General features: G+C 33.5%; 1 protein-coding gene and 1 long non-coding RNA gene across 2 annotated transcripts in view; one reads left to right on the forward strand and one right to left on the reverse strand.

Moving 5' to 3' along the window:
- Positions 1-32,155: 32,155 nt before the first annotated feature.
- On the reverse strand, positions 32,156-37,549 carry LOC134718506 (uncharacterized). The gene is made up of 3 exons (XR_010107395.1): positions 37,255-37,549; positions 35,426-35,474; positions 32,156-32,648 (listed from the first exon to the last, which is right to left on the reverse strand). It is a non-coding gene; the product is annotated as an uncharacterized LOC134718506 (long non-coding RNA).
- Positions 37,550-70,874: 33,325 nt separating this feature from the next.
- LOC134718507 (uncharacterized) overlaps positions 70,875-72,089 on the forward strand; it is a 3,188-nt gene continuing 1,973 nt past the window's right edge. The window contains exons 1-2 of the mRNA XM_063581081.1: positions 70,875-71,816; positions 72,000-72,089. Coding sequence (XP_063437151.1) covers positions 71,493-71,816; positions 72,000-72,089 — 414 coding nt within the window. The 5' untranslated portion in view covers positions 70,875-71,492. The remainder of the gene's footprint in view (positions 71,817-71,999) is intronic.

Below are 72,089 nucleotides of genomic sequence, written 5' to 3' on the forward strand. Positions count from 1 at the left end.
TGATTTCCCCCAATCGTTTTACACTGTTTACAAACATCTTCTAGCGATTGATATATTTCATCCAGGAGTACAGAAGGTAAGCTCACTTTTAAATCTCGAGTTAAAGGGGATGTCGGCTCCAAAATAAGGATTTGGCAAATACTTTCTATGCAGTTTTGTTTTAGACATAACACTCAAATTTTTCACATAATTCTGGGGGTTTTCTCCGATCTGAGCCTCTTCATTGGAGGCATTTGGGTTGGCTCGGGCGTCTCCACTGATGACTCTGCTGATGGTCCCGCTTCGTCCTTCCCTATCTCCGCTGCTCTTCTGAATGCTGCCTCCTCGCTACTAAAGGGGCTCAATATCCCTCATAACAAATGATTATTACCCCCCACTATATGAATTCTTATCACAACACAATTTATTATTACATAATGTATATCGCCCCTTTTTGAACTATAATAAAATCCTATATATACAATGAAAAGCAAGCAACCATAACTGACAAATAAGAGTAGTTGTTATATATTTACAAGTTTATTTATAGTGAATTCGTTGAAACTATATATGAATACAACAACAGGAGAACAGTTATAGACATCAGCCAATTTTTAAACCATGAACCTTTCATTTAAGGCATTTCATTGACGTTGATACAGTGGAACTACTTAACATCCATCACACAGTATATTATTAAAGCTGTGAATCAGAAACATTTAGGATGATATGGTTTAATACATGTAATGTACAGTGTAATTTATTTGTGAATTGTTGTGATATAAATTAGGTATGCATCTATTTTTTGTTTTTGTTTTGGTGTTTTTTTTAAAACAATATCTTTTTTTAAAATTATAATCCCCTTTACATGATATAAAGTTAAATGAAATTAGATATTATTTACAGGTATGACATTTTATAAAAACTCTCTATATAGCCTGTCAAGATAACTTTATTTATATAAAGACATCAAATAATGGAATGTATGCATTTTATTACACAAATGTATTATACAAAATTAATACAACAACAAATGTCCTTAGATATTTAAAAAAAACATAGACAATTCATTGTTTAAATCTCATATATCTGGTTTGTCCATTTTCCAATGTCAACTGTTCAGTTCGTCTGATATTAAATCCCTTTTTATGGATTTTAATTGTTTCTCAAACATGATTTCACTATTTTATTTTATTTTATTGCGTTCCATTAATTCTGCCTGGTACATAATTTTTACAGCCATATCATCAATTTTCTTTTTCAGGAGGTCTTCAAGGTGATTAATAACAGCTATTTCTGAATACCTAAGAAATACATTCAAATTATAACTATTCAGTAAATTATTATTATCATTATAAAAAGTCTTTAACTGAATTAAAAATAAGAATGAGTTAGTTGGTATATTGTAAAAATGTCATATAGTATGCTTATCAGTTTTCATTTCAATACAGCAACAGCGCCTTGGTTTCTGGGTTTGACCTCATGGTTTTCATTTTGAAGGTGATTAAAGAAAGGTCATTCATAAAAAAATAATGTTACCAATAGTTTCTGAATAATGGATAAATTTACATTTAAGTCCTTAAAATCTTCTTCTGCCAGCTGTAGTGGAAAATGGATGTCTCTGGCACATGTCATGTGATTTCACCAAATCGTTTTACACTGTTTACAAACATCTTTGGCTCTATTTGATAAATCTAAATCTAGTGATTGATATATTTCATCCAGGAGTACAGAAGGTAAGCTCACTATTATATCTCGAGTTAAAGGGATGTCGGCTCTAAACATATAATTTGACCAATACTTTCTATGCAGTTTTGTTTTAGACAGAACACTCAAATTTTTCACATCATTCTGAGGATTTTCTCCGATCTGAACCTCTTCATCGGTGACATTTGGGTAGGCTCGGGCGTCTCCACTGATGCCTCTGCTGATGGTCCTGCTTCGTCCTCCCCCTCTCTCCGCTGCTCTTCTTAGTGCTGCCTCCTCACTACTATAGGGGGCTCAATACCCCAATAACAAATGATTATAACCCCCACTATATGAATTCTAACTCAACACCACCTATTATTATATAATATATATCCCCCCTTTTTGAACTATAATAAAATCCTATATCCACAATAAAAGAGCAAGCAACCATAACTGACAAATAAGAGTAATTGTTATTTATTTACAAGTTTATTTATAGTGAATTTGTGTTAACTTTGTGTGAATACAACAACAGGAGAACAGTTATAGACATCAGTCAATTTTTAAACCAGTAACCTACCATTAAATGTATTTCCTTAACATTGATACAGTGGAACTACTTAACATCCATCACACAGTATATTAATAAAGCTTTGAATCAGAAACATTTAGGATGATATGTTTTAATACATGTAGCAAAACTGTAAAAGTATGAATGATATTTTCTCTCAGATATTGTACAGTGTAATTTATTTGTAAATATTTGTGAAATAAATTTGGTATGCATATTTTTTTTTGTCTTGGTGTCGTTTAAAAAAAAAGGATATCTAGTTTTTTACTAATAATCCCCTTGACTTGTTATAAAGATAATTGAAATTAGATGTTATTTACCGGTATAACATTTTATAAAAACTCTTTATATAGCCTGTCAAGATAACTTTATTTATATAAAGACATCAAATTATGGAATTTATACATTTTATTACACAAATGTATTATACAAAATTAATACAACAACAAATGTCCTTAGATGTTTAAAAAAACATACTAGACAATTCATTGTTTAAATCCCATATATCTGGTTTGTCCATTTTCCAATGTCAACTGTTCAGTTCTTCTGACATTAAATCCCTTTTTCTGGATTTTAATTGCTTCTAAAACACAATGTCACTATTTAATTTAATTTTATTGCGTTCCATTAATTCTGCCTGGTACATTATTTGTTCTGCCAGATCATCAATTTTCTTTTTCAGGAGGTCTTCAAGGTGATTAATAACAGCTATTTCTGAATACCTAAAAAATACATTCAAATTATAACTATACAGTGAATTATTATTATCATTATCAAAAGTCTTTTACTGAATTCAAAATAAGAATGAGTTAGTTGGTATATTGTTAACATGTCATGTAGTATGCTTATCAGTTTTCTTGTTTGGATTGTTTTACATTGTCATGTTGGGACCTTTTATAGCTGACCATGTGGTATGGGCTTTCTTGAAGACCATATGGTTACCTCTAGTTGTTAATTTCTGAGTCATTTTGGTCTCTTGTGGAGAGTTGTCTCATTGGCAATCATACCACATCTTATTTTTCATAATTACGAATTTAAGAGATTCAGTCTATTCAGTTTCATTATCCATATTTGAATAATTAAGAACCATTATAATAACAGTAATGCAAAATTACTAAATACCTTGTTTGAACATCATTTGATTGAGGCGCTTGTTTAATTGTTGTTGTTCCCTCCATAGTAAATTAAATCTGATTATACCTGAAAAAAACTCCCGTAATTACTATAATTAAAAATACAATAATATCACAGGAAAAAAGCCCACACTCACGCACTATAATTTAAATTAAGAAACCATTCTCTAAAATAATAAGATAAACAGGAGCAAATGTTACAAAGTTCAAATAATACAAGTAAGTGGGATAAAGTTGTCTTGTCATATTTTTTCGTGATTCATTGTTGTTGCATTCTTCGAACATGGTACTAAGTAGATGTTCAAACATTGCTAACTCAAAAAGATATTGATCGCCTGATTCTATTGAATTTAGTTCAATGACCTTCATGATATATAAACCCCAAGGGTGACTGGGGTATATAAATATGGTCACTTGGTTTTCTCCCGACCGGCAGTAAAACGCTTGCCGAAGTGGGGCGTCCGTTTGGCTGTGCGGGATGTATCAAGTTTGCAGTCACGTGCGGTCAGAAGGGGGACGTTAAATCCGATGCCTCGTGTAAAGAGAGTGCCACGCTCTTTGCACGTTAAGAACCGTTGCAACAACTCTTAGAGGTGTCCGTAGGTGGCCTGTTGCAAGGCAAAATTTCTGTCCCTATCCAATATACCCCCCTTTTCCGGTGGCAGTCCAAATTTCTCCGACCATCATCCCTGATGGCCTCTATTGTATCAACCTACCGATTGTATTTATTGTGAACTTGTTCTCGTCCTGAATATGCATGAAATATTTGCCACTGGACGTTAAGCAACCAACAATCAATCAATCATGATATATGGTTTCTCCATTTTCCAAAATGTCACCTGTTCAGTTCTTCTGACATTAAATCCCCTTTTCTGGATTTTAATTGTTTCTAAAACATGATTTTACTAATTCATTTGATTTTATTGCGTTCCATTAATTCTGCCTGGTACATAATTTTTACAGCCAGAACATCAATTTTCTTTTTCAGGAGGTCTTCAAGGTGATTAATAACAGCTATTTCTGAAAACCTAAAATATACATTCAAATAATAACTATTCAGTGAATTATTATAATCATTATCAACAAATGATCAAAAGTCTTTAACTGAATTCAAAATAAGAATTGTTAGTTGGTATATTTTTTTTGTATTTGATATATCTAAATCTAGTGATTGATATATTTCATCCAGGAGTACAGAAGGTAAGCTCACAGTTATATCTCGAGTTAAAAGGGATGTCGGCTCCAAACAAAGAATTTGGCCAATACTTTCTATGCAGGTTTGTTTTAGATATAACACTCAATTTTGTTTCACATAATTTTGGGGGTATTCAAAACGATGTATTATACGATGATGACTGATGTTCCCATATTTTGACTATTTTATTGATTGTGACTGTTTATTAAACGCATCATGTAAATGTAACGGAATTTGATGAGACTGTTATTAAAGTGAGAGGGTTAGCGCTATAGAACCAGGTTTAATCCACCATTTTCTACATTTGAAAATGCCTGTACCAAGTCAGGAATATGACAGTTCTTGTCCATTCGTTTTTGATGCGTTTTGTTTTTTGATTTTGCCATGTGATTATGGACTTTCCAAATTGATTTTCCTCTGAGTTCAGTTTTTTGTGATTTTACTTTCTCCTATCTGAGCCTCTTCATCGGAGGCATTTGGGTTGGCTCGGGCGTCTCCACTGATGCCTCTGCTGATTGTCTCGCTTCGTCCTCCCAACTCGCTGCAGCTTTTCCTAGTACTGCACCTCACTACTATTTAGGGGGGGGGGGGGTCATTACCCCAATAACAAATGATTATAACCCCCAACTATATGAATTCTTATCATAACACCATCTATCATTACATAATATATATCACCCCTTTTTGCACTATAATAAAATCCTTTATCCACAATGAAAAAGCAAGCAAACATAACTGACAAATAAGAGTAGTTGTTATATATTTACAAGTTTATTTATAGTGAATTTGTGTTAACTATATGTGAATACAACATCAAGAGAACAGTTATAGACATCAGCCAATTTTGAAACCATAAACCTACCATTAAAGACATTTCATTAACATTAATACATTGAAACTACTTAACATCCATCACACAGTATATTAATAAAGCTTTGAATCAGAAACATTTAGGATGATATGGTTTAATACATGTAGCAAAACTGTAAAAGTATAAATGATATTTTTTCTCAGATATTGTACAGTGTAATTCTTTTTGTGAATATTTGTGAAATAAATTAGGTATGCATATATTGTTTTTGGTTTTGGTGTTTTTTTTTAAACTATATCTAGTTTTTCAATAATAATACCCTTTACATGTAATAACGTTAGATGAAATTATATATTATTTACAGGTATAACATTTTATAAAAACTCTTTATATAGCCTGTCAAGATAACTTTATTCCTATAAAGACATCAAATAAAGGAATTTATGCATTTTATTACACAAATGTATTATACAAAATTAATAAAACAACAAATGTCCTTAGATATTTAAAAAAAAACATAGACAATTCATTGTTTAAATCTCACATATCTGGTTTGTCCATTTTCCAATGTCAGCTGTTCAGTTCTTCTGACATTAAATCCCATTTTCTGGATTTTAATTGCTTCTTAAACATGATTTCACTATTTAATTTAATTTTATTGCGTTCCATTAATTCTGCCTGGTACATTATTTGTACTGCCAGATCATCAATTTTCTTTTTTAGGAGGTCTTCAAGGTGATTAATAACAGCTATTTCTGAATACCTAAAAAATACATTCAAATTATAACTATTCAGTGAATTATTATTATCATTATCAAAAGTGGTAGTAAATAAAATTAACGGTACTAGTTTTCTTGCACCAGATGCGCATTGATTATCAAAAGTCTTTAACTGAATTCAAAATAAGAATGAGTTAGTTGGTATCTTTGTAAAAATATCATATAGTATGCTAAGCAGTTTTCTTGTTTGAATTGTTTTACATTGTCATGTTGGGACCTTTTATAGCTGACCATGTGGTATGGGCTTTGCTCATTCTTAGAGATCATATGGTTACCTATAGTTGTTAATTTCTGTTTCATTTCAATCTCTTGTGGAGAGTTGTCTCATTGGCAATCATACCACATCTTCTTTTTTTATAATTACAAATTTAAGAGATTCAGTCTATTCAGTTTCATTATTCATATTGTAACAATTATAATAACAGTAATAAAAAGATTATTAAATACCTTGTTTGAACATCATTTGATTGTGGCTCTTGTTTAGTTGTTGTTCCCTCCATAGTAAATTAAATCTGATTATACCTGAAAAAAACTCCAGTAATTACTATAATTAAAAATACAATAATATCACAGGGAAAAAAAACCACACACTCACGCACTATAATTTAAATTAAGAAACCATTCTCTAAAATAATAAGATAAACAGGAGCAAATGTTACAAAGTTCAAATAATGCAAGTATACATGTACAAGGATGACATAAAGCTTAAGGATGTTCAAAATGAAAATAGAGGTACACAGTACTATGCCACTAAAAAACCAATGGCTAAAGAGGAACTAATTTTTATTCAGTGCCTAGTTACAATCTGACATGTCTTGTTAGGGACAGTTGTTTTATACAACTACGAACGTGACTTTAATTTAGAAATCGAATAGTCCTTCAGGATTTACACGTTGTGCGTTGTGCTATTACTTCAAGTTATATTCGCACTGTTTGTTCTGACAATTTTAGCAGTGGTTATAAATTATTAGCCACTTCTTCCTTTGAGTTGTCTAACATTGTTGCAGAGGGAACATCTCTTGGGGTGTTAATATCTCCCTCGGTCTTAGCCGACACCAGTTGACTCACTCTGTCATACTTAGGGGCGACATTTTGCATCTTGCAACCACTTCCTCGTTTGGCTGAACAAGGTAACTTTTTTTTTCTATATTAACATAAAATGAAAATGATAATACCTAACAAAAGGGAAATTACTAGATAAATTACATTATACACCCAATTTGGAAAACTTGAATCTTTTTGTATGGTTTGTAAATTTTTCAATTGGTAAATCAGATTATCCATTGGGATTTCCTTAATATTTTTTAATTCTCTTGGTAGCTCAGTCAAGTTAAACTTCGGTAAGGAGTCATTAAATGGCTTCCAAAGTTTTCGCATTGTTAAATTATAATTTTGAATAACCTTCGTAAATGGATCATCCTCAAGAGTATACGAAGATTGTCTACTATAAAACGGCAAAAGCGTAAGATAGTCATTAGTCGCAGTACATGTCTCATTTAACGCTAAAATATTCAAAGTAGGCTTAATTATTTTAGTAAACGTTGTCTTTTGCTTATATTTGTCATTGATTGATTGATTGTTGGTTGCTTTACGCCGCATTAGCACAAAAAGGCTATATCGCGGCGAGAGCTAATTCGAATATTTTTTAAATTTAAAGCATATTTTTAAAATAAGACAAAAAGTCCTTCAATATACTAAAATTCTTGACTAAAGCAAATTGAGTATATACAAATAAAAATCAACAGTAAAATAACGTGATAAAAATTAAAATCGATTTAAATATAATAACATTTTTATATTCTATAATAAATTCCAATTTCTTTTAAAAAAGCAACAATATTTGTAAATGGAACATTATTAAACACATCATACATATTTATATGCTTATATTTGTCACAAACAATGGCAAAGCGTAAGGGTATGTTAGTGGTAACTTTCCACGAACCTGACGATATATAACTTGCCATTGGAAGAACTGAGTTTGGTTCAATACACAACACGACAATATTTATCAATATCATTTCGTTTCTTCAGGAACAAAGAAGTTAAGGATGTACACCTCTGAGGAGCCAAAAATTTCTAGAATTAAACTTTTTTTCTAAACCTGTTTATTGTGTTCATATGACTGTAAAAATATAATTGGTGAAGAAAAAAATCATACGGTGGTGCACTTCTTTTTTTGCTACGGCCCTTTGAAAGTACCCAATTTTCATGATTTTCCCATTTTTCATCAGTTTTTACCTATTTTTGGGCTCTAATCATGACAAAAATCACATTTCCACAATTAAACTTTTTGTCATACTTTCAATAAAGATGAAGGGGACCAATCTGAATAAATTTTAATTTCAAAAACTATAGGTAGGTGTTAATATAAGAAAGTTTTATCATATTTTGATGCTTTTTTGTGTCAAATTTACCATGTTGTCAATTTTGTAAATTTGTTATTTTTCTCCGTTTTAAGTACAAATTGCATATTTTTTCAACACCTATTTTCTCGATATTTTGGCTAAAAAGACTGACTCGATTGATAATAAAATTTGAAAAATGTATTACTCAAAAACTACCCATTGGAAATACCCATTTTTTTTACAGAGTTGAGTTTGATTATTACATTTTTTAAATTCATTCATATTTTACACTTGTATCTCATGTTTTAGACATAATTCCAGAACGAGACTGAACGAGACTGAAATGTCAGAAGAATACATCCTTAATATGCAATTTTTACTTAAGTTAATAGAATAAACATGACTTATAATTTTACAAAATTTCGTAAAGGTGTTTGTGCATGTTTGAATTTCTTGCTGTTTAAGCAATACATATTTTGACCTTTCTGCATTAACTGCAATGTATTCTACATCCAAATCGTATTTTGCAATCATACCTATACTTGTATGATTCTTTTGCATGGGCATTGGTAAATTAAATGCCCGATAAATTGCAAATTTATTATTTGAATCGAGAAGAGGTATTGAAATGACAACTAATATTCTACTGTCATACAGGATAGTGGAACATGTCAAGAACCTGTAAAAGAACCACAGGTTTTCTTTTGGGTCGTTACTCAATTCTAAATATTTTGGAAGTTTATCTTTTATCTCAATAAGAAGACCTTGTAAATTATTTGGTGTTATTGTACTTGGTGAAAGATGGCCCAATGAAAGCATGCTTAACAGATCTTTTATATGTTCTAAATAGAAAAATCCCTTTTGGATTAATTGTTTTAAATCCCCAGTTATTAAATCTAATTGAATATATATTTGCACAAAGTTTTCCAAATCTATTATTTGCTTTTCAATAGCCTCAGTTATATTAACCAACCGGATGTCTAAATCTTGCAACCCCCTTGATAATTTATTAATGGCGTCTCTATTTTGAGATACCTCTAGCCTAGTCATGTTTAAATTATAAATTTTCAGTCAAAATGTGTGAAATTTGCTTTTGATTTTGTGCTAATGTACGAACGTTCTCCGTAATTAAATTAATATCGTCTTCTGTCAATGTACCAAACAAAAAACTCATTGCACTACCTATAAACGGCAAAACAGAACGTTTGTGCCGATGTTAAGTTTTGAAATCGTCGAATGTATCAGTTATCGAACGATGCATGTCCATTAACAGATTAAATTCTTGTTCCAAATTTGCAAAACTATTATAAAAATGTTCCTTTCCAGGTTGTTCATAACGTCTCAAAACAGTTTGTGCTAATGCGGAGGATTTTACCACGTCATGGGATATTCTGTTCAAAAATCCTTCAAAAGGTTTTAAATCAATTATGAAGGTTACCAACCATTGTGGCCTTGTGGTGGTAACAGTATTTACTTTACAAATACAATATTGTCAGATATGAAAGCCAGCTCGCCAAAACCAAAAAGAAGTGTTAGAATTATATGTCCAGCCGTCCGTCCCATTTCCTACAATTAAACAAAATACCAAATTTTCATGACTAATAATAAAACCATAAAATAAATTAAAATAGTTGCTGTACACGTTAACTTTCACGGTACATCCACAAAAGACCATTTCGGATATCCCCCCCCCCCCCCCCCCCCCCAATTTTGGCCATAAACTCAGGGCAAAACACAATCGCCCTGTTATACCTTATTTGATTTTCCATATGTAATCTAAGAGTATGTAAATAATAGAAGCCCCGGTTTCTGGCTCTTTCTACCACAATTTCTACTACCTCTTTAATTAATGAAGGAACTAACAGTCGGTCGTGGTGGGAACTGTGAAGAAAGTTTTATAAGAATCTCTAAAAATAACCCCCATCATTGTATTTTCATGGAACAATCTGGCCTTTTGGGACCAGGTTTTATAAATAGAAGGATTATTGGCAACCCGTGTAGGCTATAAAAGCGAATTCTTTTAGGATCAAATTAAACTTCTGTCAAGTGATTGCTCATATATCATATCGTAACCCGAAACCACAAAATCTTTCAGGGTCAACGTATCTGACCCTTTGTAACTACAACTTGCAAATTTCTTTGGGTCAATTTCATTAGAATTTATAGTGTTAATTTCGTAAGCCTTGTCACTAATTTTTTTTCAATGTCTTCGTCTTTTTATTGTTTGATTTATTAACTTTTACCCGGTTAGGTCTTATAGAGAGATAATTCGCGAGTGTTTTCTGTCCCAGCCAACCATTCAATTTGACAGTTATACCCTGTTATGCCTAATGCCCATAGTTGAATCTTTTTATTCTGCATAAGGGATTCTAAAATATACTTTAATGGTTTGTGATCGGTCTTGATCGTAAATTCTGCGTTATGTAGATAATGGTCTAATTTTTGAAGTGCATAATGAATGCTACATGCTTCTTTTTCAATAGTTGACCAACGCGTCTGTGTGTCACTTAATTTGTGTGACAAGAAATAGATTAGTTTTTCATTTTTTAACCCCATACACAACTTCCTCAGTATCGTTACACGGCTGAGTCAAACAAGCACCGATTGTGTCGTCTGATGCGTCCGTGTAAAGCGTGTACCGCTTTGTCAAATCTGGGTATGCTAATTATGGAATGACTGTCAAACTATCTTTAAGATATTCAAAAACTCTTCAAATATTTGTTGAATGTGGGAAACAAATACATGTTTTTGTGTTCTGTTAAATTGTTCCTTTTAAAATTGTTATACGATGATGACTGATGTACCCATATTTTGACCTTTTTATTGTTTATTTAACGCATCAATGTAAATATAACGGAGTATAACGGGATTTGATGAGACTGTCATTAAAGTGAGAGGGTTAGCGCTATAAAACCAGGTTAAATCCACCATTTTCTACATTTGAAAATGCCTGTACCAAGTCAGGAATATGACAGTTCTTGTTCATTCGTTTTTGATGCGTTTTTTTTATTTTTGTTTTATTTTAGGCATGTGATTATGGACTTTCCAAATTGATTATCCTGAAGTTCAGTTTACTATATAACCAGTATGCTATGTTGCCGTTATGTAGTGCTAGATGGTGTTGTGATAAAAATTTATATAGAGAAAGGGGGGTATAATCATTTGTTATGGGGATATGGAGCCCCTATAGTAGTCTCCTCCAACACACGTTCCGTCCTGTTTTACAATATATAATATGAAATGGTTTAATCTTATAGCGCCATATAGTTATACATCATACATGAAAAAACTGTACTATATGAAATGATTTTTGAGAGGAGAAAGTACAGTTTTGGAGAAAAATGCATGAAATCGACATGGATATAAAAAAGATGTGGTATGATGCCAATGAGACAACATGATACAGAAACTTACAGCAACTATATGTCACCATAGCCTTCAACAATGAACAAAAGCTCCTGTCGCACAGTCAGCTGTAAAAGGTTTCAAAATGTCAACATAAAACAATTCAAACGAGAAAATCAATGGTCTACTTTAATTAACCCCCCCCCCCCCCAAAAAAAAAATAATGAATGAAAAACACAATTTGTAGAACATAACAAATGACAACCAGTACTGAATTACAGGCTCCTGACTTGGAACAGGTACACACATACCTTACGTGGCGGGATATCAACCATCCCCTCACCTGAGACAGTAGTATAACAGTAAAAATCAGTTGAAAAATGTAATTCATCAGATGGATAAAAATAAAATGCTATAAAAAACAAGTGGACATGATCGGGTACTTGTACATTCCAACAATTAAACATTTCTTCCAAAATTATCACGAATAAATGAAAACAAACAACTAACCTGAACATTGAACCGCTCTTCATATCGGTAAGACGGTCTGGATCAACCATCCTCACCATTTCTCTATACTCACTAACGGTCATAGTGAAGCTTTTCCATCCCGATCCGTTTTTCATGGGAGTCCTCAAATTAAGATAAGAGTTACCACCAAAACTGTTTGTTGAGACAAATTTATTATTTTGTTTTGGCTGTGAAATGTATTGCTTCTTCAGATAAATCCAAATTTAGTATATGTTCTGATTCACTTTCATGCTTACTTGCTATACAAACTACTTAAATTAAAAACCCAACAATTCTCAAAATTTTATATGTAATGAGGAATTTAAAAATTCTTCTGAAAGACATAATTATTCTATGGGTTCCGAGCCATAATTGAATCCTTGGAAACACAGCTGTAGACTGCAAAGAATGCCCTGGGTGACCCTTTATCCAACTGTGATACACCATATACTGATTTTGAATCTTATATTAGAGAGTATGCTTTTAATATATTGAAAAATGAATGGAGTAAAAAAGATGATAATAAATTACATGAAATTAAGCCTAATTTAGGCAAACCTTTTAACAATTTTATGTGCAGAAAAATCAATGTGTTATTTCTAGATGTCGTAGTATGTAGAACATAAACAAATGACTACCATTACTGAATTACAGGCTCCTGACTTGGAACAATTACACACATACCTTACGTGGCGGGATATCAACCATCCCCTCACCTGAGACAGAAGTATAACGGTAAAAATCAGTTGGAAAAAGTAATTCAACATATGGATAAAAATAATATGCTATAAAAACAAGTGGACATGATCTGGTACTTGTACATTCCAACAATTAAACATGTCTTCCAAAATTATCACAAATAAATAAAAAAAAAACAACTAACGTGAACATTGAACCGCTCTGCAATATCGATAAGACGGTCTGGATCAACCATCCTAACAATTTCTTTATACTCACTAACGGTCATAGTGAAGCTTTTCCACCCCGATCCGTTTTTCTTGGGAGTCCTCAATTTAAGATAAGAGTTACCACCAAAACTGTTTGTTGAGACAAATTTATTATTTTGTTTGGCTTTGAAATGTATTGCTTCTTCAGATAAATCCAAATTTATGACATGTTTTGATTCACTTTCATGCTTACTTGCTATACAAAATACTAAAATTAAAAACCCAACAATTCTCAAAATTTTATATGTAATGAGGAATTTAAAAAATTCTTCTGAAAGACATAATATTTCTATGGGTTCCGAGTCATAATGGAATCCTTGAAAACACAGCTGTAGACTGCAAAGAATGCCCTGGGTTACCCTCTATCTAACTGTGATACACCATATACTGATTTTAAATCTAATATTAGAAGATATGCTTTTAATATATTGAAAAATGAATGGAGTAAAAAAGATGATAATAAATTACATGAAATTAAACCTAATTTAGGCAAACCTTTAATAATGTTATGTGCAGAAAAGGTCAATGTGTTATTTCTAGATGTCGTATTGGTCATACTAGAATAACACACGAGTATCTTTTAAAAATGAAGCTGAACCACAATGTGTACCTTGCAACTGTAACTATACTATTAAACATGTTTTAATTAATTGTAATGACTTTGCTGATATTCGCAAGAAGCATTTCAATGTCAATAGTATGACTGTATGATTTATTTTATAAAGTTCCATTTACAAATATTGTTGCATTTTTTTTTAAAGAAACTAGAATTTATTATAAAATATAAAAATGTTAGTATATTCAAGTCGTTTTTAAATTTTGAAGTACAGCTGTTATCCTTTCGTATCATGTGGGTAAAACGATTTTTGTCAGAACATGACTCTAAATGGAAACATGTTTCCAAAGCATTCTTCTCCCTTTTTGATTTAGAGGACTTATTTATGAGCAGATGTGAATTTGAGTTTTTAAATTTAAAAGCACCTCTTTTTTATATAGAAGTGCTATCTGCTTGGAAACGTTTCAAGGGTATTTTCATCCCGTTAAATGCATTTCATGCTAGAAAAGAATTTATTTGGTTCAATCCGTTTATCAAGGTTAACAGAACGAGTATTTTTTACAGATCTTGGTACACGAAAGGCATAAGGTTCATTAATGATATTGTAGATGATAAAGGCGAATTTTTGTCTAATGACGCTATTAACAAAAAATATAATTTGAATGTTACTTTTGTAGACATTCTTTCTATTAAACTTGCTATACCACGTGACTGGAAAGATTTGTTATTACAACACCACATGTCACCTAAGAGCAACTCTTTTGGATTCGTTTTTGAGCATGAGAATAAAAAAATGCCTATTAGCAAATTATATACTAAAGATGTATATTCACTTTTTATCGATCGGGTAAGTGTTTCTCCTATTTCACAACAAAGGTGGGAAGAAAGTTTTAATATAGAAATTAGTGACGAAAAGTGGAACAATATTTATTCACTAGCTTTTAAATGTACTATTGAAAGCAAACTACAAGCTTTTCAATATAAAGTGTTACACAGAATAGTCTCACATAATTATCTCCTTGAAAAATATAAACTTTCTTTAACTAATGAGTTTGCCAGTTGTAAAGAAATAGAAACTATAGAGCATAAATTTTTTGAATGTATAGAAATACAACGATTTTGGAGAGAATTTTCTAATTGGTGGCATTTATTTTTTGGAGTAAAAATATTTTTAAATAAAGACAGTGTCATTTTTGGTATATTGAATTCTGATAACTTAGTGTTAAACTATTGTATTTTACAGGCAAAATATTACATTCATTATGTAAAGTACACACAATTAGACAGATTGTTTATATCTGTGCAAGCTTTTCTCAAATTTTTGAAAAGACGTCTGGAGATATTAGAATATTTATATCTTTCTAAAGACAAGCACGAGTCATTTGTCGACAGATGGGGGGAATTTATGGAAGTTATTAATTAAATTTTATTCTCGATATGATCATGTATATTTAATGTATTCCAAAGTATCTTTTACTTGTATCATATACCGATTATTCACATCATTTACTTGTATTTGTTTTTACTAGTATGTCTTATTCGTAAAATATCAATAGTATGACTATGCCATATGTCAATCACTTATATATTGTAAAAATGTATGTATGTATGTATGCACTGTAGCTTGAACACCAAAAAGATCAATAAAAAAAAAAGTCGTTTTTAATTTTTATCACGTTATCTTACTGTTGTTTTTTATTTGTAAATAATCAATTTGCTTTGGTCTAGAATTTTAGTATATTGAAGGACTTTTTGTCTTATTTTAAAAATGTGCTTTAAATTTTAAAAAACATTCGAATTAGCTCTCGTCGCGATATGGTCTTCTTGTACTAATGCGGCGTAAAGCAACCAACAATCAATCGATCAATATTTGTCTTAAATGTTCCACTGACTCTTAGAACTGCACTTCCATTGGTTACAGTTGTCAAAACGTTCATGGTTGTTGGTTGGTTGTTTGTTTTTTTCTCTTTATATGCGGTTAAGGTTACTAACTTTTGGAGAATTTTATATTGGTTTGGGAACATAAACTTTTTCATTGGTGTACTATTATGAGTATTTGAATGGATAATTCCTTTCAGGGTGTTGACTATTCAAACCATCCCTCGACAATTGACTTCCTTATTATTTTTAGTTTTGTTTCATACAAGGTTTTTTTCCTTTTTAGGGTGTGTGTTATAGTAGCTACAATGTTTGAGATGTTTTCCATTCATACACACCGATGGATATTTAACCCTACTAATTTATCATTAATAAAATACTGTAAACACATAAATCAGTGAATAAGATCTCATCATAGGTCGTATATTGTATATATATAGCTCCAATACATGACAAACACCAACTTCCAAACTATTAGAAATTAAGATAGCTAGTCTAGTTTACTGTTGGAATTATAAACCAATATAAATATTTCTGGTGAAATGCAATCTATTACCAAAATCAAAACTCTAATGCTGGGTCCAGATGCAACTGACAGTGATTATGGATCAGATGATGATCTAGGATCTGCAACAAAACCCATAATCATCTCTGATGGATGATTGTCTTATGATAAAGTATTGTCCCAGGATGGATTGATTGATTGATTGTTGGTTCCTTAACGTCCAGTGTCAAATATTTCATGCATATTCAGGACGAGAACAAGTTCACAATAAATACAATAGGTAGGTTGATACGATAGAGGCCATCTGGGATGATGGTCGGGGAAATTGGGACTGCCACTGGAAAATGAGGGTTTCTTGGGTAATGACAGAAATTTTGCCTTGAAACAGGATGGAAGACTTGCTGCTAACAAACCATTTAATATTGATAATTGTGCAGAAATGGGATCTTCAAATAATCCCAATATAATTTCAGATCTGGATGGAGGGGAAAGCTCAAATGCTGAATTGCCTTTTCAAGTTGACGCCAGAGGAAAGAGAAAAACGTCACACACTAAGCGCAAGAAACAGTAAATCAGAAAGTGCCGAGTATTGCCGTTGTATCAAGGGTTATAAAGCAGTCGGTCGTAGTTCTAGAAAACCGTGGTTGTATCCCCAGGATTACAGCAAGTGGGCCTGTAAAATCTGCATCGACGTTGTGTTGGGTACCCACAAATGTTACACGAGAAGTCTAAAGGAAATAAAAGACAAATTTGTCATCTTCTTTGATTTCGAATTTAACAACTCGTCCCTAGTTAAATGTATGTGTAATTACGTAGCCAAAGCAATATCATTTCGATGGAGTGTTTTAAACACCACAAGTGAACGTCGGAGAAGATTGGGAAGCATAACAAACTCAGCGGACGAGACCGTCAATCTAAAAGTACTAAGTATTGGCGTTGTATCAAGTGTTATAACGCAGTCGACTGGAGAAGAAGAAACCGGCACCAATATACCCACAAGCTTGGCGAGTAAAAACTGCACTGACTTTGTCTTCGGTACCATCAGATGCTAGATGAGGAGTCTAAAGAAGGGAATAAAAGACAAATTTTGAATCATTTTTTATTTCGAATGTGACCATTTTGTTTTATTACAAACATTTATTTATTTTTTGAAATCAATGCGTTAAAAATCGTGAATTAGAGTTTCCTTTCTTTGTTATTCACATCAGTATTTACATGCTTATATTTGCATTTCTTTTTTAAATATGTTCCTACGATAAAATAAATTGTAGCAAAAACCTATTATACATAAAGATATATTTTATAAAATACTTATTATAGCAGCATGTCATGTGTTGTTGATTGGTTTGAATATTATTAAATGTATTATAATTCCGTTTTTTCAGATGAGGAAGAATACAATATGACAATTTCCACGGCTTAATCAACCTGTATCCTACAGATGTGAATTTTCCAACAACTAACTTCATACACGTATTATTCAACAGCTAGACTACTACACAACTTGCAAACAGTTATGGGTCATTGTTTAAGGCTAATTAATATCCCACTGGACTATATAAGATCCCGCCACGAACTACGTGGATACATTTCGCTTTGCCAGATTTCGTCAGATCTCGGCCTGTGTCACAGTGCAAAACAATTATTGAACATAATATATTAATAAATACTAATTACTTATTATTGTCTTAGGCGTCTTTACAATCACCAGGGACAGTTAATCCGAAAGACTCGAGTATTGGTGTCGTATCAAGTGCTTTTCAGAGTGTAAACGGAAAGGCAGAAACCTGTAGAATTGCCGGAACATTAAAAAATAAAATGGACTATTGTCGTTAATTTCCTTTTCAATCTTATATTTATTCAGATTGATTGATTGTTAGTTGCTTATCGTTCAGTGGCAAATAGTACATGCGTGTTCAGAACAATATCTAAGTCATGACAAATCAAAACGATTTTTTTTTGAAATTCTAAATGCATCTTTCTCCATATCAAAAGTAATTCTATTGTAATCAATTTAACCATAACATTAAATACCTAGCTCTTATGAATGTTATAAATGTAACGATATGAGTGGTATCCAGACATTGCACTAAAGTAAAGAGTTCATAATTGTTCTTTACTATTTATATTTCAAAGTTTAATCAGATGAACATTCCTTCACAGCTATAGGTCATATGAGGAAGGCTGAATTATCCACTATCTGCACTTGGATCAGAGACGCCAGGGAGGAGTTGGACCCAGTCATTCTCGTAAGGTCATTCAAGAAGTGTACAATTTCCAACGCACTAGACAGGTCAGAAGATGACATGGTCTGGGAGGACCAAGAAACACCCACTACAAGTTCAGACGTAGTTGAAGAAGATGATGATCTTGAGCTTTACACTCCATACTAAAAGTATTTACGTTGTAATCAATGCAAACAAAACAAAAAAACACCTAGCTCGTGTGAAAGTAAGACAAATGAGAGTATGAGTGGTGTCAAGACAATGACGGTTAAAAGTCAATTCAATACAGAAACAAATTATGGATGTACCACATACAACATAGAGGCAACATTCATACTTAATGTTATCATGAAGTTAACATACATGCAGATATACAATAGATTAATTTATATTAAAAATAATATAATGTACAAAAAATGGTTTTGCCATTTTTTTCATTCCCTCTTTGTTTTCAAGTTGAATCGTAATATATGTATGCCTCATTAGCTCCTCAATCGTTGTATATAACAATGGTTGTCTACTTCCTATTTCGTTTTTAAAAGTGTATAATTCTACACAATTTACAAGGATCATAATTTCCTCCGGCATTTTCAATAAATTCTTCTCAAGATTCTTGAATTTCATAAAAAGTTATGCTCCTGAATATCATAAAAAGGATTTTGTACAATTGGTTTTCAATAAACTAATGTTCAGGGCTTAACCAGGTTGTATTGTATTGCAACGCATTTTATTGTGTTGAACTATTTTGTGTGTTTGTATTGCTTGACCCCTATTGGTATAATTTTGCATTAAAAACGTACAATGATTAAATAAAGTAATCAATTTGTAAACAAAACAATATAATTCGTCAATGTATTCTGTAAACTTCAGGATTTTGAAGGCGTCATAACTAAATACATTATTTTCTTATTCACTTACTATTCAATCTACATCACATCGAAATTGTTCACTACTTTTATCATTTGAAAGCATCATATGCTATTCAAAAAGTAAAATCACAAACAAATACAGAACTCTTTGAGTAAAATTGAAAACGGAAAGTCCTTAATCAAATGACGAAATCAAAGGATAAAACAACTCTGAGCAAATACCATAAAGTTATTAAAGTTATAAAATATTTTTCATTTATACATTTTGAGAAATGGTAAAGTCATAACTGATCAAAACGAGTGTAAGCTTTTTAGTGTAATAGCCAGCTGGACCAGTGGACTTAAAATCTACTGGTCCGGCTCAAAATTTACTGGTCCTGCAAAAATGACATTCATTTGATAACCACTAAAAGATATCATAGATGTTTAGTTTTATTTTCCTCAGCTGCTTTCCTCTTCTTTATTCCAGTACACTTTTGTGCTGTTCTAGTTGTACAACTACAAAATCTTACTTAAAATTTGAAGATCCCGTTACACCAATACATTTCTCATCTTGGTCTGTCACTGCAAATTGTTCACATGACATGCAATCAGTGATTTTGACGAAAACATTCTACTGGTCCGCCAGACCACCAGCTCACAAAATCCACTGGTCCGACAAAAATTCTACTGGTCTCGGACCACCGGACCAGCGTCAATTTCGACCCTTATCAGTAATACATTTTTGACAATTTTTTAATCATGACCAAGCAAAACGAATGTTGTCCAATTGGTTTGACCAATACATATTCAAGTTTTCAAGAAGACGATATATAATGTATCATGTTAATGGAATTGTACTGTATTGTATTAAATTGAATTGGTTGTTGGCATGTATCGCCTGACCCTTAAAGGTGTAATTTTGTTAACCAGTGGTTGTTTAGTACTTCAGTGGAAATAAAACTTTCGGAAGGTACATAGAAAACTTTTGCATTAACATTTAGGTCTAAAGTATGAACCTGTTTTTAAATGCAAACCCTAACATTGGACTTGTGATAAGTTTTGTTTTCAATAGAAGTCAAATTTAAATGTTCGCACAGTTAATCAATGATTTTTGTGATGCATTCACATACATAAATATCCTATTTTTACATCAGTTGTTTTTAAAGAAGCCGAAGCAACTAGAAGCACTTTTACCTCACTCTCCATTATATAAACATTGTTCTCCACTACTTCACTATTTTGAAAGTCACCTACTCTATACAAATTTCTTCCGGCAATTTCAAATATCACTATTCAAAACTATTGAACTTCATTAAAATTTAAGAAACAGTAATCCTAGCTATAATCCCGGCTATATTTGTCAGTTAAACATCTTGAGCAATTCTATAGTCATGGCAGAGAAAAAAAGGAGTATGTCCCTAGTACACCGATGCCTCACTCGCAGTATCATTTTCTATGTTCAGTGGACCGTGAAATTGGTCAGAACTATAATTTTGCATTAGAATGACCATGTATACTAAGTTTCAGGTTGATTTGACTTCAACGAAATCAGAAATTACCTCGACCAAAAATTTAAGCTGAAGCGAGACAAACGAACAAACGGATCAGAAAACATAATGCCCCTCTACTATCGTAGGTGGGGCATAAAAAGCAGGTGACCTCATTTTTTTCCCCTAATACGTGTTAGCTAAACTGTTAATATTAGAAGTGCAGTTTATTTAAACAAACCAAATATGTCAGTTCTTTAGACAGTGAGATATGCATGTATGACAGTATTGACGGTTTCAACACACACAAATGTGTACTCCGACCACTACAAGGAAATAAATTACATAAAATAAATCTGATGACATACATTGCCTCTCACATGTCCACATAGTTTTATTAAGTACAAGTAAAAACATATAGATCATACTGTGTCTGTTAAGTTAACGCATCATTGTAAATATAACGGATTAGATGAGACTGTCATCAAAGTGAGAGGGTTAGCGCTAAAAAACCAGGTTTAATCCACCATTTTCTACATTTTGAAAATACCTGTACCAAGTCAGGAATATGACAGTTCTTGTCCATTCTGTTTTATGCGTTTTGTTATTTGATTTTGCCATGTGATTATGGGCATTCGAAATTGAGTTTCCTCTAAGTTCAGTATTTTTGTGACTTTTTACTATAATAACGAAAATCAATGAATTCATGACAATAAAATTTCGGTAGGCATGACGGAGATAAAAAGGATGTTAAGGTATTTCCAAATACTAAAACTATTGATGCTAAGAAGTGAACATACAGGTATAATTTCGGCAAGTGTATGAATGTTTAAAACATCAAACAGTAACATAAATGGTTATCCTATTTTGTGCTATTCACTTTTAGTCTTAAAGTCGATACAATAATTATATATTTCTGCCTCATTTATTCCCCTATCATTTGACATCAAAGTTGTATTTTACTTCCTTTATCATTTTAACCTATCTTATTTTATAAAAGTATCAGAATTTCCCGCGGCAATGTCAAAAATCACAATTAACTCCTGAACTTTATTAAAATTTAAACAAAATAAGACTTTAAGCTTTAAAATTCTTGTCAGTCGTACATTTTTGACAATTTGTTTGATCATGAAGAATCAGAAAGGATTCAAGTTTGTTAACTCTTATCAGGGAGTGCAAATTTATACATGAATTATGAAGATGCATTGGGAAGTAATAACGAAAGCGACATATTATAATCTAGAGTACAGCATGTATATGCTTAAGACTAACGACTGGTTAATTTCGTCGATGTTGAGTTGTGTCTAGAGGGTTAGTTTAAACATATGTATTTACATTGGATTGGGAAACAAGTTTTGCAACTTATATTAATTCCTTTCCACTTTGAGGGTGCGAGTGCTGCCTTGTAGCGGAATTAGCCTACTCTTTTTCGAAATCTACAAGGGTGTCTTTAACGTGCAAGATATATGGCTCTCTCTTAACACGGGTCAGCCATTTATCGTCCCCTTCCGACGGACTATCATCGCTTCCTTAAGACCATACTCGCAAATGGTGTCAAGGGAGAGTCGAAAATTGAGTTCCTGAAATTTTCATCTCAAACGGGAATCGAACCAGTGTTATGAATATCATGATTTGAATAACACATAAATATGTACAAAAATGTGCACTTTTTTTTATTAGTTCTTTGTATTTAAGACGAAATTATCTGCGTCTGCTTCACCGAATCTTCTATCTACATTATATTATTGTTTTTTTTTCTCTTTACTATCTTTTAAATTTACGAGTGTAATTTTTTCTTTTTGAAACTATTAGAATTATTCGTCAGTTTTTTTCATCTAATAAAAGAAGGACGAAATATGCCAGAGGGACAGTTAAACCCATTAATCGTAAAACTAAACTGATAGCGCCTTGCTAAATATGAAAAAGACAAACAATAGTACACATGACACAACATAGAAAACTAAAAAATAAGAAACACGAACCTAACCATAAAACTAGAGGTGAAATAAGATTCTCCGGAAGGGTAAGCATAATCTGCTCCACATGTTGCACCCGTCGTCTTGATTATGTTATAATAAATCCGGTAAATAGTCGTATAACTTTCAACTTTGCGATTTTTTTCGGGGATATGAAATTTTCCTTTTTTAAACTCTTGAACTTCATAAAGATTGATGAAAAATAATAATTCCAGCCTTGCTATATTTGATGGTAATATATTATGAACAATTGTAAAGTCATAATGGAACAAACAGGATGTTTTTTCTTTTTTTTTTTAATGAAACAAATTAAAAATATAGATAAGAAAATAACAGCCAAAGACGATATAGGCTTTCCTTTTTAAGTCTTCAAAATCGCATAAAAGGCAAATAAACCAAATGAATCTCATCGACGGAGAGAACGACTTAGCAGATATAATCTTTTCATTTAAAAGAACCACTAATACATTCCAAAACAAGACACATTTTGTTGAACCGTTAAGAGTTGTATTATTTGAAAGTAAGTCTTAAACTACGGCGACTCTGCAACATATGTTGAGAATATTTTAACAGATATTTTACAAACGTGAACGATTATGAGTAATAAGTATAGTACATTTGTACATGATGGATTGACAAGAACAAATTACCAAGAGTAAAACATTTGCCTTCCAACTAGCAACCCATACAAATGGACACCTCTAAATTAATTAAAGAGAACAATATCTGCTTCAAATTTATTCAGACAATTTCCGATATAATGGAGAAACTGGTGATGTCCGAAAGTCCAGATGAGTCAACTGATTTGTCTACGCAAAACATTAAATTTTGAACTTATCGTACCTCAAAGCCGGTGAACTGAAATCTTTTGAACTTGTTTTCTGATACCGCCGTGTCAATTACTGCACATATAATTACATATTTCAAGTTGTAGACTAACATTTTCCTCCTGGGGTCTAACGGTGTGTTATTTATGATAAGAAAGCATTGAGGTGTATCTCGGCTTTTTAAAAGAGACTCCTTCACACTAGAGGTCAATCTCTAGCATAAGCCTGTGTTGACACGACAAAAGACATTCCTGACATTAAATGTTTGAAAAGCATTGTTAGCACTGTACATTCGTATCACAAACGTTCAACTTCAGACAATGTGGAACTACGATCAGGGCAACTTATTATAGATTATTATGGATTTATAATCTTTTGGATTAATATTTGTCATGTATTGAATCTAAATATATACAATATACGACTTGTGATGAGATTTTATTCACTGATTTATGTGTTTACAGTATTGTATTAATGATAAATTAGTAGGGTTAAATATCCATCGGTGTGTACGAATGGGAAACATCTCAAACATTGCAGCTACTATAACACACACCCAAAAAAGGAAAAACAACTTGTATGAAACAAAACTAAAAATAATAATAAGGAAGTCAATTGTCGAGGGATGGTTTGAATAGTCAACACCCTGAAAGGAAGTAACCATCCAAATACTCATAATAGAACACCAATAAAAAAGATTACGCTCCCAAACCAATATGAATACTCCAAAAGTTAGTAATCTAAACCGCATTTAAAGAGAGAAAAAAACAACCAACCAACAACCATGGACGTTTTGACAACCGTAATCAATGGAGGTGCAATTCTAAGAGTCAGTGGAACCTTTGGGACAAATACATTTGTCTCAATAAAGAGTTTTGTTGGTAACACCTGTCCTCATGTGAGGACTACCAAGAAAAACGGATCGGGGTGGAAAAGCTTCACTATGACCGTTAGTGAGTATAAAGAAATGGTGAGGATGGTTGATCCAGACCGTCTTACCGATATTGCAGAGAGGTTCAATGTTTAGGTAAGTTGTTTGTTTTTATCTATTCATGATAATTTTGGAGGAAATGGTTAATTGTGGGGATGTACAGGTAACCGATCACGTCCACTTGTTTTTATAGCATTTTATTTTTATCCATCTGATGAATTACCTTTTTCAACTGATTTTTACCGTTATACTACTGTCTCAGGTGAGGGGATGGTTGATATCCCGCCACGTAAGGTATGTGTGTACCTGTTCTAAGTCAGGAGCCTGTAATTCAGTACTGGTTGTCATTTGTTTATGTTCTACATATTGTATCATTCATTCATTTTTTATTTGTTTTGGTTATTAAATTAGACCGTTGATTATCTTATTTTGAATTGTCTTATGTTGACATTTTGAAACCTTTTATAGCTGGCTGTGCGACAGGAGCTCTTCTCATTGTTGAAGGCTATGGTGACCTAAAGTTGCTGTAAGATTCTGTATCACGTTGTCTCATTGGCATCATACCACATCTTCTTTTTTATATCCATGTAGATGCATTTTATGCATAAGATTAAAACATTTGATATTATATATTGTAGAACAGGACAAAACGTGCGTTGGAGGAGGCAGCACTAAGAGCAGCAGAGAGTGGGGAGGACGAAGTTGGACCATCAGCAGAGGCATCAGTGAAGACACCCGAGTCAACCCAAATGCCTCCGATGAAGAGGCTCAGATCGGAGAAAACCCCTAGAACGTGCGTTGGAGGCGGTAGCACTAAGAGCAGCAGAGAGTGGGGAGGACGAAGCGGGACCATCAGCAAAGGCATCAGTGAAGACACCCGAGTCAACCCAAACGCCTCTGATGAAGAGGCTCAGATCGGAGAAAACCCCTAGAACGTGCGTTGGAGGCGGTTGCACTAAGAGCAGCAGAGAGAGGGGAGGACGAAGTTGGACCATCAGCAGAGGCATCAGTGAAGACACCCGAGTCAACCCAAATGCCTCCGATGAAGAGGCTCAGATCGGAGAAAACCCCTAGAACGTGCGTTGGAGGAGGAAGCACTAAGAGCAGCAGAGAGTGGGGAGGACGAAGCGGGACCATCAACAGAGGCATCAGTGAAGACACCCGAGCCAACCCAAATGCCTCAGATAAAGAGGCTCAGATCGGAAAAAAACCTTAGAATGATGTGAAAAATTTGAGTGTTCTGTCTAAAACAAAACTGCATAGAAAGTATTGGTCAAATCATATGTTTGGAGCTTTAACTCGAGACATACTTGTGAGCTTACCTTCTGTTCTCCTAGATGAAATGGATCAATCACTAGATCTAGATTTAACAAATACAGCCATTGCTGGTGTATTCATGTTACAGGACGTAAACCCTCAAAGAACTTTTGGAATACCAAATACATCTTTGTATCAGAGTTGTTATAGTTTTGTTTTAAGGAAAAGTTGATTTTTAACAAGTGATGACATGTTATCTATAGTTGAAAAGGTGAACTCTGGTAATCTAAATGACATCACACACATTTTCAACGTGAACATTGGAGATCCATAATTGTAAACTTTAAGTTACTATCTTGTTTTTATTACTTTTGATTTTTTACCCTGCACACCAACATTGCCCATGTGAAATTTTACAATTGTCTTGTATAAACATTGAACGACAAAATGTCTTACTATGTGACGTATACATACATTTTCTGACGTGACACACGCGAAGCAATGAATGTGTTTTAATTTCATATATGCTTTTTTGTTCTTCTGTTAAATTGTTTCTTTTAAAATTGTAACACGGTGATTGATGGTGTACTCATAATATGAATGTACATGCAGCAAAGTGCCTCGGACGCAAGAAATCATCAAATGTGTAGTTTTCAATATTTGTGTCTATTTTATTTATTATATTTGTTTAGTTCACGCATCGTTGTAAATATAAAAGAATTTAATGAGTATGTCGTACAAAGTGAGAAGAGAAGTTTAGCGCTATAAAAATAGGTTTAATCCACCATTTTCTACATGTGAAAATGCCTGTACAAAGTCAGAAATATGACAGTTGTTGTCCATTCGTTTTTGGTGTGTTTTGTTATGTGATTAGGGATTTTCCGATTTGATTTTCCTCTGACTTCAGTATTTATATGATTTTACTTTTTGCATTGAAAATAGAACAAATTTATTTAACTTAGTTTAAAATGTACGTAGTCAGTTCATTCACTAATACATTTCATAAATATTATACTGTCCGACCCGACAGTTGTAGAACATTGCCAACGGAGTTATCATCAATCCTACCATTTCTTCCGGGTCGATTAGGTGCCAATATGCGATACTCTTGAATATCATACATATTAATTTTGAATACAATTGCAGTCTTAAAGTATTTATACATCTTGGACTTTATAAAGAATATTTGACTTTATACAAATAATTTTAAATAAAATTTCATTTGTAAAGTATTTATTTATAGATTACATTTTCATGGATTAAACATGTTGTTCGTTTGTTTGACTAAATGAAGGACCGTTTACAAATTGATTGGTTGTTCGGTAGTGTGTCCAAAGTCAAAGACATAATGTTTGTTCAGGAAAGAGCACATATCTAGGAGATTTGTATTTTATTTCACGGGGATTCGTTATAAATGAAGACGTTTTATTTCAAGAAAAGTAACACAATGCTGAGTAATACCTTATACAGATAGCAGGATTAAAACTTTAAAAACATTAACATGGATCATGTCGATTTAAAAAATTAATCAATAACTCATATATTGTCTTCTCTGATTGATTGTTGTGTGTTTTACGCCGTATTAACACAAAAAGGCTATATAGCGGCAAATTGCCCTCACTGAAACCACTTAACGTGGAAAGTGTATACGAGATTGCATTTTATTATACTTCACGATGAAAATGCCATATTTTTTTGATTGGCTAAGACGAGGGTGTCAATTTACTCTTATCAAATGGCTGAGCGGATGACAATTGTTTTTAATGTTACACTCTCGTCTAAACCAATCAGGAATCGATAATTCAAAGAACAAAGAATTGAATTTACATCAAGGAATTAAATACAATGCATAAGTTCTACGTTTTGGCTCAGATTTTATTATCGACTGTTAAAATCAATAAAATAAAACATCTTGCTTGACCTTTGTTTTTTTTTCTAATGCCCGTAACGTTGTTATGAACGTGACGTCATAGAACATGCTTTTAGAATAAAAGTAATCTGCAAAAGCAAATAATGATAGGACATTCAGTATAATAAATTAAATAACACATAGCTGAGAGGGTGACAATGTTTTCTCGGGGTACCAATCTGCTCAGCTATGTGTTATTTATATAATGTTTCAAATACATATTGATTTAATATAACGCGCAAACTAGTTTTACGCTTGTGTTTCAATAAACATATCAGAAAAAAAATAATGATATTGTCAAGAGACGTAAATAACAAGTTTCAAGTTCTTATTAAATCAGGAAAACCAATACAAATTAAAATGATGTCTTCCCCCACATTTACATGATATTACATCAAATAAATAAATATATACATGTTACTGATGACGGACGCAACAAATTATTAAACGAGTTGTTTTTAATTTTAACACTACTGGGTCGATACCTCTGTTGTTGGACTATCAGTCCCCGAGCGGTCATCAGTAAGTAATTTCGGTACCGACATGATTTTAACAAACTAAACATGTTTAATTAACATGTTAACCCCGCCACATTATTTATGAATGTGCCTGTCCCAAGTAAGATGCCTGTGATTCAGTGGTTGTCGTTTGTTTATGTGTTTTTGTTATTCCTTCATTTTTTTACATAAATAAGGCCGTTAGTTTTCTCGTGTGAATTGTATTACATTGTCTTATCGGGGCCTTTTATAGCTGACTATGCGGTATGGGATTTGCTCATTGTTGAAGGCCGTACGGTGACCTATAGTAGTCAATGTTCGTGTCATTTTGGTCTGTTGTGGATAGTTGTCTCATTGGCAGTCATGGCAATTTATGACCTATATTGTTTAACTTCAATGTAATAGAATGCAGAGAAAAAAGTGCTTTAAACTCTGTTTGAAAAAGAGTTCTATAGCATGATAAAAATGTCCATTACATTAAATAACATTACCAAAATAATTATATTTCACAACCATTTCATTTTCTTTGACGTCATAAAAAAAAACCACTTACATTTCACATTGAGCTTCCGGCTACATGTATCAGAGTATGAATTTAGAGAATTTTAACAGGATTGAAGACCTTCTTTGCTATCAGATAGTCGATGTAAATTATCACCTTATATATCCATATCTTTCTAGTATCTATCAGTTGAGTGCCATCCCATAATGGAGTAATGATATTTGTACATTGACGAGGAATAAAGATCAATTTAATGTATACGAAGAGTCTTGGATAAATCTTGAAGTTGATCATATTTCTAAAATGAAAGAGATTATTTCGGATACTGAACGTAGAATTAAGAAGTTTTGGGGAAAAGTTGTACTCACAACCATTACAACGTCTAGTTTCTGGGATTGGAATAGCCATTGGCTTATGATGAAAACAAATTATATCTATTTATGAAGAGGAATATCCAAAAATGCAAGAAAAGTTACACGAGATATTTTTGGAAATAAATAAGTTCATAACTGAGCTTAATTGTAGAAACAATATGATCACTTCTTTTATGTCACACGTATGTACACAAGAAAACAAGTTCACAATAAATACAATAAGTAGGTTGATACAATAGAGGCCACCTGGGATGATGGTCTGAGAAATTTAAACTGCCACCGGAAAAAAGGGTATATTGGATAGGGACAGAAATTTTGCCTTGCAACAGGCCGCCTACGGACCCCTCAGAGAGTTGTTGCAAGGGTTCTTAACGTGCAAAGAGCGTGGCACTCTCTTTACACGAGGCATCGGATTTAACGTCCCCCTTCTGACCGGACGTGACTGCGAACTTGATACATCCCGCACAGCCAAACGGACGCCCCACTTCGGCAAGCGTTTTACTGCCGGTCGGGAGAAGACCAAGTGACCATATTTCTATACCCCAGTCACCCTTGGGGAAATAACTCGAACAACCCCGTAAATTAAAACGATGAATATGAACTTGTATCGTACATACAAAACACCCAAACATACCCATGTAATTATTCCCACGCTATTAAATTGAAAAACTGTTCAAATTAAATACATTTCTATTAAACAACCTGACGGACAAAATGTTAATATTATCTTTGGCAAATATGCACTTCTGGTATACCAGCCTCAAGTAAAACAAAGTTAATAAGACGAACAACCCTCCACGGGTGAAAATGTTAACCCTCTTATGAAAAAGTAAAGATAAAATTAAAACAGAGACCTTCCTCAGGTTGAATGGACCAAATGAACACAATCTCTTCCGATTAAACTAACTAAAACATAAACACCCTCCTCGGGTTTAAATAAGAACCAAAAATAAAGAAATAAACCCTCCTCGGGATTAATTCAAAACCAACATTATAAAAAGAAACCCCTCTCGGGTTCAAAATAAACTAAACGTAAAGTATACACCATCCTCTGGTTCAAATTAAACTCAAAAGAATTGTTTAATAGTTTGAAATTAAAAAAAATTAAAAAACAAATACAAAAATGATGGATAAATTTTTGTAGGAAAAGATATTTAACATGTGTTATTGGTTTTGAATGATGTGTTATTTTTATTTTCTTAATTATTTTCCAGATGTCTCACCTGGTTTTAAAGCCTAAGCACACGTTGATCTATTGCCTATGATTCTTAAGTTTAAGTCGGCGGATGACATTGATCCAGAGAATTTAGCCAGGCTGAAAAGCACTTATCCTCTGACCAGGTATAGTGTAGATGAGCTGGCGGCAGAGTTTGTAAAGATCACGGGAGACGAGTTGAAAAATGTGATGCTGCTGTTGGGTAAAGACCTTGATTTGGATAATTCAAGGCTGTTACTGCACCAAACCATTCTCTTTGCAAATCTGATTGGATCACCTAAGGGTTCAAGCTTAACCGACCCTAGGCCTCAGGCCGGTTCTTCAACTTTTGTTCCTCAAGGTAGTTTTAAGTCTAAATTGGCATGTTTATAGATTTTATTAGGGTTATATAAATTAGACAATTTATTGGTTCTCTGTTTAGATATATTTATTTCGCACAATTCTTCTCTGGCTATCATTGCATTTTAAGAAAGTTCAATATTGCAAATAATTTATGTATAGATTGTGGAATTCAACTTTTTTCATTGTTATTGAAATACGGACCAGAATATTTTACCTGAGAAAAAACGTTGATCAAATATTTTGATGAAAAGTATATTCTCTGTGTGTAATGACCGGCTACTTAGAAATAAAACGTCCTAATATATTGCTGTACTTCATCTTGATCTTAACATCCCCAAGGGTGACTGGGGTATAGAAATATGGTCACTTGGTCTTCTCCCGACCGGCAGTAAAACGCTTGCCGAAGTGGGGCGTCCGTTTGGCTGTGCGGGATGTATCAAGTTTGCAGTCACGTCCGGTCAGAAGGGGACGTTAAATCCGATGTCTCGTGTAAAGAGAGTGCCACGCTCTTTGCACGTTAAGAACCCTTGCAACAAATCTTTGAGGGTCCGTAGGTGGCCTGTTGCAAGGCAAAATTTCTGTCCCTATCCAATATACCCTCATTTTCCGGTGGCAGTCCAAATTTCTCCGACCATTATCCCAGATGGCCACTATTGTATCAACCTACCTATTGTATTTATTGTGAACTTGTTCTCGTCCTGAATATGCATGAAATATTTGCCACTGGACGTTAAGCAACCAACAATCAATCAATCAATCTTGATCTTAACGGCTTTGGAAATTATTTCATCTTTACTTATTGATATAAATTTTAATTGTATTGTAGAACTTTTTGTGATATTGGTTTCTATTTTGTAGCAGGCCTTTCTGGGCTGCAAGCATAAGGGAGTGGCAGTGGAAGTGGCACAGAAACTGCAAGTGTTAAAGTCGGAAGTTCCAGTGCGCCAACAGGAGGTGCAGATCTGGAGACAAGACTCAAAGAAATGGAGAAGCATCTCGATGGTATGCGAAATCAACAGCACGCAGATAAGGTGGACGAAGCTCTCAAACATGTAAGAGTATTGGCAAGTAGACTACTTTACTAATTACTTTTACTTTAACCTAAGTGGAAAAAAGGAAAAACGACATGTCAAAAAGGCTAAACGAGCAAAAAATAAAAAGGACTAACAAAATTCAAATAAAGATCAGCCCAGCATGGAACGCTTCCTAGCAGAAGCCTTTAGAACTCCATCAAATAAAACCAATGAACAGAAAAAAACACGTACTAAACAAACAGCAAGTACTCCTACAGATGAGCTTCACAAGAGAGAAGAACCTGTGAAAAAAACAAAATCCTAAGCTCATCTTAATTATATCTATCAACTACAAATCTTCATGTGTTTTAAATTGTATATATTGTATATATTTCTTTGTTTACTTTGTATTATAAACATAGACTGTGTTTATCAAGTGAACAAAATTGTAATTTGTGAATGTGATGTCTATATTGTAGATAGCATACATTCAAAAGAGAAATATCAGAATAGTTGTTTATTTAAAAATGTAGTAAATACAGCATATATGAAATTATTTGTAAATGAAAAATGTATAGACTATGAATATAACGGTGGTAAATCTGCTTGGATAAAAAATATTGTTCCATGCACATCTAAAACAAATGAAAATTGCTTAATTGGTTGGAGCACTAAATTAATGAAATGCAGTAATCATAGGCACACTTTAATCCTTTATCATAATATATTCTTGGAATCAAGTAAAAAACAGCCAGTCTTGAAGTATAAAAGTACAGTTTCGGTAAATGACAATCTTCCAATGTTCTTTTCTTCAGGATACGAACATATTTCTACACAGTTATTTTTTATAAACATTAAAGAAACAGCCAAAAATATCCAATTGTTCTTGAACTTAGATATCACACACTTCTTCGTTGTGCACATATTTCCAGAATTAAGCACTTCTAGTAAAGTCATTTGGCTAACAACATTCTGTGACACGATTAATTCCATATCTGTAAAAAAAATATAAAAGTTGTAAATACAAAAGAACCACCCGCGCTATCAAAATTACAGTAAATGACAATGCTAATGTTTACAAAATACAAGACGTTTTCAGAAAGTCAGTAATGAAACTAAAAATAGAAATTAACTTTACCTGTGCTATTTATAGGTCTAAAAATGACTACGTGTTTATCTGGGTCACGATACATAGAACAGGTTTATACATTTTGCTAGATTTAAATAAATCGTTTAAGAGATCAACAATTAAACTTCTTTAATACATTAATGAAAACAAAAAACTTCCACATTTGCAAGGTTTAGCGAGAAAGGAAAAGCGCTTTAGATTATTCTCTTGGTTTCAACAGCAGAAATGCGATATTTTAATGGCACAAGAAACTCACTTGTCAAAAGATTTGATAAAGCAAATTAACAATGAATTCCATGGCAAACATCTTCACAGCCTAGGCACAACAAATTCAAGGGGAGTTTCTTACTTTATTAATAAATCACTAGACTTTAAATTAATTAATGAATTTTGTGATAAAGAAGGGAGAATTATTATAATTAATATAGAAATTCAAGATAAGATTTTTACCTTAGTAAACTTGTATGCACCTAATGAAGTTCATGCAAGAAACCAATTTTATAAAAAAGTAAGTAAATTAATTGAAGAACACACTCTTGGTGATCTAATAGTAGGGGGAGATATGAATGATTTACTCTCAGCTTTAGATACAAAGAACAATAAATTACATAAAAAGTTAAAAAAGCCAGTCAATGGTTTAAAACAATTAATTAAAACACATAAATTGATAGACATTTGGAGACAATTAAATAAAGTTAAAAAACAATTCACATGGAAAAGAAAAAATGCTACAAATGAAGCTAGTAGAATAAGTACTGTATCTGCTGATATCAGGCCTGCACAAATTTCATTCACAGACCACCTGGCTATTTCGCTTAAATTAGACATTTATGCAAATAATCGGGGTAAAGGATATTTTAAAATGAATAACAGTATATTGACTGATACTCAGTACAATAAACTAATAAATAAGTTAATTGAAAAGTATGAGCAAAATTTTAATCTTACAAATGTCCTAAATCAGTGGGACCTGCTAAAAACTGACATAAGAGAGTCTACTATCCAATACTGTAAATCAAAAGCCAGAGAAAGGAAAAATAATATTTTAATAATGGAAAACAAACTAAATCTTTTAAATGAAAGATTAGACAAATTACCTGATAGGAAAAATAATGAACTTTTTAATCAAATAAAAAATTTAGAAAAAGATTTAGAAGAGATATACTCTTTTAAAGCCAAAGGAGCCCAAGTTAGATCAAGAATAAAATGGGTAGAGGAAGGGGAAAAAAATACTAAGTACTTTTTATCTCTAGAAAAAAATAGACAGGCTAAAAAATCTATTAATAAATTAATGACCAAAACCGGTGAGGTTACTGTTGATCAAAGTGAAATTTTAGATGTAAGTAAAGAGTATTACAAATCTCTGTACAAAAGTACATGTCCCGAAACTGAAATTTTAAAGACATACATAGAAAATACCCCCATTGATCATTCTTTAACTCCTTGTGAAAGCAAACAAGTGGATGGTAAATTAACTTTAGAAGAGCTAACATCTTCTATTTATAATATGAAACTAAATAAGACTCCAGGCAAAGATGGCTTAACAATTGAGTTTTATCGACAATTTTGGCCAAATTTAAAACACATTGTATGGAATGTTTCTAATACATGTTATGATAATGAAACTTTATCTGAGACCCAAAAGATTGGGATAATATCATTGATTTTCAAAAAAAATTACCCTTTGTCCTTAGATAATTACCGTCCAATTACTTTATTGAATACTGATGTAAAACTTATTACATATACTTTAGTTCCCCAAGGGTGACTGGGGTATAGAAATATGGTCACTTGGTCTTCTCCCGACCGGCAGTAAAACGCTTGCCGAAGTGGGGCGTCCGTTTGGCTGTGCGGGATGTATCAAGTTCGCAGTCACGTCCGGTCAGAAGGGAGACGTTAAATCCGATGCCTCGTGTAAAGAGAGTGCCACACTATTTGCACGTTAAGAACCCTTGCAACAACTCTTTTGAGGGGTCCGTAGGTGGCCTGTTGCAAGGCAAAATTTCTGTCCCTATCCAATATACCCTCCTTTTCCGGTGGCAGTCCAAATTTCTCCGACCATCATCCCAGATGGCCTATATTGTATCAACCTACCTATTGTATTTAATGTGAACTTGCGTCCTGAATATGCATGAAATATTTGCCACTGGACGTTAAGCAACCAACAATCAATCAATCAATCAATCATATACTTTAGCACAAAGACTAAAAAAAATATTACCCCTAATTATACATAGAGATCAAAATGGTTATGTTAAAAATCGATATATAGGATTTAACGTACGCCAAATTCAAGATATTATAGACTATGCTGAAAACTTTAATATTGATGGAGCTATACTATTTATTGACTTTTCTAAAGCGTTCGATTCACTCGAATGGGACTTTATGCTGGAATCATTAAAAAAATTTGGATTTAGTAAGTCTTTTCAAAAGTGGGTCAAAACACTTTACCATGATATAAAAGGATGTATTTTAAATAACGGGTGGATTTCTGAAACCTTCGGGATTCAACGGGGAATTCGACAAGGATGCACTTTAAGCGCGTTATTGTTTGTTTTATCAGTTGAAATACTGGCTTGTAGGATAAGGGATAATAATGATCTGAAAGGGATACAAATAAAAATTGATAAAAATACTCACAGCCTAAAAATCTCACAGCTAGCAGATGATACAACTCTCTTTCTAAGATCTAAAAATGAAATAAAAAATGCACTTAACTTAATAGAAACTTTTGGATCTTTTTCAGGGCTTAAACTTAATAGAAATAAAACAGAAGGTATATGGTTAGGTAAACTAAAACACTGCAAAGACAAATTTGAAAGTATCAATTGGAAAGATAAGGTGAAAAGTCTTGGCATTTATTTTGGCCTGAACAAAAAAGAATGTGAAACACTAAATATAGAAAGACAGTTTGAAAAATCAGAAAGGATACTAAATGATTGGAAGAAAAGAAAATTGAGTATGATAGGAAAAATAACTATAATTAAAACACTAGTTATTCCCAATATAACATACGTTGCTTCATTGATAAATCTAAGCAGTGAAATTATTAGTCAATTTAAAAAAATCTTATTTAATTTTTTATGGGAGGGTGGTAGCGAGAAAGTTAAACGCTCAGTGTTAAGAAAAGATTATGTTAAAGGGGGGCTAAAAATGACAGATATTGACTCATACATTGAGGCTATTAAAATAAATTGGGTTAAAAGATTAACTGATGAAACTTGCGCTAACTGGAAAATCATACCTACTTTCTATAGAAAACCTTAAAAACTTACCTACACTTACTTTGAAATTTTGAAATGTTGGATTAAAAATGGAGGAGGAAAGACAAAAGTACCTGATAATTATAGAGATATAAGGAAGCAAGTTATTTGGGGAAACCAATATATAAAAACAGGTGGTAAAAGTTTATATTATAGTCATTGGGTAAAGGAAAACATAATTTTTGTAAATGATGTAATTGATGATAAAGGAGAAATTTCTCATAAAATATTAGATAAACTTAAAAAGAAACAAAATTGGATCGCCGAAATATGTTCCATTCGGAAAGCTTTACCCAAAAGTTGGATCCAAAAATTAAAGAGCAATATATCAAAACATACTAAAATCAACATAACACAAGACATTAAAATGTTAAGTAATGGATTGTATTACGATCTAGACAAAATTAAGTTTAAAGAAATTTATAATATTATTATCAGGTCAAATAAAGAGCTTCCAGTAGGTTTTTGCTCATGGAAAAACCAACTATCAGGTGAAAATGTTATATATTTCATTAAGACAAATTTATCTTTCACCTTTCTTTTTTTAAAAGATAACAGATTAAAAATGTTTAGATGGAAATTACTGCATAATATTTTAGCTATTAACCATAATCTGTATCGCTGGAAGGTAGTTAATAGTGAAAACTGTGAACTATGTTCTAAATCTGATAGCTATAATCATTTTTTCTTTGAATGCACATGGGTAAAAAATTATTGGACATTACTACACAAAATATTTATGTATCTTAATATTGGGCAACATGTTTTTTGTCTACAAAATCTTGTAGTAGGGTACAAAATTGAAGATGTGGAGTATCATGTACTTAATCATATTATAACAATTGTTTGCTTTGTGATTTATAAATGTTTTTATTTATCAGAAAAGAGAACCAAATATGTGAATATGATGTCAGTCCTAAAAAACGAAATTGATATACAAATTTTATATCATCCGGAAAATTCCCTTTTGAGAAAATTTCAAAGAAAAATTTTAGAAAATTGATTCTCTGGCTGTCATATTTATAGTTGATTGACCTACATTTTTGAGAATCACAAAAATGTCATTGAAATAAAAAGAAGACAAATTTCTAACGAAATTGCTTTTTAATTTTTTTGTTTGATTATCATATATAGTATATCATTCAATGTTTAGCGTACTTGAAAGATAAGACACTATCTTAACTACCATAATTCAATTATACTGACCTCTTAATCCGATCGAAACCATGCTCTTTCACTTTCGATTAATCCAAAACTAAAACCTAAACAAAAGACGGTCAAAGTTCCGTTTTTCTTTTCATTGTAAAGTAAAGTACATGTTGTAGACAGCTATTACTCTGTTAATTGTAACTAACACGCAATACTACATGTATGTAAAATTATAAAAAGTTTACCAATAAAATCCCCTGGTTTTATTGGTAATTAACCATACAGGGCAGAACCTTAATGCCATTGTTGTAACATTAAGGAGATTTGTTAACAACTATTATAGTAAAATAAAGTATCTGAAGTTGTAAAAGAAAACAAAAAAAAAAACTAATTACTTTTACTAATTTAGTAGGCCTAAGCTTACTTCAGCATGTGTACTTCTAGCGTCTCTGGAAGTCCTGGTCGATTGTGCTTTAAAGGCAGGTCACAATGAGACTGAATACTATAGTAAGGTGCTACAGGCCTGTAGACATTATGAGGATAATCCTGATGTCTGTAATTTGTGCCTGATGTTGTTAGGATCAAGTGAAGATAGGAAGATTTCATCCGCTATAGCCGAGTGGTAAAAAAATAAAAAGTATGACTCAAAGGCAAAAAAGGAAAAGGAGCCGAGCGTTGGCCAGAGTGTTAATTTATTACAAGATCAGCAACAAATACCTTATTTTTACCCTCCATATCCGGCTCCGATGCCAATGGGTCATAATTATCCAGGTCAAGTGTTGCCACCGTTAATGGGACCGCGAGGGCCAGGTCCAAAGCACAGATTTCAGCGTGTAAGAGGTGCCTGTTTCTTCTGTAAAGAAATTGTCACTATGTTAACAATTGTCCAAAGATGAAGAAAGAATAGATTTATTTTGTTGTATTACTGTACGAGTCATGTTGATTATTACCACATGTTTAAACATTTTAACTTTAGTTATCTTTCGTCCATCCACTACTTTTAGTATTTTTGATTTCTATTCCGGAGGATCTAATTCTCTAGTGGCATTTGTCACGTGGAATGGGGGTCAGAATTTTTTCTCTGTAATTCTATAATTTATTTTTCTCTCTTAGGGTGGTTCTGTTAAGAAGTTAAGATTTCATCCTGACATTCCTGACTGGGAAACGGGATCTGGTTTTAATCCTATGGAAGTTAGTCATTTTAAAAAAACAAGAACATTGGGTCAATTACAGAGGAAAGGTTCTTCGACCTCCGTTTCACGTTACATTAGCTGAAGAGGTTGTCGCTAGTGACCAGTTTGATTCCGAAGCCCTACCCTTTAGAGATCCAGAGTATTTTCAGGCGGGAAATTTGGATAAGCATTTTAATGAATGGAAAACTGTAGAGCCAAGTGAGGAAGTTTTAGATTGGTTGGAAAATGGCGTTGATGTGACAAAATATTTCAAACATTTTAGGGGAAATTTCAAAGGGAAATCTTATGATTCAGACAGCCCGCCTAAACAATATTTTATTAATTCAGCTATGTGCATAGATTATACCGATTTGATTAAATCCACTCTTTTAACTAGGCTAAAAATTGAGTCAATGTCAGTATGGGGTATGGTAGGGGAATGTGAACCTCCTCATCTAGTTATGCCACTTACTATAGAGATAACAAAGCCAAGACTGTGCCACGAAGAACGGTTCCTTAATCTTTGGATAATGGACAAACCTTTTGTCATGGACACTTTAAAGGACGTTCCACGGTTAGTGCATAGCAATGCCTTCTTAAATTCTATAGATGATAAATCTGGGTACGACCATGTTTTACTAAAAGAAGAGTCTAGAACATATTTTGGAGTTGAATTTGGGGGCTGGTTTTGAGTTTATAATACAATTCCGTTTCGGTTTAAGACCAGTGCGTATATTTACCATACTATTGGGCTTGCAGCTACTGGATTGTGTAGGAAACTTGGGGTGCCTTGCTTACAATATATAGACGACAGACTCATTGTTGAATTCCTCACAGTTTCTTGTATTAACGGAAAATACAAAGCCTTAAAGAGCTTGTATATCGTATGTCAAGTAGTAATTAGGTTAGGATATTTCATTGGATTGGATAAATCGGTTTTCGAGCCATGTCAGGTTATTGGATTTCTTGGTATGTTGATAGATTCTGTTAAACAGACTTTTTTGTTACCTGAAAAGAAGAAAGTGGCATTTGCTTTACTTAGGGAAGACATGTTGACCCAGCAAGTAGTTTCGTTAAAAATGCTTCAAAGGTTTGCAGGAAAATGTATATCATTTATGTTAGCGGTTCCCGCCGCGGAGATTGTATACCAGAGAAGTAAATTTAGCTATAAGCAAGGCCATTAAAAACAGCAGACCCGTTGCTCTTGAGGGTCGTTTAAAAACTGAAATAAGTCATTGGGCAGTTTTAGACAAATGGGAGGGGTTGTCTCTTGGAGGAAAGAAAGGCATTTGCAAATAAAACTTGCAACAGATGCATCGCTGTACAAATGGGGCGCTGTTGTTGAAGAGCAGGAAGTTTTGGGTGATTTCTTTATTTCGGGAGATGATAGGCCTATTCATGTGAAAGAGGCCGAGGCTGTTGAAAAAAACTTTGGTTTCATTGTCAGGAATAATCAAGGATCATAGGGTTGACTTGTTGGTTGACAATCAAGTAGTTATAGCATCTTAGAAAAAGGGTGGAAGTAGAAGTTCTGACCTCAATGATGTATTCAAATCAATTTTTCACGTCTGCCAAATAATCCTGCAGATATTCAGTCTAGAATTTTAAGCTTTCAAGATACTATGCTCAGTCCACAAGCTTGGCTCTTGGTTCAAAAGCGGTTTGGACCGCATACTGCGGATCTAATGGCCCTTGACTCAAACGCTATGGTCGATGATGGTGGTAAACCTTTAATGCACTTTACTCCTTGTTCTACCCCAAAATCTTCTGGAGTTAATCTTTTCGCTCAGAATGTTACTGATGAGTTGAACCCATACGTTTTTCTACCTTTTTGTCTTATTTCTCCTGTTCTCAGTTTTCTTGTTGAACAAAAGCCGAAATGCTGAACGTTTGTTTTCCCAGCTTTATCGCCGTTGCCGTGTTGGTGGCCAACACTTTGGTCTATGGTAAACGACGTTTTAGGTTTAGTCGTCAAGGGAATAATACTGTTCTGTTAGCCCCATCGAAATATGGTTTTCACCCAATGCCTTTGAAGCATGACTTGTATGCAGCCAAAATCATTTTCTAATTTTAGATACCTTGTGGAATACCAAGAATTTGGAAACCAGCTTCGCCCTGTGGCTCATGCTCTTACCCTAACGATGACGATGCAAAGTTTTGTGAATCTTGTGGTAATTATTTAGAGATTCAGAGCGACGAGCCTGTAGATTTGATAGATATTATGGTCAATGAAAGAATAATACATTTGGATATCATGATGGAGAATACCCCGTACTGTAAAAAAGTTAGCGCCCTTGAAAAAGAATTTTCAGCTTTTCTTTCTAAAAATGCTAAGAGCATTGTTTTTGCTACGCCAGAAGAAGTAAGAAAATTCTTAATTGTCAAAGATTGCAAGGGAAAAACCCAAGTGCATGAGATAATTTGTCCTAATCTGGGTAAGTCTGGAATTTTTGACTGTCCATGCCCTTTAAGTTAAGCCTCAAGCACTGTACGAACCATGTTGGGTCAATTGAAAATAATTTTTGAAAACTATGGGAAGGGAAGAAGTTGGGACGAGGGATCTAATTTGGGGAACCCTATTGCTAGTAAAAAAGTCCAGTGTTATTTGCAGGCGATAACCCGCGAACAAGCAATATCACATCGTGTAGTGAAGCAGGCAAAACCTTTGTTTTTTGACAAGCTTAGAAAAATAGCAATATTGATAGATTCCAAAATTGTGAAGGGAAATACAACACCTGAAACATTTATTTTACTAAGGGACCAGGCTTTTCTGAAGCTCCAGTTTTTTGCAGGTGATAGGGCCTCTGATCTTGGAAAATGTCTCAGTCAGGAGATAAGGCGTTTGCGTGACGATTCAGGATTTGTTATTACACACACAGTTGGCAAGACGTTAAGTAATGGAAAGAAAAATGAATTTTCGGTTATGCGACTTGATGACCATTCTGTTTGTCCTGTTTTTGGAATTGAAAAATATGTGTCTGGTGCTGGTGAAATGGGCATAAATTTAACCCTTGGGTATTTGAGTCGTATATAAGATTGTTCAAGAAAACGGGTATTGGAAGCTCGGTTATGTATGGTCGCCTGAAGTCATATTTACGGGAGTTGGGAATGGATGAAGGCGAGACTCCTCATGGTATCAGAGGGGTGTGTGTTGTTACGTTGGCCTTCTCTGGTTTTGGAAATTCCCAAGACATAATGGATCATGTAGGCTGGTTTTCTCGAGGTAGCTTGGACAGATATTCAAGGTTGGGCAAAATACCAGATAAAAGTACGGTGGGAAATCTTTTTAAGCAAGTTTCTGATAACCCTTCATATGCAAGTTCGGTTTATGACAAGTACGGGGATACTAGCAAATTACCAACTGCTTTTTGAACTATGTAATTTTGAATATTGTAAATTGCCGTTGGCGATATATATTTGTTTTTTTGCACAAGTAGCCAGTATATTGTCATACTTTCTGTATTAAAAAAGATGCAATAATAATAAATATTATTCTTAAATGTCTTCTTGTATAAGATACCCATGGATGGATGGGTTGTTGTTCAATGTCCAGTGGCAAGTCAGATACATATTCAGGACGAGAACATAATGAGAAATAAATTTTAACCCTGCTTTGTACTAGACCGATACTCTGAACCGAATTTTAACGTGCTAGCTCACAAGGTTACATTTCGCAGGAAGCAATGTCACCTTACCTGGACACATTTTTCTGACTCCGGGCTGACCAGTCTTAAAGTTTGCTCTAACTCCTCAATGTCGGGTGCTTGGCGGAGAAGCAGCAAATACTAATTTTCGAGTCTTTGATCCGGTAAGGATATGTGGTATGCGTCAATATGACAACTATTTAATGATACAACTGAACACGACGAAATACTTGTACACACTCATCTGTATGGTTGGTAATGTACCAGAAGGTTCTCTTTGGATGGGGATAGTTTAATTGTCTTCGAAATACATATGTAGCATACCTAATTTTTATGATATTTAGGGTCAGTATTGATAATTTGGATAATAAGCAGTTTCAGAAGTTGATGACTTGTCTCCATCTATGGCTCTGTTCTTGGAACTTTTCGGCTTTGCATTTTCGGTCATCTTGGTATCATCTAATATTCTCTCGAACATGAGTACTGCTGACGATTGTTTAATGCATAAACTATAAATATACAGTGTGCAGAAAGGATTAGAGTCGTAGATTGTTATTCATTATATTTAGTGTTGGCAACTTTTAACGGAATCTTAAGAAAAGAAAATCATGAGTTTTGGGGTTGATGATTTTTTATACTAAAAATTCTGTGTTTTTTCAAATTCAAACAGTCAAACGTGTTGTATGTGGACCAAAATTGTATGCCTAAACTAATAATGCATTCAGTTACTTGGAGCGTGGTGGCGCTTTGGATAATGTCATATCCTAAGCGACATCACGTGAGAAGTAACGAGAATGCGTGCATGCTTTCACTTTTCGAACTGTTTTCGATGGGGGTTAGATTTATATCAGTCCGATTGTAATGAGATTTTTTGTTGAGGTATAAATTGTCCATGGAAGTATTTCCTTTGTCTGTCGTGATTGATAGTGAAGTAATATCGTTAACCAAGTTGGTCTATCTCGTCTCGTGTTCATAGTGTTTAATGCATAGCGGCCGGTTTTCCCCTCCCTCCCTCCCACCCGACTTTTCTTGGGTTCGCACACTCTAAGTAACTGGATGCTTCCCAAAATTGTATGCCAAAACTAATAATGCATTCAGTTACTTAAAGCGTGGTGGCGCTTTGGATAATGTCACATTCATTCATTGACGAACAGTTAGAAAAAGACTATTCTATATACTACTCTAAACGAATTTATTATGCATACAACCCCGCCACATTTTCTAGCACTATATATACGATGAACTCGTACTAATGCGAGTTTCACACTTTAGCACGCACGTTGCATAAGGGACAAGAGAGAAGGAAAAACTTGCAGTCGATAATAAGACTTTCAACAATGGATTCTTCTCTGATATCAAAAGTGGAAGCAATTAATGTCATAAAACCAGGGCATTCTCCCTATGTCTATAGATATTTGGGGAGCCTAACAGTAATACAGGCAAACGAAATTATTCAGCACATTTTAGACATTCATCAGAAAGAAAAGAAACTAAATTTGAAAGAAATTTCAAGAATGGCTCAGGAAAGACTTATAAAGGATCCACCAAACCCAACTAATGAATAAGACAGGTATTTGATAATTAATTTACTATTTTATACCATGTATATGTGATTTAAAATAGCCATATTATTTCATCTATTATGTTAATTTTAATCAGTGTACTATTCATATGAAATATTCGTGCTTTCTAAGATTTGTTATAATATTTGCCCTTTTCAACTATGAATCAAACATCTAATATGTCGTATGACAATTGAGTTAATATGATGATAGTATATTATAAAAATTGATTTTGCAAAATACAGAAGTTCAAAATACATTTGATCCCTAAATATGTTGTGTCAACATTATTTTTAATCTTATTACATGCCATTTCATTTTTAATCTTCAAACCTACTCCAAAATCATTATAGACTTAATTAATCTGCAAGACATTTGTGACACCAAGTGTATGTGCAATCTACCAAATACATATTTTGCCCATTTGATTGATATCTGTCTTTAAAACATACTTTAAAATCATCCCTTTGTTGCCATTGTCATATATATGGTGTGTACAAGATGTAAGTTTGTACAAATTATAATTTGTACAGGGTTTTTGTACAAGTTATACGTGTTTTGACACATCCCTTCTTGAACCAGGTGATACAGCTTTATCTTCTAAAATGTACTTCAACCTAAAATATAGTGCTAGTTTCCTTGTCCTCAAACTGGAAATCAGGACACCTGAATGGATAAAATTATAATTTCATTTTTCTCATCATACCATATTCATACCCATAAAAAGTCTTTTTGAGTTCTTATACTTTTATCAATGCTCAGTATTAGACTGTAGGATGAAGTTGTGAAAACAAAATACTGTGTGCTCGCGTCATCCATTTGTGTTAATCAGTTCATAAAACATAGATAACTTGTACAGATAATCGCGCATTAATAAAGTTTTATTTGTTTAAATGTGTTTTAAGAAAAAAAAAAAAAAAAATAGAATACAAAAAACAGCATACAAATAAAGTTCTAAATTTGAATGGAAAAGAAAGAGAGGTATAATAACAAGTACATTTTATTGCCATTTTATTGGAACAACATCTTTTCTGGATTAATTGTATTTTATTGCTCTTTTATTGGAACAATATCTTTTCTGGATTGTTTTCAAAAGATGGTTTATTGGTGATCATTAAGATATTCAAAGATGCAATTGATATTTATAATTCCTTTTGAATGTTTTTATTTTAATGGTAATATATCAAGCATATCCCCAACGTTTTACAAACCAGATGAGCATTATTTGGTATAGAACATGTTATTATTAATTGTATCATTGAAAAAAGGTTAGTTGTTTAGCTTCCTAGATAAAGACATTTATTTTGTATACCCTTAGTGTGATTATGAAACCTTTTTATTCTAGTCACTGATGAGTCTTTTGTAGAGTAAACGCACATCTTCAATCCTGGTATCTATGATGAGTTTATTTTATTAGGAAATCATGTATATTGAAGTTGTAAGGTTTTTATATTGGTTGTAGCAATTCCATTTTTATTCAAAATAAAATATTTGATTTAAATAAATTAAAATTCCACTTTTATAAACACGGAGCACTTATACATTACAGACCAGGAAAAGGTGCATAAAAAGCCACCAATGGTTGATTTTATGTGTGAGCCAGCCAAGAAAAAGGCATGTTCTAAACAACAATTATTCTCAGGTAAATTGAATACAACATTTACTTCTATTGATATCTTTTTTAATATATTAATATATTTAATATATTTAAATAATAGACGACCTTTGCAGAACAATGTTTAAGTTGAGTGTTTTAATGCAGATTCCTTTATTAAAAAGTTATATCTCATAAATATCAGCTGAAAATTTTATTACTAAAACAAGCATTAGTTTTCAATTCTTAATTTAAACTAAAAGTATTCAAAAATCATGTAAAGTGAAAGGCTACAGCAGTGGCAATAATAACACTGTTGTTAAATTGATTGATTGTTGGTTGCTTTACGCCGCATTAGCACAAAAAGGCTATATCGCGGCGAGAGCTAATTCAAATATATTTACAATTTAAAGCATATTTCTAAAATAAGACGAAAGGTCCTTCAATATACTAAAATTCTTGACTAAAGCAAATTGAGTATATACAAATAAAAATCAACAGTAAAATAACGTGATAAAAATTAAAATCGATTTAAATATAATAACAATTTTATATTCTATAATAAATTCCAAAAATGCCTAAATTAGGTTTAATTTCATGCAATTTATTATCATCTTTTTTACTCCATTTATTTTGCAATATTTTAAAAACATATTCCCTAATATTAGATTTAAAATCAGTATATGGTATATCACAGTTCGATAGAGGGTCACCCAGAGCATTCTTTGCCTCAAGGTCTACAGCTGTGTTTCCAAGGATTCCAACATGACTCGGAACCCATAGAAATATTATTTCTTTCAGAAGAATTTTTAAATTCCTCATTACATATAAAATTTTCAGGATTGTTGGGTTTTTAATTTTAGTATTTCGTATAGCTTGTAAACACTGTTGTTAAATATTTCAACCTTTATATGGTTGATATGTATGTGTAAATTGAATGAATGTATCTCTTTACCTTCCACTAGTATTGAAACTCCTTCTCCAGTAGAGAATACTGTAAGTGTTTCCAAAAGTATACAAATAGTTGCAATCAAGTTGATATTAATTTTTCAATGATGAAGTGGTCAGATCAAGAAACTCAATTTATTTTTGATGAATCACAGGGTGATCGTCTCTGATTTTCTAGACAAACCCTGTATTAAAAAAGGGTATGAGTGCCAATCAGACAAATACCCACTGTATACGAAAGATGATGTAAGCAATTATATATCACTTTATATTGTATAACAATGAGTGCAACCAATCCAATAGGGTAATAATAATAAAACAATTTAAGAAAGAAAACAAACCTGTGTCAATTGTGTCAGATAAGCCCTGCTGATGTATGAAATGCTCTTGTATATCTACAAATTAAACTCATGGCTGTAATATAAGATCCAGGAGATGTGGAATGGTTGCAAATGATCAACTATCAGACTTATACCAAATTTTAGGAATGTTTTTAAATCAAAGCGCTGTAAGCGCTGCAGGCAGTTAACCAAAAACCAAGGCAAATGTAATCATGAAAACTGTGGCAATGTTGCTATTTTGTTATTTTGTCCCATACATGAATATATATGGTTTAGGGATGGGGATCGCAACTGTTTTCAAGTTCTGAAACAGGAAGAGATAGGTTGACCCTAGGGACTTCCCCTAAATTTCATTTTATTTGTTATATTGTCCTATACATTAATGTATATGGTTTAGGGGTGGGAATCTCATCTGTTTCCAAGTTCTCAAACAGGAGAGGTGGGGTCACCACAGGGACTTCCCCTATATTTCATTTGATTTGTTATATTGTCCCATTCATGAGTATATATGGTTTAGGGGTGAGGATTCTTGACCATTTCCAAGTTTTCAATCAGGAGGGTGTACCGTGATCCCAGGGCCTACCCCTTTATTTCATCTGATTTGTTATATTGTCCCATACATGAATATATCTGGTTTAGGGTTGGAGATCTTGGCCGCTTATAAATTCTAAAACAGGAGGGGTGGGGTGACCCCCAGCGACTCTTCCTATGTTTCATTTGATTTTTAATATTGTCACAAACAAGAATACATATGGTTAAGGGGTGGGGATCTCAACTGTTTCCAAGTTCTCAAACAGGAGGGGGTGGATGACTCCAGGGACTCCTCCTATATTTTATTTGATTTATTATATTGTCCTAAACTTGAATACCGGAATATGGTTAAGGGGTGGAGATCTCGACCGTTTCTAAGTTATCAAACAAGAGAGGGTAGAGTGGCCTTAAGGACGCCACTTATATATCATATGATTTGCTTGCATTCAGGTATTATATAATATAGTTGCATTATTTGTGAAAATAAAGTAAGAAACTTCCAGCTTCTTAAATTGACCCTACAAAATTGAGAAAAAAAATACCTCTTTAAAATTGCAGTAATTTGTTTACACTTTAAAAGCATCTCACATGCATTATCATCATTTGTCACTGATAAAGAAAATGTATACTGTGACCATGAACATATATATTGTTAGATATACTGTTCCCAGCTGTCACATTGTATTGGATTTTGACATTAAAATTTATCAAAAAGTATTAGTTTTGAGTGTCTGTATATAATATTTTCTGCTGAACATTTATTTCTTTAACATATATCTTTTGCTTTTAAATGCTAGTGTTTATATTCATTTACTATGCATAGATGTATTTTGTCACCTGTCTGGATTTTTTTGTAGTTTACCGCCAAACCAGGAATTACCCTTATCCGCTTCCGGAATCGGATCCGATATTGTAAAATTTTGTCTTCACGGCCGCCATTTTATTGTGTTTACAATGTCGTTTTTGGCAATCAGATACGATTTCAGTCGAATTTAAACACTATTTGTCGGCGATTTTCTGTATAAAGCTAGCGGTTGGACAAAATAAACATCGTTGTAATGAATTATAATGATGAAAATAAGTTTTTAGATCGTTTATTTGGAGACTGTTGTGAAAAGGTTTGCAAAGTTATTTCTTATTTTCTTTAAGTGGAAGGTGACTCCGTTGGGCGTAGCTAGAAACCAAGTCGAATTTCCGCGTGCAAAAGTGGAAGGTCATGGACCTCGGACCACCGCTAATTTGAACCCCTGCCTAGAAATTGAAAAGATATAAAAATTTCGTCTTCTAATTTGAAATTGCCGCCAACAGCATGAACAGTTCAACTTATTATATAATAGACTACTGACGTTGTACCACGTATTGATGACAAACAATATTCCTACGACTTTTGCAATTTGGGAAATCTTAACTACTTGTCTTTATAGAGATTTTTGGCGATAAAATATTTCATACATTTTAGCCAAAAGCTCAGGAGATAATAAACTACACAAGGATTCCTATTGTGCTCTACTTCCTATGTGCAACTTCAAAACTTTTGGGGAAATCGACGATCATTTAAGGTTTTTCTGGTCATATTTTGTTTTATCCAGCATGTAAAGTATGAAAAAACAGTCCAATAAGTTATAAATAACATAGTAACCAGCTAGATGATATTAATGACACGTATTTCAGCATTTATTGGGAAGGACACACATCCAGGGCACTCGCATAAGGCAGCTTAACTGCCCTTAAAAATGTATTTAATCTAATTTCATTTCATTATATATGTTTTATACTTTTTTTTTTAGATTGAGGACAAATTCAATGACTGCCATATAGTAGATTGGAATGGTAAAGTGATGGTAAAGTGTGTTTGTCCCTATGAAAAGTCTTATATTTTTGTAAGAGACCAATTGGACATATGACTGGAGACCAATTTATTTACAACGAAAATGAAGACACTTACGTTTTGAACAGAAAAGATATTCAAGGAGACCAAGAAGGTTTTATAATAGGCTGTATTAAATGCAATGTGAATGACAATAAAATTTGTTTGTTAAAACCAGCATCAACACTAAAGGATAGAATACTAAACTATATGAAGGATGAAGGACCGAAGGATTGAGGACCAAATAATGAAGGACGAAGGATCTACTGAAAACAATAGACAAAGCTGATGATACAGGTATATCACTGTTAATGCAACACCATCTGATAAACAAGATCCCATAGCCACCATGGACAACGACTTAGTTTTGTAAGTTCTTAATCTATTGACGAGCACCCTAGTTTGTCTGAAACAACCATAGACCTACTAGAGACCACGAGTACCAGTCATATAGTTGAATTTGAAGAAGAAGTGACAGAAAGCAGTTTCCTAACAACCTGCAGATACTGCAAGACTACTTATGAAGAAGGCAATGCCAACGGTCGCCAAAGAAATGAGTGTAGTGTGAGGGTAATTGTAACCAATGGATGCACAGTGTATGTTTGCCCAAGAAACACCCTAGACCTTCAAAGAAGACCAACACTTGGAGTTGCCCTTGTTGCTGTTAAGTTAAGCAAAAGACATAGTGATATTGACATTTAATATGTACAATTTATTATATACAACTATGAAAGTGCATGTATAATTACAATATATACAATAAGTAAAAGTTCAGTTAACAATTGATCGTCTTTTAGCATTATTGCATACTTCCTATTTCTGTCTATGTTTTTATGATCTGCTTATGTAATAAAGTTATTAGTGCTTCCATATATACAGTTGGGTGCAGACCAAGCATTACATAAAGTAAACGCAAGTTAACGCGGCGTGCACATATTTCGTTAGTTGACTTTACATTTCGCGTTTACTAGTAAACGCCCGTTTACTTCATTTACGTTAACGCGGTCAAAATGGAAATTTATAATGTCTACTCGAGTAAACGCGCGTTTACTCATTGTCCGTTTAGTCAGTAGTAAACGGCCGTTTACTTCAGATTTCACTAGTTTAATTTTACGTGCACGTTTACTACAGATTTCTTAATTGTATTTTTACATGCACTCGAGAGTAAACGCGCGTTTACTTTTCGCGTTAACTAATTGTGTATATTATAAAATAATTATCGGATGCATTTGTACATTTATTTACGTTGTTGAAATGACTTAATTAGTTTAAACATATTTATTTATAGTGGATTGGGAAACAAGTTTTGCAACTTATATTAATCCCTTTCCACTTTGCGGGTGCGAGTGCTGCCTTGTAGCGGCATTAGCCTACTCTTTTTCGAAATCTACAAGGGTGTCTTTAACGTGCAAGAGATATGGCTCTCTCTTAACACGGGTCAGCCATTTATCGTCCCCTTCCGACGGACTATCATCGTTTCCTCAAGACCATACTCGCAAATGGTGTCAAGGGAGAGCCGAAAATTGAGTTCCTGAAATTTTCATCCCAGACGGGAATCGAACCAGGAACCTTTGTGCTAGTAGTCCGCTGCACTAACCACTACACCACGGCTCTCTCATAATGACTTAATATTTTACGTATATGTGTTTTGAACCTTAACAATCAAAAAAACTTTTTATTAGAAATATAAACATTTATTAATTGCAAAAAAAGTCAGTTCCAAAAACTTTCAACAGCGGATTTTCTATTTTTCTGTTCAAAATTTACATGTACAAATATCGACTCACAATTAAACTGGCATATTTTAAAAAATTTCAATAAATTAATTAAAGAAGTGTCATTTCATTAAATGCAATCGTCAATATGTTGATCGAAAATAGACAGATGGATATTTTGATGTACCTTATCATGTGATATATTAGGTCAGTGTATCAAGGATACGAGTACAATCTACGTTAACGCGCGTTTACTACAAACAGTAAACGGGCGTTTACTTTTTTTTACAAAAATAGAAGATACGCCTTTTTCGCGTTAACGCGACGAAACGAGAAAGTAAACGCCCGTTTACTCTTTACAAAATTAGAAGACACGCGGTTTTCGCGTTAACGCGGAGGTAAACGCGAAAGTAAACGCCCGTTTACTATTTATGTCTACTAAAATTTCGTAGTTAACGCAGAGTTAACGCGGCGTTTACACGAAGTGCACGCGAGTAAACGCCGCGTCAACTTTTTAGGCCCGTTTACATGTAATGCTTGGTCTGCACCCAACTGTATATATATTTTTCATTATCATACTATGAAACTGTTTTCATAAATTCCGTCATGAAATAAAAATATAAATCTGAATGTTCTGATCATTTTTTACAATGTTACAAGTTGTTATTTCCGGTTTTTATTTATCTTCGTTCTCTTGTATGTCTAGGGCGATATCTTGTTCAGCAATGACGGCCTTCAATTTAAAATGAAAAATTATTAGAATGTCTCTTTTTGCTCTTGACAGGCTGTGTCGGTAACCATTTAATTCACTATTTATTGTAGCTTGGTATTCTTGGTCAACGATAATTTCTAGCAGATTATCTGTAACATCACAGATAGAACTTTTTGACTGGTTTTGTATGTCGTTCATCTGCCGTCTTTCATCTGTCGTTACACAAACCATTGATGTATCCTTGGTCGCATCTACATTCTCATATTTGGTGTCGTAATATTCAGTTTGTCGGGTTGTTGCCCTGTCCTGGCAATTTATCAGATCGGAATCTAACTCAATTCCCGACAAAGAATGATGGGTTTTTGGTCTTGTCTAAAGGCGACAGTAGATATTCATTTGAACGTAACAGTACTCTGTATGCCGTTATTTGTTCGCTGATGTTATAATTTCTTTGACCTGTCTGTCGCCTATTTACTCCATACAGTTCTTTGCTCTCTTTACCAAGTTGCTTCAACTTGTCCCAGATTTCTGGAGACCCGTAACCAGTCGTTCCCATCTGGTACATCACGGGGCATCCAAGCTTGCACTTCTTTATTGACTGTTTCGGCTTTGAAATTCAGTCCTTCGCCAGTATAGGGATCACCATTCAGCGAAACTGACTGGTTCATTAAAGAATTGTATCAGTTTATCTGGCCTCATCCATTTCAAGGACTCTATATTTTGGATGGTTTCTGGCATGAAACAAGGGTGCAAATGCCGATTTTGCCGAAACTATTAGGTCGGTATTATTTCTTCTTAATCCGGCTCTTATGTTCATATCTGCTTGAAGATACGTAAGGGTCATCAAAGCCAAATAAATGTAGTTAGGATTTGCAGCTTGAATAGTTGTATACTAGTATTTAATGAACCCTTGAGGTGTGGCATCAACTCCATTTCTGAAACAGTGTCTGACGTAGGGGACCAACAGTTTTTTTCATATTCCCTTTATATGCTGTATCAATAATGGTCAATGCTTTATGGTTGTCTGTGCAGTTTTTGGCAGCTTTTTGGGCATTTTCTGAACAGAATCCCATCAACTTGGCAAGTTTGTCAATGAGCATATCCCAGTAAAGACTTGTGAAACTTTTCAACATGTTCATTTCTGCGACCATTACCGGGCCTTAGTATTACCCACTGGAATTCTTTCAGTTGATACTTCTCTGTATATGGTATTTTTGAATGACAGTTGTTATGATGTTGCTGAAATGGAATGAAAAAAACTACTGTACACGAAAGTTAACTATGACACTGGTTAGGGATTTGTCGAAACCCCAAGGGTGACTGGGGTATAGAAATATGGTCACTTGGTCCTCTCCCAACCGGCAGTAAAACGCTTGCCGAAGTGGGGTCCGTAGGTGGCCTGTTGCAAGGCAAAATTTCTGTCTCTATCCACATACCCTCATTTTCTAGTGGCTGTCCAAATGTCCTTGACCATCATCCCAGATGGCCTCTTTTGTATCAACCTACCTATTGTATTTATTGTGAACTTGTCCTGAATATGCATGAAATATTTGCCACTGGACGTTAAGCAACCAACAATCAATCAATCTGTTTTGTCGGCTCGACTACTCTTTTATATAATTCATCGGTTGGTGTTGTTGCTTGCCTTTTCCCCGTTGATTGGCTTGGGTTTTTCGGATCTTTAAAAGTTTATATAATGATCCATGGGTCTAGAAGCTGACTTGGGCAGATTTTGTTTGTTTAATTTATTTTTGTTTGATTTTTGTTTTTGTTCTTCTTTTTTGTTTGTCTGCTCATTGTTCGCAGTAATTTGTTTAGGTTCTTTGGGGACTACCAATTGTTGTTCATCATCTTCGCTATCATCATTTGAATCATCACTACATTCACTTGGAGGTTGCGTATCTTTAGTTTCATCTTGAGCGTTATCACTGTTAGCAGCTTCATGCAGGAACACTATCAGTAACAATCTAATCATCATTGTGATCTTGATCTGCTGTTGGATCGTCCATAGATTGTTGTCATTTTTTGGCTTTATGACCTGATTTGCCACAGGAGTTACACATCCAGTCATTGTCACAGGTCTCCTATTTGTGTCCCGTCTGTAAACAATTGTTACATTTAGCATAAGGATTTACTACACTTTGGTCTTTGTGAAAGATTGATTGTTGGTTGCTTAACGTCCAGTGGCAAATATTTCATGCATATTCAGGACGAGAACAAGTTTACAATAAATACAATAGGTAGGTTGATACAATAGAGGCCATCTGGCATGATGGTCGGAGAAATTTGGACTGCCACCGGAAAAGGAGGGTATATTGGATATGGACAGAAATTTTCACCTACGGACCCCTAAAAGAGTTGTTGCAAGTTCTTAACGTGCAAAAAGCGTGGCACTCTCTTTACACGAGGCATCGGATTTAACGTCCCCCTTCTAACCGGACGTGACTGCGAACTTGATACATCCCGCACGGCCAAACGGAGGCCCCACTTCGGCAAGCGTTTCACTGCCAAATTTGACCAAAGTGACCAAATTTCTATACCCCAGTCACGGATTCTTTGTGGAAGAGTAGCGCTTTGTATTTTCCTATACTAATGAGTCTTGGTAGCTGTATACCAGGTACTGGGCTTAACCGGTCTCCGATTTCACAGTTGGTAAGTAATCCGTTGATACGTAGTCTTTTCCGATTGAAGTTGTGAATTATGAGATTAAGTTTGGTCTCAAGATATCTACCAATTTGGTTGTCGTCAGAAGATAAGGATGCGTAAGTAGTTTATGTGTTCTTTAACTACAAATTTGAGATTTCTATCAAATACATGTATGTGGTTTTTTCCTGATAGTGAGACCATTAGCCATTAAATGTTCCCTATCTGACTCACTGTCAAAATAAATCCGCCACATTCCATTAACCCTTTGAAGACCTTTCAAATGGCTTTCTTAAACTACATGGCTAATATCACTGTACAACTCTGTATGATTTAAAAAGTCTACAGGTTTTTGTTATATATTTCCGAAGAGATCAGTCTCTAATATAAATACGGGTTTGGCTGAAGAAAACCCATAGTCATTGTTTTGAGCTTTATATTTATCATTTTCAGTTTTTGAGGCATCCGCATACGAGGCCATTTTTGTTGCTGATTGGTCACTTGCTGAGTTCTCATTAAAGTACTCTTCTTTACTCATGTTTACCATTACTTCAAGATAAATACTTTTAGGGATATTATTTATCAAATACTTGTTGCAATAAATACGTTGATAAAACAGTTCTTCTTAGATATTAAATATTAACTGAGAGAGACTTGCATGCATTGGTCAAATATATATAATCCCTTTTTTCAAGAATAAATTGTCCCCCTCCCCCCCAAAAAAAAAAACAACCAAACAAACAAAGGGTAACTGGGGAAACGAAGTATGGTCACTTGGTCTTCCCTCGACCGGCAGTAAAACGCTTGCCAAAGTGAGGCGTCCGTTTTTGCTGTTCGGAATGTATCAAGTTTGCAGTCGCGTCCGGTCAGAATTTGGAAGTTTATTTCGATGTCTCGTGTTAAGAAAGTGCAACGCTCTTTGCACGTTAAGAACCTGTGTGACAACTTTTTTAGGGGTCCATATGTGGTCTCTTGCTTGGCAAAATTTCCATTTTAATGATCATTGCATATTGGTCCTCACCAATCTCAAAAATTGTGATAATAACGCTTCCAGTTCCATGATATTGATATTAATCATACATGTTTGTAACATTTAAAATTGAGAAAGGAAATGGGGAATGTGTCAAAGCCACAAGTGCCTGTACTTTAAAAGGATAAAAGTTCATTTTCAATATAAAAGACTGATTTAGATTATATCATATATATTCATAAAATGATATATTATAGTTCATGATGAATATATAAAGCACAAATATGTATTGCCTCACATATGAAATATGCAAATTGTATGATTTGAATTTATTTCATTGGATTTTCAGAATGCTGTTTAAGTTGGCTATAAAGAAAGTGTACAGTAATGTTTGAAATGGCAGTTTGAAGGAAAACGGTGAGCACATGCACAATTGATACGTATGTTTCTTCAATTGAACAATGTAATACTCTAGCAGATCAAGTGTCAAATTTATCTGCACTATATTCACAGAACACTAAATCCACTAACACCATGGATACACAAACAATGCTAGATATAAAAATGTATCCAATACAAACATCAGGATGACACAACATGGGGACACAAACGGAATCTGAAAAAAAATACCGATCAGCCAATTAGAAACAAATAAAGGAAGCGTACAAATTGTAGATAACGACTGAAAGTTGTACTGCTTCTACTAATTATCCAAAAACTATTACGATGCCAAAAATAAATAATTCAAAACAAGAGAGACACGAGCAGCCTAGACATGCTAGAGATGATACGAAAGAAACCCTTAGTATTGGTAGTTCGATCCTACCAAAAATACGGACTCGAGGACTCATGAAAAACACCTCCGTAAAGACAATTCGTGGTGCTGATACATCACACAATAGACACGAACTAGAACATATGGATTTAAAAGATTTTAAAACCTTTTTCATACAAAGTCGGAAGTGATGAGTAAGGTTAGGTATACCTGTATTTTTCAGAACTTCAAGCAAAATGAGCAGTGCAAGCGGCGAAGGGAGTTCCAAAAGAAACAATGATTGAAAGTTTGAGAGAACAGGCTGAGAAAAAGAAGAAAGATGCAGGGCATAGACGACCCGCCTCAACTTTCCAGGAGAGATCTTGACCGTACTGGTATTGATTGATTGATTGTTGGTTGCTTAATGGCCAGTGGCAAATATTTCATGCATATTCAGGACGAGAACAAGTTCACAATAAATACAATAGGTAGGTTGCTACAATAAAGGCCATCTGGGATGATGGTCGGAGAAATTTGGACTGCCACCGGAAAAGGAGGGTATATTGGATAGGAACAGAAATTTTGCCTTGCAACAGGCCACCTACGGACCCTTCAAAGATTTGTTGCAAGGGTTCTTAACGTGCAAAGAGCGTGGCACTCTCTTTACACGAGGCATCGGATTTAACGTTCCCCTTCTGACCGGACATGACTGCAAACTTGATACATCCCGCACAGCCAAACGGACACCCTACTTCGGCAAGCGTTTTACTGCCGGTCGGGAGAAGACCAAGTGACCATGCATATTTCTATACCCCAGTCACCCTTGGGGGATACCGTACTGGTAGGAGGGCGATTACCTTTAGAGAACAGTCACAGAGCCCCCAATAGATTAGCCGGGAAAGGAAACGGGGCAAGTCTCCCGAAAAATGGTCGGAGGCACGTTTGGTCAGGACCTCGTCATGTAGCGAGTGAACACACTCAAAGTATCTTTTTTAGAATAAAAAAAAAAAAAATATTTGATATGTTTTATAAGGGTGTAATTTATGCATAGCAGATGTTAATTTATGTTGTTATACAAACATTAGTAAAGGATAGAGCAGTGTATTGGCATACTTATATGTTGAGACTAGTTATATCATAAAATATATGTAATGTATTTTTATATGTCCGCTTCGTAGACCTATTAAAAAGGCTGTTCTTATTTATTAAATAACAGAAGAGTTCATATTGTTCTCACATAATAGTCACATTTTCCCAGTTACTCTTTAAAACAGTTTATCAAACGTTGATAGGAGTTGTGCGAGTGGATTTTTAAAAGTTTCACATTTTATACCTAAGAAAAAGGATGTCACACATTTGTTTCATTCATTTACTATTTACACAATGTATGTTTGTTGATAATGTACCATTATTACTCTTATGTGTGTACATGAGTACCTTATATAACTACTGTTTATTTATTTTAATAAATTATTCATAATATGTATTGTATTACAGTATGGCAAAAGAAAGACCTGTGTTTATTTTTTTTTCAGTTCCAATTCATAATGAGACCACTACACAGACAGATGTTGACACTACTATTGGAAGTACTGAAGAAACAACCACTTCACAAGTACATATTGACACTACTATTGGCAGTACTGAAGACACAACCACTACAAAAGTACATATTGACACTACTATTGGCAGTACTGAAGAAAAAACCACTACACAAGTACATATTGACACTACTATTGGCAGTACTGAAGAAACAACCACTAAACATGTACATATTGACACTACTATTGGCAGTACTGAAGACACAACCACTACACAAGTACATATTGACACTACTATTGGCAGTACTGAAGACACAACCACTACACCAGTACATATTGACACTACTTTTGTCAGTACTGAAGCAACAACCACTACACAAGTACATATTGACACTACTGTTGGCAGTACTGAAGCAACAAACACTACACAAGTACATATTGACACTACAATTGGCAGTACTGAAGCAACAACTACAACACAAGTACATATTGCCACTACTATTGGCAGTACTGAAGCAACAACCACTACACAAGTACATATTGACACTACTATTGGCAGTACTGAAGCAACAACCACTACACAAGTACACATTGACACTACTATTGGCAGTACTGAAGCAACAACCACTACACAAGTACATATTGACACTACTATTGGCAGTACTGAAGCAACAAACACTACACAAGTACATATTGACACTACTATTGGCAGTACTGAAGGAACAACCACTACACAAGTACATATTGAAACTACTATTGGCAGTACTGAAGAAACAACAGGTAGGAATATGTCCCTGTACTTGCATAAGATTTTTGTGATCAATATATCCATTGTATACCTAAAATATTGTTATTGGATCATTTTTTACACTGTACCTTGGTACCTTGTATACTGAATATTGCAATCTGTGGTACACTTATTGTAATTCATTGTATACTGTTGTTGTTATGAGACTAAATTCCTTCCATAGTAATTCTAATATTAGGGTTAATTATCAATAATTCACGTTATACATATTACAAAAATTTCAGAATTCATTTTTGTTGAGGTTAATAGGAGTATGGATATATACAGTACAGTTATGGTGAATCCCTAGTACATATGAAGTATTGATGATATTAAAGTGATCCTTTGTAATTTTTCATTAAAAAAAAATAGAATCCTATAGAAGGACCCCTAATATACATTGACAGTTCATATATTTTTAAAAAAATCATGACACTCTCTTTGGTGAAGTTAATTGGAATGATAGTATGTATTGTTAAAAATCCACATTGTTTGGTTTTCAATAGTTGCTTGTTTTTTTTCCCAGTTACTACACCAGCTGGTTATAAAATAGAAAATAAAGAGCACACAGGTATGAATATTTATAATAGTATAATGTATACCATCCTTAGTGATGTACCATGTAACAACTTCGAGAAAAGATGTTATTCGATCAATTGATGAATTACCATTCAACACATAAAAAATTGTACAAAAAAACAAAACAGTATTTCTTCTCTGAACATACATTCTACAGTTTATACAACGTCACGTATTTCCAGCACAAATTTCAGTTCTGCTGATATACAAAATAAATCGACAAGTACATTTTATAAATATATGGTGCAAGAAATTCATCTGAATATACAGATAATTCTATATTATATATCTTGGTTATGTGTTGTAATATTTTTATGTTTTGGTTTTTGTATCTTGTTTGTTTACAAATTTATTTCGGTAAAGAAAAATATGTATTGTGTATATAGACATAAAAGTGTAAGTGAGAGGTTATTTGAAAATGAATGAAGTGTATCTTTGTACAACAATATAATTGATACTTTACAGCACTGATTATATGGGCAACAGCAAGCACCATTTTACTCATAATTGGTGTTGCATTTGGTGTTTATTATATGAAGTTCAAAAGACCCGTACAAATTAATGAATCAACACCGCTACTAGATTTTCCTTTTCGTACACCCTTGACAACACCTCATTCACCATCATCTTGTTCACAATCACCTATAGTTACAACACTCCCACAGCAGATCACAGATTCACCAATAGCCTACAGAACAAAATTATCCATCATAACAATTGAAAACCCTGTATATGAAAGTCCTGTATAAAAATCACTTGACTGTAGTTTGTATTGGTTTCAGACATGTTTAGGTAAATTTATATAGGTGACCTTGTCCTGTCACGATTTTTTTGGTTAACAATATCCAATAGTCATGTTATTTTATATTGGTAATCAAATTTGAATCACCTACATCCATAATTATTGCTGCGCCATCGAAAAGTGGTAAATCTGTCCTGGCTAAAACATATTAAAACATGCCGATGGTATGTTCAAGGTACCACCATCGAAATATATTTGTAAATTCCAACTGATATTTTTTTTCAGGGACCCCAATCAAGGAGTTCGTTGGTCTTCGACCGACAATGTACAGTTTAACCTACGATGTTGTTAAAAAGGATGGGAAAGGAAAAGATATGACATCCGAGGAGGAAAAGAAAGTGGCAAAGGGGATCGTCAAGTGTGAAATTGAAAAAAACTTTACGTCACGCTTTGTACAAAAAATGTTTGTTTCAAGAAATAACATTATAGATGAAACGAAGGAGAAAGACCTTAATGATAGTGTCATATACATATAGCAATAAAAAACAAAGTAAACATTGATAATCACAATGAAAATAACGAGTTCTTAATTCTAGACCCTGAATATCAGGAAATGCGAAATGAATGAATGAATACTTTATTTGCAAGAAGCATATACATGCTATGGCAAACGAAAATATATACAATATATGACAAACAAAAGACAGCAGAGATCAGTAGTTACAGAGTATACAGTAATATTATGACAATATATGTGAACTAATTTTCCAAGCTGCATTTACATAGTTACATTGTTTTACGGTCAGAGATTTAGAATGAGCTTGTAATAAATTATCTAACTTGTGCCGATTTGGCCAAGAACAGTAGAATAAAGGTAAAAATTCTATTCGCACAGATCTATACGCTGGACATGATGAAACAAAATGATACTCGTCCTCTAAAACATTCATATTGTATTGAAGTGTATTAATCAGATAATGAGGATTTGGATGAATATCAGGAAATGCTTCATCTCATTTATTACTTATATGACGAAGATTTGGATGTGGTATTACAGATGATGAAGGACATGATAGAGGCAAATAATATATTAATGTTGGAGCCTTTAGAAGATGATTGATTGATTGAGTGTTGGTTGCTTTACGCCGCATTAGCACAAAAAGGCTATACCGCTGCGAGAACTAATTAGATTTTTTTTTACAATTTTAAGCATATTTTAAAAACAAGTCCTTCAATATACTAAAATTAGAGACTAAAGCAAACTGATTATGTACACATAAAAATCAACATGAAGATAACATGATAAAAATTTAAAACGACTTTTAAAATATAATAACATTTTTATATTCTATAATAAATTCAAATTTTTTTCACTCGTCAACGCTTCCTGTCGTTAATAATACGCGTATGCATACAACCGGTTATTACACTTAATCTAAGCAGTGAGGTACTCTTCAGGGAATCTGCAGCCTTTACCTCAGCAGCAGAAACCCTTTCAAATATCGCTAAACTCATGCTACAAACTTCAAGAACAGAAAATGTTACCGAAAAGGAAGCAACACCACCCACACTAGAATCTGCGAGTTGCAAATGTTATTGTAATAGATGGTGTTTCGTCAGTATAATCAGTGATATCATAATACTCACAGTTTGAAATGAATATTTTTGTAGCATCCATTTTTCATTATTTATTTATTATCCATTATAATTTATAACTTCTTATGTAAGTATCCCCAAGGGTGACTCAGTCACGACCGGTCAGAAGGGGGACGTTAAATTCAATGCCTCGTGTAAAGGGAGTGCCACGCTCTTTGAACGTTAAAATCCTTGCAACAACTCTTTTGAGGGATCCGTAGGTATTTTTTTTGCAAACATTAAGCCATTTATGCGCAATATAAACTTCTGGCATCTATTTTTTTCAGATAACTGATCCTGTCACTGTCGCCTTCTCTACTTACGATGGTCCAAAACTTCACACAAATTTGCAGACACATTCCGGATTTACCACGAGATCAATTTTCATTTCTTGGCAAAAAGAGGGTCATTGTGTCTTAATGGACATTTTTCTATTAACAAAGCGGTTCAAAGAATCTGGTCGAAAGGACCAAATGAGAAGATGATCAATGTCACTAGAATAAGAAAAGCAACAGCGGTTCGGTGTGCCGCACCAGAAACCAGAGAAGTACTGGCCAAACATACGAGCCATTCTACAGAAACGGCTGATCGGTATTATGCGTTGCATAATCAACGATAGATGGCACGGCCGGTGGGTCAGTTAATTGAAAGTGTAATGATCAATTGAAACTTTAAAATCCAGAAGTTCGTTCACTGGCTTTGCTACCTTAAGTATTACTGCTGATTATCTTTATCTAACTATTTGGAAAGTTATTCGCATTTTAGGGACCGGCTTTGCTCAACTTGAAGTACTCTTTCTGACTTGTGATGGCGCATCTGCAAATAGGAAGTTCTTCAACATTCATGGACAGGTGCATGAATTTATTCATTACACAACCAATCCTTATGCCGATGACAAAAGAAAACTTTATTTCATCTCAGACGTTCCCCATCTTGTGAAAACAACTAGAAACTGTTTCAGCAATTACTATTCACACAAAAGCACCATACAAATGTGGAAAGATGGGGAAAATATTTCGTGGATGCACCTGTTGAAATTGTTTGAAGACCATTGTGAACTATCACTGTACAGGCCGTGTCCAAAATTGTCAAGAAGTCACATTGACATGACGGTTGCATGAAAGTTGAGCTCCACAGTAGCGAATGCCCTTGAAATGATGTATGAAGATAATGTAACCGAAACAATTAATTTCATCAGAATTTTGAAACAATGTTTTGGCTTTTTAACTATTTTGATATGAGCGTCACTGATGAGTCTTATGTAGACGAAACGCGCGTCTGGCGTATAAAATTGTAATCCTGGTATTCTTGATAACTATTTTGATTGTTTGAATGTTAGAAATTTAGTTGAAGGTAGAAATAAGAGAATTCCTGACCTTGAACCATATACAACAGTCAATGATGAAAGATTACAGTGGTTGAGAGTAGACTTTATTAAGTACTTTTGATTCCTTGAAACAATCGGTGATGCAAACAGCTGGTAATTTTTCAAGAAAACAACGCAAAGGAATGCAATTGAGTCATCAAACATTGACAAGTTTTAAAATCAGTGTGTTTTCAATTGTAGACTGTGTTAAATTGCTATTAGAATCTGGCGCAAAGTTTGTCCTCACACATCACTTTAACCAAAATCCCTGGTAGCAACATTATGATTGATTGATTGATTGTTGGTTGCTTAACGTCCAGTGGCAAATATTTCATGCATATTCAGGACGAGAACAAGTTCACAATAAATACAATAGGTAGGTTGATACAATAGAGGCCATCTGGGATGATGGTCGGAGAAATTTGGACTGCCACCGGAAAAAGAGGGTATATTGGATAGGGACAGAAATTTAGCCTTGCAACAGGCCACCTACAGACCCCTCAGAGAGTTGTTGCAAGGGTTCTTAACGTTCAAAGAGCGTGTCACTCTCTTAACACGAGGCATCGGATTTAACGTCCCCCTTCTGGCCGGACGTGACTGCGAACTTGATACATACCGCACAGCCAAACGGACGCCCCACTTCGGCAAGCGTTTTACTGCCGGTAGGGAGAAGACCAAGTGACCATATTTCTATTCCCCAGTCACCCTTGGGGATAGCAACATTATGGACACTACCGACACAGGGTTGGGGACAATAATAACCCTACAGTGAATGATGTTCGTCATATGATGACCTCCATGAGAGCAGTTGGAGCTCAAGCTTTAGAACCCAAACGAGGAAATATCAGTAACCAGAGAGACAGGAACTTTGTGATTGATAACACTTCGCTACCAAAGCGTGGAACATATTAATGTTGATAATGAAAGAAGTCTTTTTGTACAAGTTTAATTAACATGTGTACCTGTCATATGTATTTATTTCCAAATAATGTATTATTATGCAAATCTAATTGCAGTAAATGAGTGTTTGGTATTTTGTAAACATTTTCATGTTAACTTGAAAGGTGAACTGTACACATGGTACATACATGTATGTGCAATTGTATACGTATGATTGCAGGTATCCTTTATAGTTCATAAACTAAAAATAGTCTTAGTAAACCATTGGTCATATTGATACTTATGAAATTGAGAAAAAAATTGCAAGGGTGCAAGTTTAAATATTTATTTTTTTGTTCTCAGTACTTGGGTTTACCAAAAAGTTATACAAAAAGACCAAGTTTTGATTTTTTAGTTGAGTCCTTGCATTTGAAAGAGTTTTATTACAGTAAATAGTAATTCATAAATCTTTATGCATTTTATAATTAATTATTTCTAATTTTCAATGTTAATTTCAAAATATACAGGAACAAATATTTAACACGAGATTTTTTTTAAAACATGCTTATTAGTGAAGTGTTTATTCTCTCACATGTTTCTGTCTAAAAATGTAATTAGGTTATGTAATTTTTGAGACAACAAATATGTGGAATAAATTGTGTATAATGTGTAATATGATGGGTTTTTATTGCGCCAATCTTTATTTGTTCAATATTTTTTCATTGTTTTATGAATGTGTATATACTTAAGTATGTTGAAATTATGTTCAATGTTTATCGCATGCTTGAATTATAATTTGATATTGTGCATTTTGTTTTGTGAAAATAAAACTTTCAGTATGAACAAATCTCTGTTATTTAAAGCTATCTTGGATAAATTTACGTACATAAAGTTGTATGTGTCCCTGATACTTTAGTAGTGTTCAATTCATTTTCCAGCGTTCCCATGTTTTGCTGTGGTCGTCATAAGAAACAATACATGATTCCCAATGAGACAAGAATCCAAGGGACAAATATATATAAATAAGAGTGGTATGAATAAAAGTATGCAACGCTGAAGATCTACCTAAGATGGATATCATTGCACCTTCCATCAGCAGCAGAGACAGTATCAACTTCGTGTCTGAAATCTTGGCAATTAATGTGGAATTACATGCAAACGTTCAACATTAATTCAGAACTCAATCGCAAAACAACAAAAAATGGCAATGCCTTCAACGTTAACAAAGTTAATTTATAAATAATTTTCACGTGCTAAACAAATTGAATGTAGATTGATTGATTGTTGGTTGCTTAACGTTCAGTGGCAAATATTTCATGCATATTCAGGACGAGAACAAGTTCACAATAAATACAATAGGTAGGTTGATACAAAAGAGGCCACCTGGGATTCTGTATAAACCTGAATTAGGCAGCATTTTAAATTTTTAATTTTTCATAAATTTCTTTTCCAATACTTTAAATACGTTTTCAAACCACAAAATGGAACCTCCACCCTGGATATGAAATAATTTTGTAGATTCATGCAAATGAAGCACCACTTTTAGTTGCATGTACTAATCCATTTATGTAGATTCATGCAAATGAAGCATCACTTTTAGTTTCATGTACTTATCCATTTATGTGACGATTTTCAAAGAGAGATTTTTTTCAATTTTGTTAAATATAGTTAGACTTAGTATCTGGAATACTCCAGCAGTTGCAAATGTTATGTAATAGATGATGTTTAGTCAGTATAATCAGATATCGTAATACTTACAGTTTGAAATGTATATGTTTGTACCATCCATTGTTTATCATTTAATAAATTATCCATTATAATTTATCACTTTTTGTGTAAGTATTCCCAAGGGTGACTGGGGTATAGAAATATGGTCACTTGGTCTTCTCCCGATCGGCAGTAAAACGCTTGCCGAAGTGGGGTCAGAAGGGGGACGTTAAATCCGATGCATCTTGTACAGAGAGTGCCACGCTCTTTTAACGTTAAAAACCCTTGAAACAACTCTTTTAAGGGATCCGTAGGTCTCAGACAGGGTCTATATTGTGAGATTCCCGGCTTAGGCGAAGGGGATATAAGCCCTAAGCCGGGAGGGTCACAGTATATACCCTGTCGGAGACCTGAATAACGCATATATTACGGATAACGTCTGTCTTTCGTTTTTTTCTAGTGCAGGAATGCCTTTTAATCAATCATTCATGATGCAGCATGTATAATCATTACTCCATGTTTATTATTAATTAACATTTGGAGTACTCCATTTAAATGCAGTAAATAAACCTATTGAATCGAATCAGAGGAAAAGCGCTACTCTCTTGTATTCTTATCTATCCAATGGAAATAAATGGTTTTGTTTTCAAACAGAAATTAAGTGGAGTCGAGTAAAGTTTGAATAAAAAAGGGGCCTCGACAAATAATCATAATAAAATTATAATTGAGAATGGAAATGGGGAATGTGTCAAAGAGACAACAACCCGATCAAATAAAAAAACAACAGCAGAAAGTCACTAACAGGTCTTCAATGTAGCGAGAAATTCCCACACCCGGAGGCGTTCTTCAGCTGGCCCCTAAATAAATATATACTAGTTCAGTGATAATGAATACTTTACAATGAAAGAAGAATCATAAGAGAAAAACCATCAGTCTCTTTTATTCATTTCTAACCATAGGTCTTTTTATAGTCTTTTGTTTTCACACAGTAGCAAATACTTCATAACTATTTAAGGTGGTAATTAATGTATATGCACATACATACAAGGTCGGTTGTTTTACGTACAGTGACAAATATTTCACGATTATTCGTGATTGATATTACTTGATTCGTATGTAAAGTTAACATTGTTATACATTGATCGTTTCAGTCAGTATATATATGACGATGACGGAACCTACAAGTCCTGCAAAATACTACCGACATTCATCAAGACCAGCAACCTACCCATTTCCAGATTGAGATAAACAGTATCCATCACATGCTCAGTTATAGTAATTTGCAACAGATGATGTCTAAAAACAGTACCGAACAACTATTTGGGGCGCCAATTCCTGTCAAAGTTGGACACAAAAAAAACAATTACATGAATGTTGACGATTTAGAAATACCTTTTTATAAAGTTTTACTGCCGGTCGGGAGAAGACCAAGTGACCATATTTCTATACCACAGTCCCCGAAAGTGAGAATTAGTTTGTGCAAATAAAATCGTTGTTTTCAATGTCTGTTTAAGCAGAAATACTACACGACATGAATCAGGACTCGACCAAACCTAATCCCACGTAGAACTAGATACAAATCCTTTCTCCGACATATACATTTTTCATATAACTGACTGCCAAATCCAGTGTTCAAACGAAGTAAAAATCATGAAGTAGTTTTATTTTATCTAATTGAGCTAGTTATTACTTATTTTACACCATTGAAGTTCAAATTAGATTGCGGTATTGTTAACGTCAAGTTTTTTTTTATTTACCTGTAAATGAAAAATACTTGCACGTTCGGGGTACAAGTTAAATCATGTGAATGTTTGCCTTTATGGCTTTGTGAGCATAAGTTAGAATATATAATAAATGCAGATCTGCACCCAGTAATATAGGAATGTACTAGTCGTTACTAATCTTAAAAGTTTTCGATAATTGATCTGCTTGATATCATTTGACAGGGACATGGAATGTCATTTTTTTTTATTTACCTATGTGACGTAAACGAAAGAAAATGTTATGATGAAGGTAAATCACATGATTTTTAACATAATGGTTGGGCGACATTAATTGAAATACTATTATAAAAGTGCAATTTCTTTGCAAATATCTAAATAAATAATTTGTCTTAACTAATTTAATTTGAAAAGATATCCTTGCATTGTTTAAAAATATTTGTATATTGATCTCTTTGAAATATACTAGACAGCAACATATAAAAGAAAATGGAGTTGTTGTTTTGATATAGCTATTAATTGAGCTAGTTATTACTTTTTGACACCATTAAAGTTCTAACTAGATATCCATACTATTAACGTCAATATTTTTTTTTTACCTGTAAATGAAAAATACTTGCACGTTCTTGGTACAAGTTAAACCATGTGAATGTTTGCCATTGCTTTGTGAACATAATTGAAGATTATATTTTGAATGCAGATCTTCACAGAGTTATGTATTTATGAATTGGTCGTTACTAAAAGTAAAAGTGCGTTTTCGAAAATTGATCTGCTTGATATCATTTGACAGGTACATGAAATGTCAATGTTTTCATTTACCAATGTGACGTCAAGAACAAAGAAAATGTATGATTTCCAAAAACTTGCATGGAATACGTACAAGTTAATCCACGTGATGTGATTCGGCGACATTTTTAATTGAAATACTATTATTAAAGTGCAGTTGTTTGCAAGGATCTAAATTAAGTACTTGTCTTTATTAATTTAAAAATAATTCTGTTTATGATATAAAAAATTGTAATTTGATCTCTTTGTTATATACTAAACAGCGACATTAATTGAAAATTTGTTTTCCATTACCTGTGTGACGTCACGAACAAAGAAAATGTATGTTGACATTTAAACAAATGTCTCTGTGACAGAAGGCAACGTTTGTACTAATACGTGACCCTTCAATATGTACGAAGTAATTTGGCAGTATATTTAAATTCATATTTTCTACATTTCATAGGTGATTCATTAAAGCAGTAATTCCATATGGTATATTCGTAATAATTATGTCAAAACATATGAAATACAGAAGATCTGATCGTATTGACTACAATAGTGTGATTTGTGTGGATGGAAAACAGTTTTGGATCATTTTTTCATAAGGACCTTAAAAGGTCTCTACTAACAAGGTATATTTACTCTAGGCCTAAGCATATTAACATAGCGGTTCTTATATATAGAGATAAAGTTAGTTTCTACATGTTTTCAGTTCAGCTTTGCATATAATAAAATGCCACATTTCTCTTTTAAAGGACCTCCTAAAATCTCTTAAAACGAATACATCTAAATGTTGTAAGTACGATAACATTTCTTGTGTTCGTAATTACCAACAGTGTTTTGCAATATGTAATAGACATGAATTACTGTAGTGTGATTTGTGTGGTTTAAAACAGGTTTTGGATCATGTTTACATAAGGACCATTACAGGTCTGTACTAACAAGGTTTATTTACTCTAGGCCTAAGCCTATTAACATAGCGGTTCTTATATATGGAATTAGTTAGTTTCTACATGTTCTCAGTACAGCTTAACACATAATTAAATGTCACAGTTCACTTCAACATTTCCACTTACCTGCCTCCTTAACTAATTGCAATTTCCCTCTACTTACCTATACGTTCGTCGAGTTTTTTTTAATATAAATACGGTAATACCTCCAGTTATCTCCCTTACAAAGTTGCGTAACTCTTCAGTTTCTCTCGGCGACAGCCATTAAGCACATGTGTGGCTTTCCCTGTACGTTTATTTGGATTTTAAGAGTTGTATCGTAAGATGGAGAAACAGGATGATAAGTTTAAGAAGTGTGTAACGTGTCCGGACAGGATGAATACGTTGGATGAGCACGACGAATGTTACAAACATCGTATTTGTAACGAGTCATTCCCATTCAAAATTTGTAAAAATTGGACGAAGGAGCATCGGCGTGTGGTCATGAAAATGATTGAAAAAAGTGTTCAGAAGACAATTAAATTGAATAAACTGTCTCAACCTGTCTGTGTAGATGGGTTGACAGATTTCAAAGACATAAGTCCACCTGTGGAGGCGGCAGTCGGAGCTTCAAATGACGACACTGTCACTGAAAACACACCTGACAACAGCACTTGTATGGTCGATATTTCGGCCATTGTACAAGAACAGGTACAATTACAAATACAAAACTTATTCAAAAAGAAATTGATTGATATCAATGCTAATGTTCTGTAGTTTTGAGTTAGGTGTTGGGTTTATATATAGTATTAAAAAAGATTTGGGTGGGTGGGGTGGGTAGTTAAGCTACGTCCCTCTTCATTTGCCCAATTGAATTGATGAATGCATATTTGAATACATGTAGATCTATTCCTATTGGAGTACAGTTCTCTTCAGGGTTTTCTGACTCGATGTTCTCACGGTCTAGAAAATGGTGATACATTTAATGTCAGAATTAATTTTTAATACTCTAGCTTATTAACTTATTAAAACATTTTGGCGCGTTTTTGCTTTTTTTGTGAAAATTAGTGCATTTTTGCTTAAAATTTAGGTATATTGTAGGGGTCAATTAATTTTTTTTTGGCAGTTTTCCGGCAGATCGTAAACAAAAGTGGGGAAACAGAATTGCGAGTTCCGAGTGAAATTTGGCCGGAATAAATCCTTAGTTTTAAGGAAACATGAACAGTTTTACTATTTACTAAGTAGATCTATACGATAATAAGTTCGGGAAGGCCCGTTTTAATTAGATATGTCTATCTGTTGTGTAGTTTAATTACGTACGCTTCACCTTAAACTTATAGTTTGCCGGAAAATGTAAAATCTGGAGAAATGTCATTTTGAGCACCTTGAACAGAAATAAAAACAACGATGATTATTTTTTTAGTTACAAAAATTTTACTTTTTTAATCCACAAAATATCTTAAAAAAAGGATAGTGAATTCACGACAGAAACTTGTAACTTTTCGTGTGCTTGGTAATTCATGCGTGAAAATAGACGCAGTTGAATAGTCCTGATCCCCCTTAAAGTGGAATTACATGTCTTTATAAATATATCATGGAAACGATTGAAAGCTACAAAGAAAATAATCAACACCTTTGTTTAAAGACAATACAAATCAAAACCAAGGAGTAAACAAAGACTCACAAAACCAAAGGACATTTACATCGACAGTTAAAAATAATGAATAAGAAACAACACGAACTCCACTAAAAACCGGGAGTGAAATCAGGGGCTCCAGAAAGGTAAGCAGTTCCTGCACCGTATACGGCACAAGTCGTGTTATTTCTTTGTTAAAAAAAACAATTTAAAGTTGACACGGAACAACGAAAATCAAATATTTTTTTTTGCATTTCTCAGTGTAAAGAATCCGTTATAAGATCAATCTGTTTGAACTTCTAACTATTACTGATTTTAAAGGTATTTTTTTTAAAATAAATAATTTTTTTAATCTAAACGCATGGTGTAAGAAGGTTGATAATTTATATAAAAGGGAGGAAAAGGAGAGCATCACTGGCACTGACAAAATCAATATAAATGAAATCCAAACAATCAATACTCAATCTGTACCTAATGATGAAGCTTATAACCAAAAAGAAATGAAAAAAGAAGGTGTTAGTAGCAGAAATGAATACGACATTTTATTTCTACATGATTCAATTTGGTATGATACAGACATGAGGAGATTGATCGCAGGTTGCAAGAGAAATGGTGAAAAACAGGCTACTTGCACTATTGAAGAGACCTCTTCATTCATATCACAAATCAGCTATGTCCAATCTTTAATTTTACATATTGGAATTAACAACTTAAAATCTCAGCCTGCCGAAGAAGTGTTTACCCAATTTGTAGATCTAGTTAATCAGGCCCTTGAAAAGTGTGATAAGTTAGTTATTTCACTTCCTACTCCGGCATGATCAAGATATCTAAACAGCAGAGTCAATAGTCTGAATAATCTAATAAAAACTAAACTGGAAAGATCTGAAAGAATATCTGTTTGCTTCAACAGCAATAGTAGTATATATTGTGTGGCAGCAGCAAATATTTTTGCCACGTTGACAAAAATTTGTTCCCGCTAGCAAAATTGTATAATATATTTGTTGAATAATATCAAAATATTGGATTTTAAAATTTGTAGAAATATAAAAGACTGTTTTGATTTTTTCACACGTTGAATTTTGCAGACGTCAAGAAAATTACATAATATAACTGTTGTATAATATTAAATGAAAATTTTGTTTTTTCACTTATAAAAGAATGTTTTGATTTATTTTCCATCGCATTTAACATATAGACAATTTAAATTGTTAATATTTTGGATAAAGAAGTTAAAAGTAAAACTGAAAAAATAGAAGATTAAATGACTTCGCGTTGAGAGAAGAAATTTTATAAAACTTTTAAGTTTCATTTGTAACAAAAAATGAATAAGAATTGAAAATATATTAATTAACCCTAACCCTAGCGTATATTGTAAAAACTATTATTATTATTTATTAAAACAATCCATACTCAAACATTAATTAAACCTTATCCATCTACCACTCTTATCCCAACCATATATCACGGAATTAATTACCCCTAATTCATTCCCTAATTAGACTATTGTTTTTATTTCTCATCCGGGTATTTAATTCCTCAAAATATTTGCAAAATGCCACCCATCAACACCATGTTTATATTCATCATCATTTGTTTCACAATGTCAGCTGTTTCATGCTCGCATGAATTGAGAGATGTATGCACAGTGGAGGGGGATACTCTCCATTGCAGATGGACTGGAGCAGGGCTCTACAACACCAGAATCCGACTAGATGTAAAGAAAGTCGTATTCGAAAGATTTTTTGTTGCCGGACAATTGGACCTTGCAAATAATAGAGACCTGCATTCAATTGAGATCAAACAAGGAAATTCTAAATGCAGCAATGTTTTAGCAGCACCAGAAACAATAACAATTGTTAATGGTATACATTGTGATGTAAGTATATAGGAAATTAGAAAAGAATAACAGAATAATAAGAGCTTTAAAGTAATCACGTAGTATTGTCTCTATATGTAAAGTGACTAGAAACAACCTAAACTATGAGCAGATCTTATATATTATTTATTAATTTTATTGTGTAAAACATTTCTTACATTATGTATATTTTTTTTTTTACAGAATGGAGTCATAGCTTCTACAACAACAACAGCAGCAACAAGAGTAACACCAGGATCCACATTGTCAATCGGCACCACTGATAAACAACTG

This window comes from Mytilus trossulus, chromosome 5, assembly GCF_036588685.1.
Source record: "Mytilus trossulus isolate FHL-02 chromosome 5, PNRI_Mtr1.1.1.hap1, whole genome shotgun sequence".
Lineage (NCBI taxonomy): Eukaryota > Metazoa > Mollusca > Bivalvia > Mytilida > Mytilidae > Mytilus > Mytilus trossulus.